This window comes from Rhinolophus sinicus, linkage group LG03 (assembly GCF_036562045.2).
Source record: "Rhinolophus sinicus isolate RSC01 linkage group LG03, ASM3656204v1, whole genome shotgun sequence".
Classification (NCBI taxonomy): domain Eukaryota; kingdom Metazoa; phylum Chordata; class Mammalia; order Chiroptera; family Rhinolophidae; genus Rhinolophus; species Rhinolophus sinicus.
Window position 1 is genome coordinate 97,603,912 of NC_133753.1, and position 54,298 is coordinate 97,658,209.

The following is a 54,298-nucleotide window of genomic DNA, read 5'->3' on the forward strand; positions in this document are numbered from 1 at the left end:
TGTAGGCTGCACCCAAAGACCTGCACCGGCTCACTCTCCCCAACCCCCTCCTCAGCGCACAGAACTGAGGATGTCGTGTTAGATTTCCGTCATTCACAGCGCCGAACCTGCCCCCACTGCTCTCAGTCACGTGTCAGGCCTTGAAGCAGTAATGATGGTTACAGAATCACCTCCTGCCTTTCCATCTACACAGTTGATGAGCTGTGCATCAGTCTAGAAAAGTCACCCTGAAAACCAGCTCTGGTCTGGGGAGGTGACACACTCTTGTTTTGTTCCAAGAGATGTGGTTCAGCTGTCCTTGCAGTGGGGAGAGTACCTGCTGGGCTGTGAGCAGCAGCCTGGCTGGGGAGAGAGGGATCTGTTCACCACATATGGAGGCTGAATCTCCCAAGTCCAGAATAAGACAGGTATTTCTAAGTTAATCAGATTTTTCATCTCCCAAAAGGACACGAGTGCTGAGTTGAACATAGCAGCCACTGAGTTAGCCTGGGTCTATCACACAAATGAACTCTTGTCATTGTATTGTTTCCTTGGTTGCTTTATGAAACTGAGTAAAGTTGTTTCCTGGTTCAGAGGTTGCAGCTAAAATGTTCTGTTGAGAAACAAACGGGAGACATTTTGCTAACAGAGGGTCCACACTTCACAGTGCAGAGCTGATTCTGTGATTCCAAAAAGCATACATTCTACAGTGTATCAAGCAGTGTGTTGAACATGGCAACAAAAACATGTTCTCCTTAGCTCTTAGGTATTTTGATTTGAAAGATGCAGTTTCAAATTGTTTTCCTCATTTCTATGAAGATCTCGATGAAATTGAAGAATATATGAAACAACAGATTGTTGATATCTTGTCCAAACGCAAACTAGACTTTGCTCATCTATCTGCATATTTACAAGTGGTGCAAAAATAAATTTTGGAAAATTCCATTCAGTCTATGAACTTCTTACCAAAGAAAACATTTTAAATCTTACCTGCTAACTGTCCCACACAACTTTTACGTAACACTGCTAAAAACAGGTGTGATTTACCTGTGGTACTAAGACTTGCATAACGAAACTTTGGGTCACTTGTCAGTCAGCTGAAAGCCTGCAGATGCACTTAATGAGATGTTTTTATTGTAGAAGCGGAAGGAGACAGCCTCCTTAGACATATGCCTACACGATGTGTGGTAGAAAAGACGTGAAAACATTGACCTGCTGTAAAGTAATATTTTCAAAGTGTGAAAACTTCTTCAATTTGGAAATGCATTGAGAATGAGAATGGAGAAAGCGGTTATGATAAAGTGGAGAATTTTATGCTGTTTCTCCAAAACTGATGATCTTTGAAGAAACCATAGAAAAAGGTAAAGTGCACCTGACTAGTTTCATTTAGGCTGTGACAAAAACTCATCCAGTGAATAAAATGACTGATTTCTTGGAAATAAGACTGCTTCAGAACTAAAAAAAAAATCACCAGTTAAGGACAGTCGAGTTAAGCAGGACTTTCTGAATTTCTTTATTAAAACTGTAACTCATGAACTCCAGTTTCACAACTTCAAATGACCTCTGTGCTTCAAAACCATTTTTCATGAGAAAAGAGGTTTAATGTGTGATAACATTTGAAGTACTTTGAGATATTTTAAAATGATGGAAATTTTAGACATGGAGAATATCTATGATGAATTTATGGATGCAAAGGACCTGACTGAAATACAGCTGGTCTACCAAAACAAGCCTTTAGCTACAAAGGAGAAGTGGAAGTTAATTCTGTGAACCCTAAGAAAGAAGATATTTACGGAGAAAGGCTCCTGGTGGATAACTAGGCTCAAATTTAAAAGCAGAGCCTAGCAGCTCTTTCTAAACAAGGGCCTCTCACACAGAGTACTTAAGGGAGAAGCCTGCACTAAACTGCCTGCCTGCACTGTGTTTCTGACATCTGAGCCAGCCCTTATAAAGGAGGTGGAACCATATTTTAACCAATAGGACTAAGGACTTCCTTATCCAATTGAAGCTGCGAAACTATATTCCACCCCACCCCACCCTGCCCCCACTCCCCAATCAGCATCTGAACAGCTTCATTCTGACCAATCAGGACAGTGCCTTTGGGACCAATCAAACTTCAAGGATTTGGAGTCCTCATTTGCATGCAAACAGACCAATCAGGGAGGGGGGTGGGGGATGAGGGGATGGGGGATGAGGGGGTGGGGGATGAGGGGGTGGGGATGAGGGGTGGGGAAGAGTGGGGGATGAGGGGGTGGGGGTGAGGGGGTGGGGGAGTGGGGTGGGGACTTCTGTCTATATAAATCAGTTTCCCTTTGGCTTGGAGAATGTACTTTTCCTTTCCACTAAAGACAATAGATTGCATTTCCCTGGCTGGAGCTAAACCACCAAAAATGAAACATCGAAGCTGGATTCCCAGAGAAGAGCAGGTGGAGCAGAGCAGAGCAGAGCTGTCTAGCCTGAGAGGGGCCCCAGGGCCTCTTTGTAGCTGTGCTGTTCCATAGCCATGCTGAATCTTAATTGAGCTGTAATAGTATTGAGCTGTTTGCACTGAATATAGTTTCCTTCTTCATCACACCTGAAATTCGCGATTTTTGTTTTTTTGGTGCTGAATTGGCACCATTGTCCATCTGTTGACAATTCTATAGGTCTGAAAATCTGCTGATGCTTGTAAGTAAAATCCAAAGGATTCCATGCTCAAACACGTTTGCTGAGAGGATATTTAGCAGAAGCTAAGTAGCTTTTAGCTTGGTATTATATTCAACTGACTCTAGGAAAGCGTAATGTGGGCTTGAGAAAAGCAGAGCTACAAGTCAAACTGAATTTTACTTTGGTCTATTCAGTTTTACCACTAAAGAGAAGAAGGATGTTCTAAAGGCTGCAGGCAATTCAGAGAAGTATTATTGGGAAAGGACGCTGAAAGTAAAAATATTCTATAGTAGCCTTGGACAGAAAGAAACATGCCATTTTAAAATTAAATCTAAGTAATATCTATTTAATTAATATTATATTTACATTTTTTCTTTTTAGAAGTCTTACATTTATGTATCTTAAGAATATATAATAATTAGTCTGCGCAATTTAAATATCCAATAGAGTTTAAAAAATTAAAATAAATTGCCATATTGGAGGATAGAAAGAGCATAAAAATATTGTTATATATTTTTCACCCACATATGTTTAGTTAGTCCTACTATTACTTAGTCCTAATTGCCATTGTTTAACTAAATGCTGCTTAGTTTAAATAATGGCATTTATGTAACAATGTAAACAATATGGAATAATATGTAATTTCATATAAACTTATTTTCATATTTGTGCAATAATATTTTTAAAGTAATAGCATATGTGCATAATAATTTATTATATTTAATATTATGGGTTTTGGGGGGTTCTGGTAAGGCACGGCCATGTCTCGGGTTGTCTTTCTAAAAAGTAGGTCATCTTTTTCTTCACTCAGCATAATTCTCCTGAGATTCATCCATGCTGTGTCAGTAGTTCAATCCTTTTATTGTTAAGTGGTGTTCCGTAGTATGGAGGTACCACTGTTGTTTTTTTAATCCATTCATGTTGTTTCTAGTTTTTGGTGATTATGAATAATGTTATTATAAACATATGCATATAGGTTTTTGTATGGACATATGTTTTTATTTTCTCCAGTAACTACCTAAGAGTAGAATTGATAGGTTGTATGGTGAATGTGTGTTTCACTTTGTTAGAAATTCCCAAATTGTTTTCCAAGGTGGCTGGACCATTGGCATTTCTACAGCAGTGTATGAGTTGCTCTGGATCCTAGCCAGCACTTAATAACTTCAGAGTTTTAAAAGCTTTTTCTTTCTCCGCCATTCTGATAGATATATAGTGGTATTTCATTATTTTAAAATTTCACAGCAGCCATTTTGATGGACATTCACAACTGCCTCAAATGGAATAAAGAAAATTCCTCCTATGAAACTGAAGGATGGGACAGGTGTGGAAAAGCTCCTGGGATATGTGTGTGAGTTTGAGCATGTTCTGGGTAAGGGATCAGCTTTTGGCCGAGGGAGAGTAGGAGTGATCAACGAGACTTTCCCGTCTCCCAGAAGCTTCCACCCACAGCTCGAAATGTTCCTCAAAGGAAAGAAGCAGTTGAGAGCATGTGAGGGGAGGAGAGGGGAGGGGAAGACAGGGGAAAGGAGGGGAGGAGAGAGGAGGAGGGAGGAGAGGGAAAGAGAAGGGAGGGAGAGGAGGGGAGGGAGGGGAAGAGAGGGAAGGAGAGGGAGGGGAGAGGAGAGGAGAAGGAAGGGAGGGGAATTTTAAGTTACTTTTCTGAGAGAGCTACATCACATAGAAGCAGATCTCTCAAATTCCTCTTTCTCAGAAAGGTCACTGTCAGAGGGTGGCCGCCATGTGTGTTCTGTGAGGGCAGCCTGCTGTCAGTCTTGTCCCCTGCTCTATCCAGAACCCTGCTCACTGCCTACCTCCTAACTGGAGCCCAGGAGGTACTGTGGGGTGAACGAATGAGTGTCCCTAATCTATGTGGCTCCCTGGTCCGTCCCTTTGTGAACATCACCCAGAAGCAGTGACTGCACTCCACCAGCCTGGGGGAAGCTCCCTTTGCTCCCCTAGGCCCCACCTGGTGTTTCCTCACGGCCTCTCACACCCCTCCATCCCACTGCACCTCCCTTCCCGCTGCTTCTCCCCTGGCGACCGACACAGCCTGGTAACAACTCTCTAATTTATCTTGTCTGCACTAGATGCTGAATTCATAAATCCCAGGTCTGGTCCTGCCTCTCACACCCAAGCACCTGCACTGGCTCCTAGGTACCAATGGGCAGGTCGGCCCTGGCTCCCTTCCTGCATCCCAGCCCTCTCTGGGGTTGGGATTTGGGTTAACTTCCACCTTCGTGTCTTTCATCCTGCCCTTTCCTGCTGAAGCCACGTCCCATCCAGCCAGTAAGGCCCCTTGAGAATCAGACAGACATAGGTTTGAACCACAGTCCCCTTATTTCCTAACCAAGGGGACTTTGACAAATACCTTAACCTGAACTTCACAGTTTCCTTTTCCAGAAGGGACAATACAAACACCTCCCTTTTGTGTGGTTGGAAGGAGATGGTATATATAAAGGGTCTGGCACATAGTAGGTATTTAAAGAATGATAGATATGATTTTTGGTAATCCTGCCTTGAGTAAGTAAGGAAGAAAGGTTAAAAACAGGCATAATTAATTTTTTTCTGATCCCCTCCCAGACCCAAATGAGGGTTCTTCCTTGTCACCATCAGAGGGACTGCCTGGGAGAGACAGAGGTTCAGCTGTGGCTACTTAAGTCCTGGGCCTTAAGTCCCGTCACACTGGCATTTGGGGTACCCCAGCCTAACGGCTCACACTCCTAAAGAGAAGCTGGTCACTCAAGATGCCCCCCAAACTTCCTTCCACATACAGTAGGAAGTACAGCCAGTGAGGGAGAATGCCCATTCTCCAGTGTCGGCAGCTGGGGTCCCCTCATGTGTGAGCTTCGTGCAGGAAGAAGGTAGAGAGAAACCAACAGAACATGGTCCCTCACTAGCAGCTACCTGGGGAGAATCCCTGAGCTGGGACTGGGCACAGGGCAGGGGTGGGGGATGGGGGCCAGAAAAGATTAATGATGGTGAGAGTTCTTCCAAGAAGGGGACCCTTAGAAGTTCTCCAAAGTGAAGGCCTCCTTGCAGTAGAAGTTTCCCCATCACTGATGGTGTTCTAGAAGGACCATTATGACTGAGTATCGGTGAGGAGTGTGAAGCTTTGCATGGGATCTTTCATTATCTGTCCTCTCACACCCTGGCCTCATTCTGGGTTCTACAGCTGAGAAGGTCTGGAGGTTTCAAAGGGCTTCCATATACTTCAGAAATAAACAGAAAACACTCATATGTCAATAAAGCAAGGGATTAAGAAAAGTAGGGGCTTTTACTACCAGGCAATGTCAGCACAAGAAGATACATACAAAACTGAGTCACTGTTACTATAGCAGGTCTTTAAATGATGTGGATCATTATAGTGGTGATGAGAAAAAACATTGATTCCCCACTGGTCCACTGTCTGTGTGGAGTCTGCACCTTCTCCCCACGTCTGTGTGGGTTTTCTCTGGGGACGCTGGTTTTCTCCCACATCCCAAAGCTGGGCATGTGAGGTGAACTGGCGTCTCCATTGTCCCAATCTGAGTGTGAGTAGGTGCGAGTAGCCCTGTGGTGGAAGGGCTTCCTGTCCCCTGTCCAGGGTGGGTCCACCTGGCGCCCTGAGCTGCTGGGAGAGGCTGCAGCCACCTGCGACCCTGACCTGGAATCACGGGGTTGGAACATCATCCTCTTCTTTTTATTCGTCTTTCTTAAATGTGTGTATAGCTCACATTTATGTCAGTGTGTAATATTAGTATTTGGGGTCTTTCTTTAGAAGTTTGGTGATGTTTTTGTGACCAGAAATGTGTTCTAGGAGCTTAACTCTTGTTTCTATCAATTAGCCTTGGTCAAATTGGCTTCTTTATATGTTGCTTCACTTAAAATCACAGTTTCCAAGAAGCTGTCTGTGACATTGAGGACATTGGTGTCGATGACATTGCAGTATTTGGTGAAGGCATATTATTCTTTTGAAAATAAAAATAAAGAAAGTAGGGGCGGCCAGATGGCTCAGGTGGTTAGAGCGTGAGCTCTCAACAACAAGGTTGCCAGTTTAATTCCCACATGGGATGGTGGGCTGCACCCCCTGCAACTAAAGACTGAAAACGGCAACTGGACTTGGAGCTGAGCTGCACCCTCCACAACTAGATTGAAGGACAATGGCTTGAGTTGGAGCTGATGGGTTCTGGGAAAAACACAATGTTACCCAATAAAAATTTTAAATAAATAAATAAATAAAGTAATTAGCAACTCCAGGAAAATCAAACGGTGTACATAAAAGCCATCGCCCAAACATACAGCAAAAGAAAGGTGGCGTGCCTCTAGCGGTTGATGATGCCGCCTAAGGAAATTGGATGCCTTGGGCCTTGATGTGTTTTTAAGCCGCCCTTTGAGTAGCCGGGGCATCGTGATGTGAGAGCGGAACGGGAGGAAACGTGATCCTCGGGTGCGCACTCTGGCTCAGCAGCCACTCCTCTCCTGCTTGTGTGAGCATGACACTAGTTTATGGATTTTTAAAAAACCTTTAAAGTCTATGGACAAAATGCAACTGTCGTAATTATGACTTCAAAACAGTATTTACATGTTATCGTCTTTTAAAATGTAAAAGTACGACTATTACAGATGGGTTGAGAACTAAAAGAGTGGGGAGGGTCAGAGGAGAGATGTGAGTGGCATTTTCTCATTTTCTACTGTGGGAAGCCATTCGATTGTATCTCCACTCTATGGAGTGGGAAGTTAGGTATTGTTCAGAGCACAGGTGTAACCAATAGGGGAGCTAAGACTATTTTAACTAGGAAAACCCAGGAGGAGTAAGGGAAGAAAGAATGGAACATATAAGTGAGTAAAACTTATTTGTCATAGAAGAGTGTGTTACCTTCCTAGGGCAGCTTTAACAAAGTACCCAAAACTGGGTGACTTCAACAACAGAAATTGACAGTCACGCAGGTCTGGAGGCCAGAAGTATAAATCAAGGTGTTGGCGGGCTGGTTCCTTCTGAGGCCGGGAAGGAGAACCTGCTCCGTCTCGCCCCACGTTCTGGAGGTTGCTGGCAGTCTTTGGGGGTGTTTCCTGACTCCAGTATCTGCCGTCTTCACAAGGCATACTCCCATGTCTTAGCTTTGTGTTCCTCTGTGTTTGTTTTTTATAAGGACACCAATTATATTAAATTAGGGCCCACCCTAATGACTTCATGTTAACTTGATGACATCTTTAAAGATCCTATTTCCAAATAAGGTCATATTCTGAGGTAGTGGGGGTTAGGGTGTCAACATATCTTCTTGGAGGAAATACAATTCAACCCATAAAAGACAATCATTAGATATTGTCTAAAGTTTCTATGTTAAGACATGTAATTAGGGTGTTTGCAGGTCAATGTCACTTTAGTGCAGGTGAGGGCCCGTGCCCATGCTTTAGAGAGCTCTACCCTGACCCTCTGGCCTAGAGTTGCCAGATTGGGAGATTTCAGACAAACAATGAATAGGTTTTTGCTGTTTTTGGTTTGTTTTGTTTTGTTTTAGCATAAATATGCCCATTGTAATATTCAGGACATACTAATACTACAATTATTGTTGTTTATCTGAAATTCAAATCTAACTGGGTGTCCTTTATTTTATCTGGCAGGACTACCCTGGCCATGCCTTTCCAAGGGGCCCTTTCCACCTAAAGCCTGCATCCCCGCATCTAGACCAAGCTTCCAGGACTGGGACCCTGGAATTCTCTACCCAAACTAAATGGCCTGAGCCTGCTTCCAGGGCCTCTGTAGGTCTTTTCACCCTGACCACTCCTCCCCCTGAAGGACTAGACCGAGGTGTTACACCCCTAGGGCCTAAGTCAGTTTGGGGGAGGAGAGGGCTATGGGTAGAGCTTGGGTGTGAGGGCTGGGATGTCTCCCTATGCATGCCTGGGGCTCCTGGTGGTGTAGGATGGAGCCTGGGTGGGGAGGAGAGATGGGACAGCTGCAGGCTGGAGGGCTGGCTCTATCTGCTGGTCTCGTTCTGGTGATGGACTCTGAGGAGTCCAAGAATTCTCAATTTGCACTTGACCTTCAGGTGGCTATGAAGGTACGCTTGTCAAGGTAGGAGACTAGAACATATTGCGTAGTTTGTAGGATTGATAACTTCTAAATACTTAGAAACATGGTATGTGTGCCTCCAAATGTACCCTTGCCCCAGGCCCTGCCCATGTTACGGGCAGGCCTGATGTGTGTGACCACAGCAAAACTAAAAACAGAAACCCATCCCAACTTGTTGTCCCTGGTGGATGGATGGGGGAAGGGAAAGATGGGGGTCAGAGAACCGTAGCACTTTGTCGTAAGCCTCTCTGTCATTTTGATTCTGTCGTACCATTCTCATTCTTTACTTTGTTAGGAAAATTGTTCGAGTTCCCAGCTCCTTCCTCAAGTCTTCCTGGTCCCCAGCTCTTCCCTCCCTTCTGAGAATTTCTGCAACCCTTGGCGCTGCTCTGCCTTCTGTCCTGCCTGGGTGGCTTTCCCTGAGGCCTCTGCAGCCAACGCCCCATCCCCAGGCAGACGGGCTGGCTGCCTTTCTCCACTGAGAGGTTGCCCTGGGCTGAAGTCAGCGCAGTGTTGTTGCCCTGCCCTCCCCATGGTCAGCAGCCTCTGCTGGAGCTCCTCTCCCCGCTCCATCTCTTACTGGGGCACCCGCTTGCATCCCCTCGTCAGCCCCTCAGGGTTGGGAGAAGCCTGGAAGCCTGCCTGCAGCCTCTGTCTGGTGGTTGGTTTGGAGCAGCATTGCATGGAAACTGCACTGCAGCCTGACCTGTTGATTAAAAGCAGGTGTCCGCCTTGCCAAACGTTTCTGCTGTCAGCGTGATGCCCCACCTTCCTCCTGGCTGTCCCTGCCTTTCCCATCCCTGTTCTCTTCACCTCAGCCTCTGCCCTCTCCCCTCTGTCTGCCCCATCTCCCATTTCTCTCTCTCTCTCTCTCTCTCTCTCTCTCTCTCTCTCTGCATTACTCTCATCTTCTGCCTACTGCCTTGATCCCACTTTCTCTGCAGGGCACGGGGACCACTGTCACTCTCCCATTCCAGACCCCGGCCCAGCTTCATTACATGGGATTAAACTACTCTGCCCCACCCACCTAACCTGCACCCACATGTAATCCTAGCCTTTCAAGCTGATCCCTAGCAAATGGCCCTTTCCTAGCGCCCCTCAACTAACGCAGGGTCTGGGGTCCTGACCTTGTAACTCTGGCCCCAGGTTAGAACTTAATTCAAACTCACTCTCATTCATAGCATTCCCCAGCCCCAGACCCGGCCTGTGGGAGGGGCTGGGGCTAAAGCTGGAGATGTGCTATGTGCCCTGGGTGCGTGGCCAAGGTCTAGATGCCCGGAAGCTGTGGGATCAGCCTGGGAAAGAACAAAAATAATTTCTACGAAATACGCCCCAGTAAGTGCTGCTGCTGAAAACAGTCCCTTTGGAGTAAGAGAAAGGTCAGGAGAGGGCAGCGAGGGTGGTACTAGGAGGGGGTCCAGTGAGAGGGAGGGCAGTGCCACCCAGAAAGGAGGGGTTGGTGAGTCCTTGGGCAGATGAGGGCTGCGAGGCAGAGGCTTCCTGCTGGGAGCCCAGGGGTCATTCTTCATTCACTCAACGACTTACTGACCACCCGCCTAGTGGCTAGCCCTTTGGTCCAAGTACCCACCCACATGGAGCGCACATTCCTAGTAGGGAGATGGGCAAGAAATACGCTCACAGACATGTCAGGGGTAAATGTTAGGAAGAAGGACAAATAAAGCAGCAGGAGGGGACAAAGAGGGACAAAGCCTGCTCATATAAGGTTGTCGGGGAAAGCCTTTTTGGGAAGCTGGCATTTGAAAGTCTCCATAGACAAGAGGAAATGAGCCCTGCAAATACATGGGGATAGAGTCCAGTCTGAGAAAAGCAAGAGCAGTGGCTCCAAGGTGGAGCAGGTGATGTGTGGGCTTGGTCTCGGGGTGCAGGAGGAGGTGAGACCAGAGAAGTAGGAGCCGACCACCACGGCATGTCTGAGGATTGAGACCCAGAGAGAAGGGGAGAGGCCCTCACACCTTGGAGAAGGGGTGTGAAGAGGAAGGTGGAGGGTGGAAAAGGGAACAGGTGAGGACACCTTCTGTGGGATCAGCCTGGGGCCAGGTCAGCTCTGCCTGGGCTTGGGGTCTGGGCTGAGGCTGAGGCAGGAGGGATGATGTGGCCTGCCCTGCCGTCCCTGCCCACAGTCTCAGGTGCCCCCACAGTGAGTTTATGCTCACGCTACCCCATATACCCACAGGTATGCACCCACCAACAAACATACGGAAAACCAGCACGTTCTCCTATGTGTGCAAATAGACATGATTGGGCACAAACACATGCACGCATGCAATCTCCTCATGTACATGCAGACATTCATTAGAAATTCTAGAATGGCAGAACATCCGGGCTGAAGGTCCTTAGGCCCTCTCATCCAACTTCCACATAGGACAGAGAAGCCGAGGTGCCGGAAAGGGAAGGACTTTCTCAAGTTCTCTAATTGGGTGGTCTGGGCAGATCTCAATATTCGCACCCTCCAATGTGTGCGCACACACACACACACACACACACACACGCTCACATGCCCCAGCAGAGCTCCTTCCATAGCCTCATATTTTCAAGGGCCCAGGCCAGCCTCTCCCTTCCAGGAGACACACAGGCTTAAACAAGTCCCTCCCTGAGTGGCTGGACTTCCTCCCAATCATTCCAACAAGCTGTGTGGAGGGAACGTGGGCTTGGGATCAGGACCGACTGCCTGCTTGGCCTGATGGCAGCAGCGCCATGATCGCCGCTGGCCGGCCACACATCTGAGCGCCACTGTCTTCCTCTCAGAGCTTATTTCAGGGCCCATCAGACCCTCTTTCTCCATCTCCCTTTCTGTGTCTTGCTTCCTCTCTCTACCTTCAGGTCTAACCCTGGCTGTCAGTGATTCTTTGCTTTCTTTCTCTTATGTCTCCATCTCTCAGTTTCTCCTCAGTTCTCTCTGCTGGGCTCTGTTCCTCTCATTCTATTTTCTCTCTTTCTCCAGGACCTTTGTTTGCCTTCCAGGAAAAGCTGACTTGGCCTCCAGCAGCCCCCTGGTCATCAGGAGTGGGGCCTCTTTGGGGTGGGGGGGTCAGGCTGAGCAGTGGCAGCTGGAGAGGGATTGGTGGGAAGGAAGGGTGGGAGGAATGGGAGGAGAAAGGGCTGGGCCTTTTTTGGGCAGGGAAGGCTGGGGGAGAGGGAACAGGAAAGAAAAGCCTGAGGGGAAAGTGAGCCGCACCAGCCCTGCTAGGGTAGGCAGCTGTTCAGGTTGGCCTTCGAAAACCCTCAAGCCTAGGAAACCGGAATAGCTGGCCACTCCCCCCTGAGGCCCACAGGCGATAGGGTGGGGCTGGCAGAAGGGAGTCCCCCCTGCCCCAATTTCCCTTCTACTATTATGGGGCTGCTGAGGACCCAGGGATGGTGGACAGGCCTCTAGGCCTCCATCTGTGATCGGGGGACAATCAGGGCATTCACGCACTCCAGGAGGCCCCCATCTCTAGGCCTGAGCCCAGCTTGGGGGAGCCTGACAACCCACAAGGAACTCCTGGGCTGGGAGGAAGAAGGGGAGCTGACTTCTGGCTTGTTTCCTGTGGGATGGGTTTTTCAGGAAGAACTTTCAGCCGATGAGAATAGAGGGCCTGCCTGGGAGGTAATAAGCCCCATCCTTGGAGGTGTACACAACAATTCCTTGGGCCCAGCACGGGGGACCCTGTGTGTCCCCCTGTGAAGCATGACATCCTTCTTAGCTGAGGCCCTCTGGCCCCTGGGGGCCCTTGTCCCTTGTCCATCCTGATGGAGGTGGGGTCTGGGCAGACATCCCTGTGTCACTGACCCAGAGTGTCACTGACCCATATGGACAGACTCAGCTCCGCCTAGGTAGGCAGGTCCCTCTCACTTCTCCTGCCCTCAGGTCCCCCCCATGGCTGTCCCACAGTGGGATTCTGAGGGCAGCCATCAAGGTCTTTGAGGATGGGGAATAGGCGCCCCTCCCCCCAGGAAGGCTGGTAACAAACTCACCCACCTACCAGAGTGTGGGCCTCTCACATTGTATGAAATAGTCCTAAAATGTCCTGTCCTAAGAACTGTGTAACCTTGGACACATACCTTCTCCACTCGGGGCCCAGAATACCTACCTGTAAAATGAGGATGTGGAGAAGGTGACCTCTAAAGTGCTTTCATTTCTGGCATCTGATGCCCATCTACCTCACCCATTCACTGAGTCAAGGGATATTTATTGATCACCTTCTCTGTGCCAGGAATTAACCACAACTGGGAGGATGAGCTCCCGCCTTCAGTAGGCTTCCTCTCTGCTAGAGGGTCTCACACTAAACACATAGGAATACGTTTCTGCTGAGTGAGTTAACTGAGGAAAACTCTGATGGGAAAGACAGTCCCAAACCAGTAAGCAAACAGGAAAAAAAAAAAAAGCAGATTGAAGGAAACTTTAAAAAAAAATAATAAAAGGGCCATTATTATCCTCAGAGAAATAAAATATATATCCATGAAACAATAATGGGATGCAATATATTTTATTTTTAAATCAACTCTAGTTACCACGCAATACAGTTTGGAGAAAACATTCAGCAAATGAAAAGGAATCTTTAAAATTTTAAATTTATAAAGCAGAAGTCAAAATGGTAACATTGAGATCGAAGGACAAAAAGATAAAGAGATGAAACGAAAGCAGAAAAAGATAAGGAAGTTGAGGCCCCTCTGTGGAGCACATCTGGTTATTGACGTTCCAGAAAGAGAGAACAGAGAAAATGAAGGTCAGGAAATCATACAGGAGCAAATCAAAACCTTTTCCAGAGCTTAAAAACATGAACTTCCCATTTGAAAAGACAAGCCCTCTCCAAGGCTAAGCACGGTGAGTCGTCAGAACATGGGAGAAAGAGAAGGTCCTACAGGTTCTAGAAAGAAAACCCCCAGGGACCACGCACAGAATTGAGGTTGGAGAACTGGTGACCCCCCAATACCAGCACTATGAGCAACATTAAAACAATGGTATTAAAGGGAAGGCCCCCTTTAAAATTCTGGGGGAAAAAGATCTCCATCTGAATTTCTATACCCAGTCAGACTATTAATCAAGATTTAGGACAGACAGAAAGAGAAAGACAAATACCATATGATCTCACTTATATGCGGAATCTAAAGAAAAGAATAAGTGAATGAACTAATCAGAAACAGTTTTGGAAACATGGAGGAAAAACAGAGGGTTGCTAGAGGGGCGGGGGGGTGGGGATAAGGGGAAGGTGAGAGGTTTTGGGAACGTACAGAGGGATAGTGGATGGGGGGAGGGGGGTTCACACAGTGTGAGGGATATAAATGATAAATGTCTAAGTTTTGCTTTGTCTTGTGCACCTGAAACTAATTAAAAAAAAAAAAAAAAAAAAAAAAAAAAGATTTAGGACAGAATGGAAGAGTTGTCAGATATGCAAGATCCAAGACATGTACGAGTGTCTCCCATGCACCTTTTCTGGAAGCTGTTGGAGAATGTCGTATAGATGTAGATGTGCACAAAACCAACCCCATCTCTGTGATCTGGATTTCAATTTCATTTTTAAGTTTCATGCTGTGCCTTTTGACCGACTTCACTGTCCTTAGCAAGCATATTACAGCTGTCAAGTTGATGATTACCTGTGTTCCTTAAAATGTAGCCATAAATATTTTTAATAGTAACAGTCCAGAATGGCATTACAACCAAGATAAATATCAAGCTAATGATAGTACAGATTATAAACAGTCCTCTATCACAAGACCACCATGAGGTATGTCCCCTGGCGTTACTGCATTCTTCGTCTCTTTGTCTTGTCAATCATTAGTACCTGAGTTATACTATTAAAAAAGTACAGTAACAGGTGAATGTAGTGGAGAATAACCTGAGCTGCCCCGATAAGAGACTCATTTCAGATCCAAAGACACACACAGACTGAAAGTAAAGGGATGGAAAAAGAATAGACAAACAAACAAAAAGCTGGAGTAGCCACACTTATACCAGACAAAATAGACTTTAAATCAAAGGCTATAACAAGAAACAAAGAAGGACCTAGTAATCCCACTTCTGGGTATTTATCCAAACAAACCCAAAATGCTGCTTTGAGGGGAGTTGGTCATCTATATGTTCATTGCAGCATTATTTATAATGGCCAAGACATGAAGGCAACCTGGGTGTCCCTGAATGGATGGATGGATAAAGAAGAGGTGGTACACATGCACAATGGAATATTACTCAGCCGTAAAAAAGAATGAAATCTTGCCATCTGCGACAACATGGATGGACCTAGAGGGTATTGTGCAGAGTATAGTAAGTCAGACCGTGAAAGACAAATATCATATGATTTTACTTATACGTGGAACAAAATAAACAAATAAAACAGAAGCACACTCATAGAAACAGAGAACATTTTGATGGTTGCCAGATGAGAGGGAGTTTGGGGGTGGGTGAAAAAGGGGAAGGGATTAAGAAGTACAAATTGGTTGTTACACAGTAGTCATGGGATGTAGGGTATAGCATAAGAAATATAGTCAATAACATTGTAATAACTATATATGGTGTCAGATGGGCACTAAATCTATTGGGGTGATGAGAGAGGGGGTGGGGGCAGGGTGGAAAAAGGGAAGGGATTAAGAAATACAAATTGGTCGTTATAAAATAGTCATGGGGATGTAAAGCATGGGGAATATAGTCAATAATATGGTGACAACTAGGAAGTACACCAGAAACTAATATAATATTGTATGGCAGCTATATTTTAATAAAAACCTTAAAAAAGAAAAAGATACCTTCTCATATGGTGGCCATTACAGCTTTGCCCCACTGCCAAAATGAGTAAACTAAGGAGGGGATGATGTGGGATCCAGGAAGCAAGAGGTCCAACCCAAGAGGGGTGACAGGGAGTCTGAGTAATGCAGGTGGGCCTCTTAAGAAACCAAACTGAGCAGGTCAAAAGGCTCACGTCCAGAGTTCTTCCAGGAGATAAAACTGATGGGACGACTTTATGTATTTACTTCTTTCCAGAGGAGATTTACCCAACTGGGAGAGAGTTGGAAATTGAATTAGTGATAAGTATTATCATATCCACACAGACACATGGATGCAGACATCATACTTCTACACACGAACACACACACCTGCCCAAATACATATCCAAACTCTCATATACCCACACAGACGTGGGCCCAGAAACACATACTTCTACACAAACACACACACACATGCCCACATACACAAATTCTCACACACCCACAGACATGTGAATGAAGAAACACATACTCACTTCTACAAACACACACACACGCCAAAATATACATACAAACTCACACACCCACAGACACACTCAAGCACACCAAGAGAGCCTCACAGCTACTCAAACACACATGCACTCAAACATTCCCAAACACACAAATTCACACACACGGTCTCACACCCATCCACACAAACACACACACAAATTCATCTGCACACAGAGATGTTACATCCACACTCGCACATACACACTCAAGTACACACATGAATGCTCATGTGGCCCCAGCCTGAAGCACGCCCCCCCTTTTGTTCTTGTTTGAAGTAAGGTTAGAAATTTCCCGTCTTCCTTAAGATCCCGTTTCTCGCCCTTCCCATCATAAAAACCCTTCTGCCCCATCTTTTCCTGGGTCCTGTCCAGCTAGTGCTGTGCCTTTAAGGAAGCTGAAGCTGCTAAAAGTGAGTGAGAGAGAGGGAAAAAAATGTTTTTTTGGCATCTTTTCCCCCTTAAGTTTCTGGTGTCACTTATGAAACACAGGTCCTGTTGCTGTAGAGAAGCGGCTGATTCGCTGGAAGGGGGGGGCCTGGGCTCCCTTCCTGCAGCGGCCTCTCAGCAGCTGGTCCCAGGCACCCCGTAGGGAAAGGGCGGGCCCAGGGTGCAAACTGAAGGTGGGGCAGGGACCAGGCTGCCTGTCATCCTCCAGCCACCTCTTCTTCCCCCTTTGGCCCTGCAGACTGTCCCGGGCTAACTCCGGCCTTTGTTGTTTTCTGGTTCCATTTTAGGAGAGGCTCCACTTGACTAAGAGTAGTTTGAAGGTAAGCCAGCGGGAAGAGGGGGAGGTCTGCTGGGCCCAGGGCTCCCCTGGGCACTTTCCTCTTGGCTCAAAGTGCGTGGGACAATCCCTTGTTTGGACCAGTCCAGGGGGCATCTGCCCCTCGAACAACCGCAGCCCCGGAAATCCCAGCAGCATTTGGGTTGAGCTGTTGGCCTCCCCCAAGCCAGCTCAGAGGTTCTGATGGGGTTTTTCTGGGCAGCTGCCTGGCGTAGTTTGAACAGAACAGGCCACGGAGGTGATTCTGTAGAAAGGGTCTGGTGTCTGCTGTGGTCATGGCCAGTAGAAGCAGGAGGGGGCGTGTGGGACGGATGGGGGTGGTGTGCACTGCACAAGGGGCCTTGTCAGGGCCAGGGCAAAGCATACTTATGGGGGCTCCAGTGGGAGGGACTGTGGCCAGGATGTGAGAGGCCAGGAGGGAGGTTCTGCTGAGTGTTGCGGGAGGGGGCCCTGGAAAACAGATTTCAAGTAATAAAGTCAGCTAGGAGCTGGCCAAGGCAAGGAGAGCGCTCCTTTTGGAAGAAGAGCTGGGGTCTTCTTCCATCCTGTCTTCACACCTCCTGGCTGCATGACCTCTGGCAAGTCCTGGCCCATCTAGAGGCTTCAGTTTCCCCTCCTGGAGAATAGGGGTGGTGGGTTAGGTGATGGTGGGTCTTAGCTGGATTATTTGGGGCAGGGCCTTCTGATGAGGAAGTGCTCTGGGCTGGGGTCCGGAGAGGGCTGACTGCCTCCCATGGGTCCTTGGGGGTCACCTCGGTGGCATGTCCTTCTCTGCAGGAGGCGGGATGCAGGAGCTGCAGCTGCTGTGCTGGGCGGTCCTCCTGGGCTTGGGCCTGGGCCAGGCCTGCCCTGGGCCCTGTGACTGTGGGGAGAAGTATGGCTTCCAAATCATCGACTGTTCCTATCGTGACCTGGAGGCCGTGCCGCCGGGCTTCCCGGCCAATGTGACCACACTGAGCCTGTCGGCCAACCGGCTGCCCCACTTGCCGGAGGGCGCTTTCAGGGAGGTACCCCAGCTGCAGTCACTGTGGCTGGCACACAACGAGATCCGAAAGGTGGCCGCCGGCGCCCTGGCCTCTCTGGGCCGTCTCAAGAACCTGGACCTCAGCCACAACCTCATCTCTGACTTTGCCTGGGACGACCTGCACAACCTCAGCGCCCTCCATTTCCTCAAGATGGACAGCAACGAGCTGACCTTCATCCCTCGCGATGCCTTCCGCAGCCTACAGGCCCTGCGCTCGCTGCAACTCAACCACAACCGCTTGCACATGCTGGCCGAGGGCACCTTCGCGCCGCTCACCTTGCTGTCCCATCTGCAAATCAACGACAACCCTTTCGACTGTACGTGCAGCATCATGTGGTTCAAGACGTGGGCCCTGACCACGACGACCGTGTCCATTCCGGAGCAGGACAAAATCACCTGCACGTCGCCCCACGTGCTCAAGGGCACACCGCTGACCCGCCTGCTGCCACTGCCGTGCTCAGCGCCCCTGGTGCAGCTCACCTACCAGCCCAGCCAGGACGGTGCCGAGCTGCAACCTGGCTTCGTGCTGGCGCTCCACTGTGACGTGGAGGGGCAGCCGGCCCCCCAGCTTCACTGGCACATCCAGACGCCTGGCGGCACGGCGGAGATTGCCAGCCCCAACGTGGGTGCCGATGGGCGTGCCCTGCCTGGCTCCCCGGCAGCCAGCAGCAGGCCGCGTTTCCAAGCCTTTGCCAACGGCAGCCTGCTCGTCCCCGACTTCGGCAAGCTGCAGGAAGGCACCTATAGCTGCCTGGCCACCAACGAGCTGGGCAGTGCGGAGAGCTCAGTGAACGTGGCACTGGCCACGCCGGGCCAGGGGGGCGAGGACGCCCTGGGACGCAGGTTCCATGGCAACGTGGCTGAGGGCACGGGCTGCTATACAGTAGACAACGAGGTGCAGCCGCTGGGCCCTGAGGACGACGTGCTCATCATCTACCTCAGCCGGACCAGGGGCCCGGAGGTGGCAGCCGTGGGGCACCGGGCGTCAGGGCAGCAGCCCCTGCGCCTGCTCCTGCTGGGCCAGAGCCTCCTGCTCCTCTTCCTCACCTCCTTCTAGCCCCCGCCCCACCCAGCTGGGCTGGAGTAGCCCCAAGGCCTCCTTGACTCCTCCCCTGACCCTGTGATGTCCCTGCAGGGGTCTGCTGGGGGGCGACTTCCAAGGCCTGCGTGGGGGACAGACACATCTTCCTACCTCCCCTTCTCATCTCTTCTGGAACACTCACCACCCTAACTTCAGACTTGCTCAAAGCTAGTGACGAGGACAGACCTGATACTGTAACTCACAGTCTTCGGTGCCATTGCTGCTAACCACGTTGCCTGTGCTCCCCTACTGGGCAGCTGCTAACAGGGCGGCGCCTGAACCACCGGGCAGGCGAAGCCTCACTGATGGGATTCCAGGCGCGGGATTGACCAGCTGTCGAAGGCTAGGGGTTGGGGCCTGGCAGGGAGGTAGCCTGCAGCACACAGGGCACAGGAGAGAGGGATGGGTGGCGGGGCAGTGACTGGGTGGCCCGAGGCTCTCAGAGACCGGCTTGAGCTCCTGCTGCCTCTTGGCGCTCTCTGATGACTTGGGGCTCTGGAATCTCTGCCCTCATCTCAGGCAGGACTGAGGGTTCAGGATGGCCTTCCTTTCCTCTCACCCTTCCTCCTTCAGCCTGTGCCCCTCCATCCTGGAAACCTACCCTGCCTTTCTCTCCAAGTATACGTTGATAGCCTGCCACTCCGAAGAGGCCAGCCAGGCTGGGGGCAGCAGAGAAATAAACGGCCTTTCCCATGCTTCCCTGTGCTTGCCTGGAGTGTTGTCTGACCTAGGAGCCACCGGTGGGGGATAGGACTGGTTGGAGAGCCAAGATGTCCAGCCTGCCGGCCCCTGGGACAGGGCCTGTGAGACATACAGACGGTGTGGCAGGCAGGTAGCATGGGAGGGTGGCCCAGGTGAACTGAGCTGCTGACGTTCCTTTCCCCCAAACTAGCCCATGGGACAAATGAGGGCACTAGCCTGACAACAATTGAGGCTTCCCTGGGGTCCCTGAGTGGGGCTTTATGCCAGCAGGGGCCTGAGGATTCATTGTGTGTGTGTGTGTGGGGGGGGCGGTGAGGGAGATGGAAGCTCCGGGTTGTGGCTCCCTCCCTGTCCTGTCCAGGGAGGAGATGTTAGGTGATAGAGAGGGAAGGGGGCCAGGCAAGGCACGATGGAGGGGAGCAGGAAGGAGACAGGACAGAGGATGCAGGGGCGAGAGGAGGGAGGGGGGAACACCCAGGGAGACTGACAGGACAGATTTGAGGGAGAAGCCAGAGGAAATGGAGGTACTTCCTCTCACCTCTTCAGTAAGAGGAAATGACATTCCAGGAGGAAAGTCCTTCAGTAGGAGTCTCTACCCACAGAGCAGATGGACCAATAGCTGGCTTGGAGGTTGAGGGTCCCTTAGGACGAGGATGGTGTGGACAGGGTCGGACCTGGGGACGGTAGACCCCGGCTCTGTGCTGGGTCAGATGCGTCTCCCCGCCGCCTCCGTCCCTTTCACTTTCCAGATCGAAGGGTGTTACACATAGGACAAGACACCATGGGAGAGGCTCTGCCGCCTCTACCCAGAGCCCTCGGGATTGCTGAGCCCAATAAAGCGAAGCAGGGAGACCAAGGAGCCTGGGGTAGCAGCTGTGAGCCTTGGAGGCTGGCCAGCCCCCCGCCCCTTCTCCTGGTCGGAATACAGCACCTCTCCACCTCCCTCATCAGCTTGCAGCTCCCACAGAACAGATGTCACCAGCAGCACAAGTCAAGGATGACTGCACATCTGGTGGAAAGTAGCAGGAGCTGAGCCTCTGTGCTGTGTCACCTTAGGTAAGTCACTGCCCATCTCTGGGCTTCAGCTTCCTTAGAAAACAAAGGATGAGGTAGGACATGGTAATGCTTAAGGGTCTAGTGGACTCTGATTACTAAGGCTTGATAATCCTGACCTGAGTTGGACCCCTGACATCTCTGGCTCCATTCACAGCTAAGCAGGCCTGGCTTCTTGGACATGGGCCTAAGACCTGAGTCGGGGTGGCTGGGGAACAGCGGTATTCTGAATGAACTAGCTAGTCCCCTACTTTATAGTCATCCATGGCCCCACTGCCCTGGAGGAAAGCGTTGAGTTCCCCAGCCAGCCAGCCATGGCCCCTCTGCCTGGCTCTCCCACGTGGCCCACTTCTCTTAGAACTGCTAATTCGTTGTTCTCTTAATGTTCTGTGATGGGTCATGCTCTGCACCTTTACTCATGCTGTTCCCTCAGTCTGGACACCCTTCCCCTGCTCCTTACTTAGTTAAGTCAGTCTCAGATTGCTCAGGTACCACTTCCTCCAGAAAGCCTTCTTGGATGCGCTGCCCACTGCCCCAATTTAGACTAGGCCCCCTCCTCTGTCTTACACAGCACTGGGCGTCCAGTGTCCCAGCCTGATCATACTCTATTGTGACTATTTCCTCATTAAGGGCTAAGACCGATCTGCCTTCTCATCCCTGTGACCCTGTCAGTCACCAGCACGGGGCCAGGATGACGTTTTTCCATGGGCTGCAGTGGGATCAGAGTCTGCCCTGTTTGCCCTCCTCACAGGCTGCCTGGAAGGTGGGTTCCAGCTCCCTGGCCCTGCCCCTGGCTTCATGTGTGTTTGAGGCTATAGTGGGGGTGGGGGAAGTAAAGAAACGAGCGGGCCTTGGTCTCCACTAACTGCGCAGACATTTCTCGAGGCCCCACTGATTCAGATCTATGGGGTGGCCACATTTTCCTCCCTCTCTGTAGCCCCCAGCCCCATGGTGAACCCCACACCCTTGCTCACATGGCCCCCACCTCCACCAGTCCCCAGCAGGGAAGGGACCCCCAGGTGCCTGTGCCCCCTGCATCCTCGGGCTGCTCCCATCAGGATAGCTCCTTTACTGCACCTTTATTCACACTACTCCCCCATCTTCCTAAAATCTCTCCTGCTCCCCAAGTCCTGCCCGTTTTTGAGGACCCAGAATAAGTCTTACTTCCAAAGCCAATGCCTAAACCGTTCAGGGGTGGCATCATAGGGTCCCCAGGCTCTCCACCACCCAAAGGGATGTGGCTGTGGGGGTCTCCTCGGCCCTTCCCACCCAGGGGGCCCCGCCCAGCATGTGACCAGAATACCGCACCCCCACCCAAGCCCCATAAACCCTGTGTTGATTTATGGACTGTTTGGACAGTTTTTCCCACGTGTCCCTCCCCTAAGGAGGACTGTTTCTCAGGGACAAGTTTATTACAGGGAGCACACTAACCTCTTTCATAGTATCTAAAGGCATACCAACTACAAAAATATCAGGCTCTCAAGTGTGGGCAGCTCCGTGTGGGGCCGGGTGTGAGTGTGACTTTGTTGCTGTAGGAACCCATTGGTTTCCTCCTCGGCTGCCCTGCAGGCCCTGAGGTCCCAGAAAGGAGAGGGGGACACTGCAGGAGAGAGGTGCTGAGGTCCAAGGCTGAGGCAGGGCTGAGCTGGAGCAAGAAGCTGTCCCAGATGGAATCACCAACCTCCGTGTGCCCAAGGCTTCAGTGTGCCCTGGAGGCTGGCAGCAGAGCCAGCGTGGGGAGAGGCCTAGATGTTTCCGCCCTGGTTCCACTGGCTCCTGGACCAAGGGCCTAAACCACCAGTTACTTTCTCCAGAGCCCCCTCTGGTTTCCAAGACCAAGGGGGCAGACTAGAGCCCAGCTGAGACTTGTAGTGTGGACAGGCCTCCACACAACCAGGGTGACCTCCAGCCTCTGGGGCTGGCCACTGGGGTCCTCGTCCAGGGGGACCTGCTGGCAGAGCTGGTACTAAGCAGAGAGGCTGACATGGCAGGGTGATGCTGGGAGAGCTGGGAGGGAGGGGCTGGGAGGAGGGGAAGCACTCAATGCAGAGGAGAGCGCATGGCTGGGCCTCTCTCACCCTCAGGACTGGGCACCAGTGGCCTGGGCACCTGACAGGGCCCGCTTCCGGAAGGCCTGTAGGGCTGGGTTGTGCAGCAGTGTGTAGGCCAGAGCCCAGCGGGCCCTGCCTTGGGGGGCCCTGGGCCCCGTTCCCTTGGCCACAGGGTCCTTGGTCTGTAGCAACTGTATCCCTGAAAGGGGGAGACCTTCTGTGAGTCACTCAGCAAGCCCAGCCCATTGCCCCCACCCACACCCAGATCTGAGCAGAGTCTGAAAGACCCCAGTGTATGTGGGTAGGCTGCTGAGACTGGGTCTCCGTGTGTCAGGAGAAGTGCGGGGCTGTTTGTAAAGGCTTAGGGTGTCACCCTGCAGGTGGCAGACAGAAGAGGGGGAGGCTGAGCTCCTAAAGGGACTGGGGGTGGGGCTGGGACAAGGGCTTAGACACAGCTTGGTGTCCCCCCCTCCTGCACACTTCTGGGGGGGTGGGGGAGAAGGGGAACCACCACCTGAGCGAGGTGGGGGTGGCCTGCAGAGGGGGCAAAATAGCCATCTCATTTTCTGTGTGAGAGGGTGTGTGTGTGCACGCATGTGGATTGAGAGAGAGAGAGAGAGAGAGTGTGTGTGTGTGTGTGTGTGTGTGTGTGTGAGAGAGAGAGAGAGATAGAGAGAGACAGACAGACAGAGAGAGAGAGAGAGAGAGAAAGTTACCAGAATGGGCCAGGAAAACTCTCACTTCCTCTCTCCTACAGGTAGCCCAGGGACAAAGGAAGTGAGCATTTTCCCGGCACCCACTCAGTGGTGCGTGTTCGGGGATGGGGGGAGGCGTGCCTCCTTCCTGGGAGAAGCTAGGTGGGTTCAGTTCTCCCATCCCCCGTGGGAAGGCACACCTTCTTCTTCCTCCCCGAGTCTGAGGCCATTCTGGGGGGTCCCGGGAGGCCGGGACTTCTGTGTTCGCAGGAGCAGGGCACAAAAGGCTATCATGGCTGGATGCGCCTGGCTGACCTCAATCTTCAGGAAGTTGCAGTATGTGTGGTAGCCTGGGGTGGGTGAGAGATGGCAGTGCTGGGTAGGAGGGCCTCAGACAGGCCCTAAAACACACACGGGGTGCCCTGGGCACCCTACGTGGTTGCACATGGACACCTGAGCACGTGGGCCGGCCACACACACCTACATGGTGGTCCCAGCCCCACTCTGTGAACAGATTTGCACATAGACCAGGTCCCCACAGACCCTCCCTTATTGCTCTGGCAGCCTGAGCAACCCAGCCCTCCTCAGCCCCTGGCCTGTGGCCTTACCAGGATCGAGAGTGGCGGCTCTAGGTGGCAGCAGGCTGAGGTCCATCTGGCCAAAGTGGACGGCGTTGTAGAGGGCAGAGAGGAGCACTCGCCAGGCGGCCAGCACGGCGCCCACCAGCACGTTGATGGGGAAGAAAAAGAAGGTGGCTGCGTACAGCATGCGCCTGGGGTGGAGGGCAAAGGCTGAGGCAGGTCCCCACACAGCCCCTTCCTCAGGGTCAGGCTCAGCTGCTGTGTATTTACTGAGTAAACCTGGTATGCACCCCGCCAGCTCTGGGCCCACTCTCAACCAGCTGTCCCTCCCTACCACCTGGAGACACGCAGTGTTACCCTTCTATAGACGGGGAATCTCCCTGAGGTGCAGAGAGAGTGGGTGACTGAGCCGAGGCTGTCGCCTGGTCAGCGGCAGGGCTGAAGTTCAAGTCCAGGTCAACCTGAATCTTTCTGTGACCCTGGTGTTTCCCACCTCCCTCCTCTGGGTCCCGCCTGGGGCCAAGGTCCCCCCACAGCCTTCCCATCTAACACAGAAATGGTCTTTCTGTTAACCTCCTTCCTGCAAAGAGGGAGGCGCATGATTTTGAGGGCACAGAGGATCCAGAAGGGGATACTGCTGATCCCCAAAGCAGAAAAGGCTCCTGGGATATTTCTGGCACCATAACACCTAAACAGAAAGGTATGTGGGCTAGGCGGGGCTGCCATCCCCTTTCTCTGTGGGTAAAGCCAGCTCTCTTTACTGCCCGCTGGGCTCCTGGAGAGAGAAAGGGGTGAGATGGCCTTGGAGGGAGAAGGGCGCAACGAGAGAGGCACGGGAGGAGAAGAGGCTGAGGACCCGAGACAGCCACAAGCCCAGCAGCTGCCTCACCGGTTAGTCAGTTCTGCCCATCCATGGTGAGTCTTCAGGAAGATCCAGTGAGCTGCCATGTTCTGCAGGGTCACAGCCAGGGCCAAGGTCAGCCAGAAGGGCCTGCGGGTGGGGTGCGAGGGTGTCACTGTTAGTGGCCCTCTGGGAAGGGGTCCCAGAACCTTCAGCCCCTTGCCTCTCTCACCACGAGGACTCCAGCGATCGAAGGAGCAGGAGGTTCCTGCCGTGGAACACGGGCATGAACACCAGGAAAGCCAGAGCCATGGTCCCCAGGAAGAAGACGACTTGCTGTACCAGGAGCCCTGTCGGGATGGGGGGTGGGGGGGCGAGCATCAGCCTCTGCAGGACCCAGCGCACCCCTGCCACTCCCAGGAGCCCGAGGGCTTTGGAACCAGGCAGATCTGTATTCAGAGCCCTGCTCTACCTGGGATGGCTATTGTGAGGACCCAATGAGATCATGTCTGTGGCAACTCTGAAAACCACAAACGGCTTTCTAAACGTTATTTTCCCCCAATCCCTCTTGAGTCCTTGGGAACAAGACTGCATTTTAAATTAATGTTTGCATTCCTACTGGCCAGAGTCTGGCACATGGTAGGTGCCCGACAGTTGTCTGTTAAAACACTGGCTAATTGTTTATGTGGAATCACAGGTACAGGAGGGCTTGGGAGCAATAAAGTCTACCGAGATGAGGAATTACGACTTCTCTTTCTCCTCCTCCCACCAGGGGATGGGGTGAGAACTGAAGGGACCAGCAGGGAGAGAAATCAGGCCCTTGCTTTTGTAACACTGGCCCCAGCCCTTCCACATTTCAGAGGGCTTTGTTCACTGCAACACCCAAGGGAAGAATCAGAAAATTAGAGCTGGAGGGTCCTGAAACTTAACGTAGTCCTCCACCCTCAAGGCAGAACCCCGTTCACAGCCCCCATCTATAGCCATGAAAGCTTGCTTGCATGTCCCCAGTAACGGGGATCTCACTACCTCCTGAGGCAGCCCATCAGGGCATAGCCTCCCTCAGACAAGCAGGAATGTGCCTCTTTGAACTTCCTACCTTCCAACCCTGGGTCTACCCCTGTGTAAACACCTGGTGGCACCGAGGTGCCATCCTTATATGAGGGGTATCCTTACTCCAAGGGCTCCTGTGCCCCCTAAGTCCCCCCTGAGTGAGCTTCCAAGGGCAGGGAAGGCCTGAGGGGGTCCCTCTTCTCAATCTCGTCCCTGAGCTTGCCCAGCACAGGCAGACACCCAGGGGCAGTCAAAGCCTGCAGAGCACTCTCCCTTCCCTCACTGGGGCCAGTGTCTGGGGCCAGGAGAGGCCAAGGAGAGTGGGCTAGTGGGGCTCACCAAGGCAGGTAAAAGCAGTCTGGTAGGCGCTGAAGTTCATCCAACAGAATATGGCCTGGCGGGAGGGGTGGGGGCTCTGAGGCAGGGGGCCCAGGTCCAGGGCAGCCCCTCGGTGCAGAGCTTGCAGGTTGGCCCTGGGGTGGGGACAAGAACGGCAGGGATCTCAGGGAGCTCCCGAATTCTTCCTCTGGGACAGCCTCTGGCTGAACTCCCAGTTTACCTCCCATGGCCATGAGTAGGGAAGCCCAGGGCTGTGGGAGCCCAGTAGGGGCTACTAACCCAGCCTGGGGTCAGGGAGGGCTTCACAGAGGAGGTGAGGACTGAGTAGAGTTTTAAAGGATGAATAAGAGTAAGCTGCTGGGGGCAGGGTAGGGATCAAGGGAGACAAATTCAGGCCGAAGGTGAGTCCTGGGCCAAGTCAGGAAAGTGAGAAGCAACAGAAAAAATGGAAAGTGGCTCACAGCTCGGACACCAGACTGGAGGCAAGGTTCCAGGCAGGCAGAGGCTTGGGGGCCTTGACTGCCATTCTAAGTGGGGCCAAGCCTGTGAGGGAAGGTCCCTGGGCAGGACCTCGAGGCAGCTGGGCAGCAGGGCTCAGGGACAACCGGCCTGCGGAGACCCTCCCTCCCTGCAGCCCCAGGCTTTCCCCACAGACACTCTGGGTCGGGGGTCTTACAGGCCCGTCACACTCTGACCTTCTCCCCACGTCTGCACTGAGCCTGCCACTAACCTGTGTGTCACCAGGGAGCGGATCAGCACGAAGAAGGTGAGTAGGCAAGACAGGACCAAGGCCGAGATGTAGCAAACTGGAGGACGGAGAGGGAGCAAAGCGGGAGGCTCAGCCTGGAGGCTCTCCTGGGAGCCTCTGAACTGCTGCCAGGGTGTGCCTGGCTGGGAGGTACCCCTGCCCCACACCCCACTCTGAGCAGAGGCCTCTTGCCACAATTCCCGTTCTCAGACCCAGTGTAAGTTGCCAGCCACAGCCGGCCTATTCTGCCGGGTAACATAGTGGCCAAGACGGGGAAAGGCCATGTCTGAGGCTGTACGTCCGGCCGGGTCTGCTGCATCCATGGCTGTGTGACCCCTAGCCAGAGACTCCATCCAACCTTGCATCTGCCTCCAGCTCCTTGGCTCCCTGGCCGTGTGGACTTCAGGCAGTCATTTCATCGTCCAGCTGTCACGCTGCTGTTCTGCCCATCTCCCAGCATGACATGAGCTATAGAACCTCCTCTAGGCCCATGTCAGTGGCCTTCGTTCAGGGAACAGAGGATGCGAGTGCACTTCAGTGTAGCCTGAGTCCATCAGAACGAGGGGAGGTGACCACTGCTGCCCGTGTCCTCTGGGTGTGGCCTCTCGCCCCTGGCTCCCAGCCCACCCTGACCATGCACGCAGATCACGAGTTTGTTGTCTCACCAGCAGCGGGAGGAGAATGCATGGTGTTTGAACAAGCCTGGCACTTAAGCAAAGCAGGGATGCGGGCTGTGCCCTTTCCACCCTACATCTACCTCCAGCCTCACCCTGCCCTACAGCAGAGGCACAGGAAGACATGGGGCCGAGGAAAAAGCTGAGGCTCAGAGGGTCTGACCTGCTAGCCACACACTAGGAAAGAATAGAGCCAGATGTGCTACCATTCCAAGCGGACCCAGCATGAGCCCAGGCGCCAGCACCCTGATCTCAGCCAGCCCAGGGAAGTGTTCCTGGTCCCTGTGTCCCCACCAGACACTCGGGGAGCAAGCACACGTGGGAAAGGCAAGCACCAGTTCCACGTAGCCCAGGTGCCGGAGAAGTGGCACTGCAGCACGTTAGGATCACCTGGGGCTGTTAAAATCCCCGCGGCCCAGGCTGCACTCCTGACCAATTAAACCAGTTTCTGGGCCTGGGACCCAGGCCTTAGCTTTTGTGGAAGCAACTCCGGTGATTCTGACCTGCTGCCAGCGCTGAGAACTACTATGCTGGGGCTTTCCAAAGACAGACACTTCATGGTTTCTTTCAATCAGCAACTGATTGAAATCAGCGAACCCACTGACAGGCATAGAGCGACTGCGCAGGGGCTTCCATCACAATCACCTGGAGGGTTTATTCAATCAGAGGCTGGGGCCCAGCCTCAGGGTTTCTGAAGTCGGGCCTGGGGCTTGAGACTTGGGATTTTTAAAGTTAACAGGTGACTCTGACTGCTCCAGAAACCCAGGTCTGCCCTGGGCTTACTTCTCCAGTGGCAGGAGGGGGCACTTTTCTGAAAAGTAAACCTGGGAGAAAGCTCCAGATGTGCGCAGCTCTGCCCTGCTCCATCTGCCCAGCGGGAGCCAGCTCCACACCAGAGAAGGTGCATGTAGACGTTTCTGTCAGGAGGACAGGAGCCTGCCTGCTGAGTTGGCCCAGGTGAGTGAATAGGTAGATGTGGGATGGAGGGGTAGCAAGGTCCCTTTGGCCAGGCCTGGCCTTGGATCTACATCTGTCTACTTTCTGCTTCTCTCTCCCTTCAGTTGGTTCCAAACTTGGGTCCCGCCCAATCCTGGCGCCCATATCCTGTGCTTTTCCTCCTCGGGGATCTTGCACCTGCCCCCTTCTGGGACCTGCTTGGTGGATCTCTCTGTCTTCCCCGCCCCAGATCCAGGGCGTCAAGGACAAGGTCGCCTTGGTTGCTTCAGCACCCATTTTGCAGCTAGGGACATTGAGATCCAGAGAAGTGAAGTGTCTTGCCCAAGGTCATACAGCTAGTAAGGGATGGAGCAGGAATCCTAATCTAGTCTGCCTGACTCAGAGTGAGCGTTTTCTGAATGCTGCCACGCTTACGGCTCAGGTGCTGGGAGCAGGGGCAGCCCTAAAACAGGCCCTCAGAGCTCAGAAGGCGTTAGCTCCTTAGGCTAAAAACAGACCAAAGGGCCCCAAGCCCAGCTCTGACTGCTTTGGACATATCGCTAATGCCCCTGAGCCTCTGTTTTCCTCACCTGTGAACTAGGAGAGTAAACACTGCTTTTTGTTTATACCTGCGTCTAAGATCCAGAGTGGAAACTTTTGGGCTTGGAAGTGTAGCATGTGATTGATTATAAATGGCAGGTGTAATGAGTAGAAGAAGAACCCATTGTCCGGGACATGTCACTTCCTGCCTCTGGATCCCTGATTTCATGCTCTGAGAGGTGTCTGACCTAACAGGGCTGCTGTGAGTGAGGTCTGAGCTTGAATGTGGGCGGATGAGGGCCGTGTCTATTCCTCCCTGTGGCCCAGATTGGAAAATCTCCCTGGAGGTGCCATGTCAGCCCACCCAGAACTTGTCACCTGTCCAGCTTGTGGGCCTCAGCCGCAGTTCCAAGGCAGCCTATGGTGTGGGAGCAAAGGCAATGAGGAAGGCGGTGGGAGTGGCATCGGGAAGGAAGCCGCACGTGCTCATGCGTGCCCATTCCACCCCCTGCCCCTCCCCACTCCCAGCGTGCCTGGTCAGCCGTCAGGAACGGCTGTAGCGCAGTCACACCTCCACCTGCGATCCTGGCAGCCTAAGGAGCCAGGGGCTCCCAGGTCAGCAGAGGGCGCAGGCCCCGTGACCCTGAACTACCAGGCTTTATCTCGAAGTGGTGGTGACAGCCCCAGCGAGGTGTCAGGAGATTGCCTTCTTCTCTTGGCTCCATTTGTGCCTGACTGTACAACCTCAAGGTCGTCCTTCCCCCTGTCTCAAGTGGGGACACTTCTCAGCGTCCTCCACAGGGCTGTTGGGAGGCCCTGGAAGTGGGGAGGTGGGTACCAGGGCTAAGGGCTGTAAAAGCCACCGGCCCCACAAGGGGAGGTGGGTATGGGGGGCCCATTGTCAAGGAGGTGGCCTGGGAGTGCAGGGACTGGGTAAGAGAGAGCATGTGTCCTGCCCGACCTCACCCACCTGCCATGAGGATAAGCTCATAATCCTGGCCTCCACCCCACACCTTTGCTCCTCTCCTGCTCCCCCACCCTCAGCACAGGCCCCAGGGCTGTCCCCTCATCTCACACACACACACACACACACACACACACACACACACGACCTTCCCCGTCTCCAGCCTGCAGAGCTGGGCACACACTGAGCGTGAGGGCAGGAGACAACACACAAGCGGACGAGGAGCTGCTGAGAAGACCCCTTCAGATCTCAGAGACTTGGGACTGGAAGCTCCAACCGCCCCAATTTGGAGATGAGGCAGTTGAGACCCAGAGAGGGGAAGGGACGTGCCCAAGGGCAGCCAGCTCAGGTATCCCACCCAGCTCACAGCCCCGCTGTGGACCCTCAGGGACCCCCAGGGCCTCACCTTCTAGTGCCCACAGGTGGTGCTTCACCAGCTCCACTACCTCCTGCCTGTCCTCAGAGAGCTGGATCCCAAAGCCAGCCAGCAGGTAGGAGACATCCGTGGTGATCCCCGCCCTCACCTTCTGAATGGTGGGTACCACGCCCACCAGCAACAGCAGGGCCACCTGGAAGAGCGCCAGAGTAAGGGCACTGGGGCCTGGCTGCACCAAACCAGGTACTCCCATCGCAGGGAGCCACAGGGAGACATCAGGGGAGATGCATCCCCGTGTTCCACCCCCAGCACCCACTGGTGTTCTGATCTGCCCCCAAGAGCAGTGTCCTCATGCCTCTGGTCAGCACGTTAAAAGCAGAACCGGTTTTAGTCTAATAGGCCACAGGCACGATTTCAGGCAGCACCACTGTATACCTCCACCTGTCTATCAATCAGCTTTCTAAACCTCAGAATACAAAACTTTCAGTTTTCCCCAGTTGGAGACACCAAAGTGTTGTATAAATGAACACCAGCATTGAAGGTGAACAGACCTGGATTCAGATACTGGCTGCCCTGAGATATTAGCTGTGGAAACTTGGCCAAGTCAAATCCACCTCTCTCAGCCTTAATTTCCCCTGTCTGTAAAATGGAGAAAAATCATACCTACCTCCCAGGATTTGGGCCTGTTTGTTTGTTTGGGGTAGTGGTGATGGTGGTAAGAGTGGTGAGGACTTGTCAAACATTGTTTCACTAAATCTTCCCAAGTACCCAAAGAGAAAGTTAATTCTATTTCCTCCATTTCCAGCTGAGCTAATGGACTCAGGGACATTGAGTAACTTGCCCAAGGTCATACAAGAGGTAAATAATAGAGCTGAGATTTAAACCCATGTTTATGTGACTCCAAAACTCATGCTCTGACTCTTTGTGAGCCCAACAATAGTTACCACCCCTTCCCTCTGGGTAGGCCATGTGCCCAAGACTCCAAAAGCCCCTGGTTGGGGTTGTGGGCTTTTGGAGAGCTGAGCAGGGCCAGAGCCATCCACGTCTGGGGGTTGGGCTCAGGGGTCCAGAGGCAAATGGCACTGCAAAGGCAGGACATACCTGGTAGATGGCCGTCCCTGTCAGGGTGACTGAAAGCACCAGCTTCAGGGGGAGTCGGAAGCCTGTAGTCCCGAAAAGGAGGGGCATGGTGAGCCTAGTACCACCCAGGCCCAGGAACCCCCATCCCTCCCCAGGGGCCCAGGAAGAAGGCCAGGGCTCACAGAACCCTGAATTTAAACCCAAGGTCAGCCCAGGCCATGGGCTTCCCCTTGTCCCAAGCTGGTTTTTCCTCCTGATGACAGGGTTCTACGATAGTAGGAGCTGGCCTTCTACTAGATGTCCTGTGAATAGGAATGCGGAGGTGACCTGCCACTCCCGACCTCAGCTCCCCACCCTTACCTTGCTGTGGAGTATAGATGTAGTGTCTGAAGCAGATCCAGGCCCGGGACAGGAAGCCATGCTTGGAGGTATGGGAGCTGCAGAAAGACCCAAGGGGGATGGGGGTCGGCACTCAGGAGAAGCCCATGCCCTGAGCCCCAGAGTTTGGGTCATTCCTCATCTCTGCCCCACCAGGCTGCTTAGAGCCAGCCCCCCAAATAAACCTACCTAGCCAACCCTGCCCACTGACCCAGAGGGTGCGCCTAGAACCTCACCTGCTTCCCAGCTTCTTCCGACAAAGGAGGGTCCTCAGATATTCCTCAGGGTATCTGCTCTGCCGCCCCTATAGGGAGAGACAGATGAGAGCTGCCTTGAGCCATCCCTGGGACCCTGGCTCAGATGTTAAAGTGGGCTCGCAGTAGGTGCTCTGTACAAACCTCTTGGTTGTGGGGGAGTGCCGAGAACGGCTAGTCTATGGGACGAGGCCCATGCCCCCCAATGCTTCCCTTTCTTCCTCCACAAATACAAGACTCATGAATTTCCATCTAAGAACACTCAATGCTGGGAAATTCTCCCTAAGGTCTAGCTCCAATCCTTTCCTGCTTTACTCAGTCACACCTCGTCACTGCTGCCCTCATGGCCCTCTGGCCTCTGCTAACTGAGACTGGGGTAGAAGGGAGTCTATGTCCCAAGTGCACCTCCCTGACCATGACACAGGATGGGGCTATTCCGGGTCAGACCCACCAGGCCTCTAGTCTACTCAAGGGAGATCACAAGGGTGACCAGATTTGTCTAAGCCACATTCCAGGCCTTAAGCTGACTGCCAAATGGCAGAGACCCATGAGAAGAAGGGGTGGACCCTGCCCCCATCATTAGGAGAATATAGTCCATTGTCATCTGTTGCTATGGCAACCCTGGGATCCAGGGCAGGTGTGGGTTAGCTCAAAGCTTGACTGTGTCCTTTGAGGCTTAAACCTCTTTGACTAAGGGCCAAAGAGGATTTATTTCCCCCAAGACTTCTCAAGAGGAAAGACATGCAATGGGGGAGAGGCAAGGCAGAGAAGATGCCTGGAAGAGGTGGAAAAGGGATTCCTTGAGGCAGAGCAGTGCCTGACGCACTGTGTGTCCTGGGGAGCTGCTCATCTCTTCTGAGCCAGCTGTAAAAATGAGGGAACAGGCTTCCCCAGAGGGTCAGGAGGCAGTGGTGACAAATACTCAGAACCCTACTGCTACTATATGAGAACCAAACCCAGAGTCAGGTGGGTCCACGGGGACCCAGGGCAGCCCCTGGAGACCCTGAGCCTTTTCTCCCCTCGCCCTCCATTTCTCCTTGGGGACCTCACTTCTTTCTGGGCTTCGGTGCCATCCCTTCCCCTGAGCCCACCAGACCCTTAAACGCTGCACACGCACAACTGTGCATCGTCTGTCCTCATCTAGCACTCCATGTGGCAGCACCACCGACCTGCTGTCTGTCCCACACTCGCCTTTACAGCCTCTCCTTCGCCTTCCCCAGCTGAGAGTAACCGGCCCTTTGCATCTGTGTCCTCAGCCTTTCTCAAGGGCCTGTGCGGACATTTCCTCTTCCTCCTCTCTCACCAGGAGGAGTACTTGACCCCACCTCCACGGGAGCTCCCATGGCACTTGGATGAGCTCCTGTTGCACTTTTGACATTGCTGTAAATATATGTTGCTGTGTCCATCTCCCCTAGCGCACTGGGAACTACTGGCGGCCAGACATAGCCAATCAGCTGAGTCCACAGCACCTCGCCCAGGACTGGCACTTGGCTGGTGCTCAGACGGCTTCTTCATAAGATTGCCATATCTTATAAGGCTTCTCTCTTGACATGATGTACCGATCCATCTATGCAAAACTTCAGAAATATTTTGCTGAGTGTCTATGACATCCTAACACTTGCCAGGTACTGCAAATCATCTCTGCCCCTTTACTCATGCTCTTTCCTGTGCCTGCAAGGTCTTCTCCTTATTCTCTCCCCATTCCAGATGCTCCCTGTCCTTCAGCCCTCTGCTCAAGTCTGCTTCCTCCAGGAAGCCCTCCCCTTTATCTGACATCCCACCGAGAGTTGGTTCATAATGTACTTCTACCCTGAGTGCTTCTGGAGCGTCCCCACCAGGCACAAGGCCCCAGTGGTTCAGACCAGAGCTATGACTTACTGGCTCTGGCCCACTTCTCCTTTGTTGAGTCCCTTCTCTGCCCACAGTTTGGTGCCCTGGGTAACCTGGGTGCCAGCCATGGGCCTGCCCTAGCCTTTGCCTAAAAAGGGAGGACTAACCAGTCACACGATGACTCAACAAACCTTTCTGAGCATCTGCAGTGTGCTGGGCCCTCCACCAAGCATGGCGACAGCTAGGGGACTAACAGACAGGGAGCCCAGCCCACCCCCTTTACCTCAGAACCCACTCCAGTCCTATGGCTGAAGCTTCTCACCAGCTGCACCGGGTACCACAGGCTCAGGAATCCAAGGCCCAGAAGGAGAGGCAGGGAGGCCAGCAGGGAGTAGTACTTGTAGATCTGGACAAACATCAGACACCCCTGCCGTCTGCCTCCCTCCTCCAACCAAAGGCCAGGGTCCATTTCGCTTCCCACCTCACCCCAGGGCCCGAGGGTAGTCTGGGGGGCCATGGGAAAGCTTGTGGTCCTGTCACCCCCACCCCAACCTGGGCCACTCAGGACAACCACTCCCACTTCCCTTCTGGGGCCCTGCAGAGGTGCCTGCCCCTCCCCGAGGCCCCTGGACTCCCATGGCCAACGGGAGGAGGTCATGTAACCCAGCAGGCTGCAGTATGGCCTGAAACGGCCTGAAACAGGGACACCCATTTTCCATGTTCCTATGTTCCGGGCACTTGGACACCGGCCCCTGAGAGTCAGACAAAGGCCTAAGTTTGTCTATGTACAATTTGCCACCTGGCATTAGGGGAGTATATGCCCTACCTCCTGGCATTGAGGTCTTTGTCCCTGAAGTCCCGGGGTTGGGCTCTTATACATTCATCCATTTATTTGCTATTCAATACATTTTTATTGAGGGCTTAGTATGGGCCGGTTTCTGGGTAGTGAAAAGATGAATCAAGTCCCTGCTCTTAAAGAAACCAGCTTATCTTTACCTCTACCTGAGGGACTGGTGACACCAACTTCATTAACGGGGAAACAGTGTCTCAGGAAAGTGACACACGTTCCTCAAAGCACCTAGCAGCACCTGGCATCATTTTGTACATTTGTTTGTTTCCTTGTTTATTGTGTCTCCCCTCCTGGCATGGCAGCTCTTGGGGTGCCAGGGACCTCGTCTGCCTTGTTCACGGCTGCTTTCCAGTGTTGAAAATGTCCCTGGTACAGATACGTGCTTCCAAAGCTTGTTGGATGGATGGAGGAAGCAAGGAAGGAAGCTGGATTCAAACTTGGGTGGTCTGGCTCCGAAGTCTGCACCCCACCCTTTGGGCTCTAGACTGGGCAGCTTCACACCCCAGCCAGCAGCCAGTGAGCCAGGGGAGGTTCTGGAAGTCTCTTTTTAGCTCTCTGAGACCATACCCCTACTCACTGCCTGCCATCCTCCATCTGTCTTCACTTCCACTCCAGCCTGGCCAAGGGAAGGCTAGGGAGCTAACTAAGGGGTGCTGGGGGGACTTTAGGCTTCCTTTTCCTCCTCTTCTGTCCCTGCCCCCTCCCTGCCCCCTCCAGACGGGAAGCCTCTGAGGGCTGGCCCAGCTGCCTTGTTTCATAGAGGGGCCACATGGAACGGCACGTGTTTAGGAGTGGAACCCTGTACACAGCAGAAGGTTGCAGGAAAGACCAGCATACAGAGATGAAAGGAATCACGCTGGTGTAAGCAGCCCCCCATGTTCTCTGCCCCAGGCCATTACAAATCAGTGGTTACCTTGGGCGCCTGGGGACACTCCGCCCTGTGCCAGACCTGGACCCCAAAGTGAGCCCAGGACAGCACGGTGCCAAGCAGATGTGAGGCTCCATGCCCGACTGTGGCACAGGCGGCCAATGGGTAGTAGAGGGCAGGGTAATAGAGGAGGGCCAGCATCTTCCAGGACCCTGGAAAGCAAGACAAGCAGAGAGAAAATGATGGAGGGGCAGGTGTGGGCTGAATCCCACCCACCCAGGCCTCCCTCCTGTCTCCATCTTCCAAGCCCCTCAGCTGGCTCAGTGGGCAAGAGCCCTGCGTTCAAATCCAGGCTCTGACTAGTATCAGCTCTTTGATCTTGGGCCAGTTACCTCTTGGAGTCTCAGTTTTCCCATCTGTAAAGTGGAAATAAAAGTACTAAATTAGCAAAGACCCAATGAGAGGGTATGTGAACAGGACTTAGCACGATGCCTAAGTTAGTCCTCAGCACATCAAGTTCCTGCTTTCTTATCGTCTCCTCCTCTGGCCGGTAACGTGGGGCTCGGGTCCGTAATTGTGGAGTCCTTGTGAGGACTGGATTATCTATGGAGGTCATGTCACAGGACAGTGGCTCCTCTCAGTGGTAGCTGTCCTTGTTACTCTCACCTCCTTGAGCCCAGCTCAATACTCCAGGACCCCTCTGTCCCCCTGCCCATCCTCCTTCATTCTCACACAGGGCTGGGCCAGCGGGGAACTCAGCCTGTGCCCGTGAACGAGAGCGCCCTCCCTCCTGGGAGTGGGGTTTGCACAAAAACAGAGGAAGCAGAGAGGGCAGTTTTGACCCAAGGGTTGAGACCAACAGGAGGGAGGGTTCGGCATTGTGGAGGGATATTGGGGAGGGTAAGGGGACTGTCTTCTCAGTGGCGGCCCATGCCTGGGATGGGGAGCTACTTGGGTCACCATATAAGAGCACTGCCCTGATGCTCCAGGTTCCCGCCCCACCCCCACCCCTCCATCCAGGCCCAGGCCTCAGCTGTACGGGGTACCTGGGCTGGGAGGTGAGGCCGGGGTCAGGAAGGGCAGCGAGGCCTCGGCCGGGAGCAGCAGGCACAGGGAACTGAAGAGCACCATGAAGATAGCCGCGGGCACGGTCCAGGGCCCGTCCCCAGGCGAGAAATCTACAGGGCTGGTGCAGGGGCAGGGACAGGGCAGAAGGGAGCTGCTCAGGCCCTGCGCTGCCATTACGTCATGTCATGTTCCATGAACCAGGGCGGCTGAGTCAGGCCCACTTCCCAGATGGGGAAACGGAGGCCCTTCATCCATCATTCCACAGGTATTTATGGAGTGCCTCCCATGTGTCAAGCTCTGGGCCCTGTGGCACGGTGACCGGGGAACATACCCCAGTGCACGCATGCACACACACACACACACGCGCGCACACACACACACACACACACACACACACAGGCCTGGGCACGGCCCCCTCCCCCTCCCCTGGATGCTTCAGGAAACAACAGCCCCCGCACTAATTGCTCTGTCTGGGTTGGCAGACCTTCAGAGAGCTCAGAGAGTCACAACATCCTTGCACAACGGCTGCCGCCCTGGCCTGGGTGTGGCCCAGTGCAGAGGGCAGACCGAGGACACCGCTCTCCCAGGCATCGGCGCAGCTCTGGGCTTAGGGCAAGCTGCTCAGCCCCTCTGCTGCTGCAGTCCAGCTCGCCCTCATGCCCTGGCAGGGCCATCCTGCTTCACTCCTCCCCAAGCCCTGCCCCAGGCAGGACAGAACCCCCAGGCTAGTTCCCCAGGAAGCCAGCGTGCAAGACTCACCTTGGTGCTCAGCCCAGGTGGAGGCTGCAAGGCCGCCTACCCTGGGGCTCCACCCACGACCTCCCCCAACCCGGTGCTCTTTCCCACACAAGTCTGCCCTGTCTCATCTCCTCAGGGTCACCCTTGTCCCAGACTCTGGGACTGCAGGGCTGAGGAGTCAGGGTGGGAAGTCCCTCAAAAATCTGCCATTAACATCAGGGTCCAGGTGAGACCCTCAGGAAAAACGCTGGTCACGATGGCGTGGCGTGGTCATGGCCTGTGCAGACCACAGGCCGGCTGATGAGGTATGTCCTGGAGCTGGGCCCTGTTGGGCTCTGGGTCCTTAGGGTTTGGAACAGGAGCAGGTGGACCTGAGTGGGTCCCTCCCCCTCCCTCTGGGGGTCCCCGACTAAAGCTGGAGATCTGAGTGGGGATGGGGAGAACGCTAGGGTGAGAGAGAAGGGGGTATCCCTGAGGCCAGAACTGGCTTTTAGGCACCCCCTAAGTGGGGGTGACCAAGCCAGGGCACCAACCTGGGCAGCCCGGGCCTGCCATGTCCGCAGTGGGGCCAGAGCTGGCGGCGCCTCACCAGCATGGCCAGCAGCAGCAATACGAGGACCTGCAGGAGAGCACAGTGGAGGGAGGGCACAGGGGGCCCAGGCCTTCCCAGAGGGGCTGTCAGAGCGCTTGGCCTCAGGCCCCAGGACACCCCCTACCCACCCTCCCACACCCGTGTACACTCGTGGTATCTTGGGGACTGGCCAAGTGGTGACCAGTCTGAGAGGTTGGACTTGGTCTGAATCCTGGTTTGGGTTCCCACTCTAGGAGAACCCCCTCCAACATTTTGGGCTCCCAGGGGCCCCCTTCGCCAGCCCCAGCAGGGAACATAAGTGCCCCTGCCCAGGCTGGCAGCAGGTTGCAAGCCAGTTTGGACTCAGGTTAGACTCACCGACAGCACGGCCAGGCAGGCATGGAGAAGGCCAGGGGGCACACTGGGGTGGCAGGAGGGTACCATTCTGCAGAGTGAGTGAAGGCTGGGTCAGGGAGTGGAGGCCCCCAGGGTGTGCAGCTAGGTCTGTGGCTCCAGGCTGCCTACACTAGGGCTCGACCTCCCTCACCCCTCTGAGGTCTCCTACACAAGCCTGCCCAGTTCCACCTTCTCAAGGTCCTGCTGGGGCTCTCGTGCCTCTATGGTGTGTTGATTCTGTGCCAACTTGAGGTTCCAGGGCTGAAGGAGACAAGGAACTCCCAGGGGAAGACACAGGGAAAACAGAGTGGGCCAGCTCGGCCTTAACCTCTTTTCTTTCTCACCCAGATTCTTCCTATCCTTCAAGGTCCACTTTATCCTTCCCTCTTCCAGGATGCCTTCCTGATTGCTCTAGGCCCTACACTTTCCTCACAACCATGGCTGAGATACTGCCTGGGTCGAACAATGAGGCTTTTGGCCCTACGATTTGTCCTCCACTCACTGGTATCTGAATTTGGCCTGTGTCTGACTGGAATGATCTTCCTTGGTCTTCTAGGACTTACGTCTCTTCCCATTTCCCTTTCATGAAGGCCTTCCATGTACAACTGGACAGGTTGCACACTGCACAAGGACGCTCAGCCAGGGAAATGAGTGTGGTCTGAAATCCAGGCCACACTGCTCATCAAGCCTTGCTCTTCCTGAGCCTCATACATCTAAATGGGGGTCCCTTTCTCTAATTACCAAAGGCTCCCTATGGCCTGGCAGAGGTCCTGCTCTAGACATAGCTGAGCACAGACGTAGGCCCATGGTGGAGATAAACAGATCGACGAGCACAATGGAAGCTTCAACTTCCCTGGAAACTTCCCAGACTGGTCATGTGGCAGAGAAAGGGGTAGGAGCCCTGAGTTCAGAGCTGGACCTGGACCTGGGGGAGCAGACTGGGTCCCTTGGGAGAGGGAGACTTCTGGGTTTGCCCAGGTGAGGCCTGAGAGTGCCAGAGGGAGGATACTAGGCGGGCAAGGCATGAGAGGCAGCCCTGTGCTGCAGCCGGGCCGCCCTGCCTAAGGAGGCTCACCCACCCCCTGGGCACCCTCCTGCTGCGTGAGAAAGAGGACTCTCATGGCCTCATCTGCAAGGTGAGCTCAGAGCCCGAGGACTCTGCTGGAAGCCCAGTCTCCCTGGAGCTTGCTTTCTCTCAGCAAATCCCAGAGAGAGAGAAGCACGAAAGAACCTGGTCACCTGGGCTGGTCCTTGGGGATGAGGGACAGAATATGTCTGTTCTGTACAACTTCTTGGCCAGGGCAGAGCTGGCCTCTCCCCAAAGTGGAATTGTGCTCATGGGTAGGGTCGGTGCCATTGGGGGATCAGGTTCCCGCTGTCTGAGCTCAGGCCTCAGAGTCCCCACTTCCAACCCTGAGGCCTCTTACTCCAGCATGGGGGTGGGGTCTGGGCTGGCAGGGCCTCTCAGCCCCAAGAGCTGAGCGCCACCTGTCTAGGCCCTCTCGCTGTGCACCTCCTCACCTGACTAGGTCCTGTCCCTTCAGTCCCCCAGGCCAGCCAGGGCGGGGGCTCAGCAAACTGTCCCTGGAGAAGTCTGACCCTTTTCCCACTCACCCCAAACCAGGAGACTGCCACCGGCCTGGATCCTCTCCAGGGCCCTGCCTGGGAGCACCTGTGGCCCACTCTGTACCACCTGGGGTCCCCCATTTACTGCTTAGCTCAGCTTGGCTGAGGCTCACGGAGCTCCAGATGTTTGTGGTCTGAGCAAGAGAAATTTGGCTAATGGCTCATGGACTCGTGTTTTGTGCTGTGGGATAGACAGGATGACAGACACAGCACCACCTCAGGGAGGGTGGGCAGCTTGATCCTGCAAGAGGCAGAAGCTCGTGCTAAAGGTTGCAGAGGAGGGATAGAACCCTGGGGCAAGGCATCAGAGCCAGGGGCATTTGCTTTACTTTGAAAGATGGTTAGCATCTCTTTAAGCAAAGAAGGGGAAAGGGAGCTCCATGGAGAGGGAAGAGCGTGGGGAAACAGAGTGACGGGCAGCGGACTGTGTGGCTGGGGACAGACAAGGCTTGCAGCTTGATTGCAGCCCAGAGGGTATGCTGAGAGCAGGTTACAGCAGGCATGGGGGGCACTGGGGAGCCACGGAGGGTGTTTGAGCAGGGCAGTGTTTGGGATTTTAGATTTCTGGGGCTAGATTTGAATAATAATGACAGCAGTAGCTTGTACTTACTAGCCACTGACTAAGTGCCAGGCACTGTTTCTTCCATGTATTAACTCAATTATTACCCACCAGGTGTGGGCTATTCGTATCCCCCTTGTGTAGAGAAGGAGACCATGGCTCAGAGAGGCTAAGTATCTTGCCCAAATCACACAGCTAGTAAAGTGGCAGCGCCAGGACTTAAACTGAGGTAGTCTGTCTCCAGCGCCTGCATCTGACTGGGAGATGAGAAATAAGTATATGAGGGAAGAGATTTGTGTCCACAGCCTCAGGCTGGGAAGCTCAGTATTGATGGTGGTGGATAGCACATGGGCACGTATCAAGCTGGGCACATAACCGGCCAGAGGAGACTCGGGGGTGGACAGAGCCAGCTCGGCTTATGCAGATCAATCCTGTGCCCATGCAAAACCCCAGATGACACATCCCATCCCCATCAGACTCAACCCCCAAACTGTTCAACCAGGTCCTGGCACTACAGGGACATGTGGATAAATGTGACCAGGAGACTGAGTCCATCCCAGTTGTCACCAGTGCCCACCAGTCCCAACTCCCAGGCCTGCTGGGGCACCCTGAGGCCCAGAGGGGGACCACTGACAGGGCTCTGCAAAGCTCTGGTGCCTCATCTCGCAGAGGGGTCTGACTCACACAGGGCGAGATAAGCCCAAACTCCCCTCTGGAATTCACCTGGGCTCCCTGCTTCCCACAACCACCTTTGAGGGGGCGGGCTCCACTTGGTTTGGCTAAATAAGTAGGTTCAAACAAACCTCTTCATTCTTCCCTGCAGTGGAATAAAGGAACTGCCAGTTCTAGATGCCACCCACATTAGAGGTAGGACTCCCCACGACCCAGTGCCAGCCACATACCCGGCTTTATTCTAGGGCCCTATCTAAATGCCCTCACCACAGAGCTGGCTGCAGGGCCTTACCCCAGCCAATGAACAGACGCTGAGGCGCCTAAGGACACAGCCTCAGCTTTGGGCTCAGGGTCCCCATCCGTGTCCCCCTGGGGCTCCTGGGCCCCTCCCCGTTCTGCTGCTCCTCCCACTCCCTACGCGTACACAGGGCAGGGTCAGCCAGGGAAGGGGCTGCTTTTCTGATGGTCAGAGCCCTGGAAACAGCAGTTCCTCCCCCCAGGCCTGGGTGGGGCCTCTGTCCCAGCCGAGTGACCCAAGTCTGGCCAAGCCAGAGCCCCAGCCCCTGGGGAGGCATGCGAGCATTTCTCCTTCTCCAGTTTCTTGATGATGGAGAACAGATGTGTACACATCTGGCTTGGCAACTCCCCACCTCACCTTACCAGTTCTCCCAACCCTCAGACAGAGCAGGGAGGAGGGGGGTTGGGGCCAGGACAGAAACTAAGTACGATGAGGGGAGAACTGGGCTCTGGGGACCTCAGAGGCTAGGCATCCTTGGTAGCATGTGGGGGCACAGGGTGGCCCAACTACTCTGCCAGGGTGCCCAGATGAAACAAAGATAGAACCAGTCTGGGAAAAGGCCGCTGTGGCCTGAGTCCTCAGGGCACACGGTGGGGAGCGAAGGCCACCTCCCTCCCAGCTGGCCCAAGCACAACTGCAAAAGGAAACAGGACCTCCTCATCTTCACAGAGATTCCCCTACCAGGCTTTCTTCCTTGGTTCTCTGCCTTCCCCTGCCCCCAGCCTGTCCAGAGAACCTGACACTTGCTAATACCACCCCCCAGACAGTCACCACAGGGGTCGGTAACCCCTTAAAAGCAAGCGTGACTTCCTCAACTGCTCACCCAGCACTCTCCATCCTGGCTACGGGCCAGAGTCGCCCATGTCAAGGATGGGGCCCAGGAATCTATATTTTAAACACATCACACAGGTGCTGTTTAGGCGACCACCTGGGCATGGGCTGGTGGCCTCCCACAATGGATGAGGAGACTGATGCCCTGAGAGGCTGTCACTTGCCGAGAGTCACACTACAAACGAGTGGCAGGGCCCATCTTAGCAGCCCTTGCCCAGGGTCTTCTCTGTCCCCCCACCAGTAACCTCTACCACACCCCACTCTGCTGGCCACAGAACCAGGGCTCCCACTTACCCCTCGGGCTGGAGCTCCTGGCCACCCTGGGGCTCATCGATGTACCAGCTGCCATAGGAATAGTCGTCTGTGTCCTCTGAGAAGGTCTGGTTCCCCGCTGTCGTGGACATTCTCGAACCCTTCTTCTTTGACTCCCAGACAAGAGGAAAAGAGCCACTACCAATGTGAAAAGAGGCTTAGAAAAAAAAATAGAAAGAAAGGAACCCAAACAAAGAAATGTTTCTCTTTAATACTAAAGGTTATTTTCTTGCTTTTAGCTCTCCGGGAAAAGTCTGTCTGGGAGTGAGGGCCTGATCCCGCTGGCACGGGAGGAGGGGGTTGGGAGAAGGGGCAGGGCTTCTCTGTCCTCTCTGGGTGCTGCAGGAGGTAGCTCTCCCTCTGGGGGTAGTGTTCCCCTGGGGCCTTTGGGCTCATGCTGGAGTACCTGTGTGTCTATCTGTCTGACTGCCCACCAGCAGGCCTTTGCTCAAAGGACCATTTTCAAAGAAGGTTTGTCCAATCCGAGCTGCCCACAGACACACCCCCTCCTTGTTTCCCCCTCCCCAAACCCACTCAGACAGACCCACAGACATACACTCAAGGAAGCGCCAGGGAGGAAGGAGCTGCAGAGATGAAAGGGTGGGCGGGCTGCAAGGCAGGCTTAGCGCTTTGCCGGGCCCTCCCAGCTGGACCCGAGACCCTCCAGCCCAATCCCCCTCTTTGTTCAGGCTCCCTTGAGACCACTCCTTTGGGCCTCAGTGGTGGGAACACACCACGGTCCTCTCCCTGCTCCACCCCCCCCCAGGAGAGCGCAGCTCCACTGGGCCTAGCCCTGGAGGGGTGTGCATACCTGCCTTCAGTGCCTGCCTCAAAGCTGTGGACCTTGCCCACGACATCTGCAGTGCCCCACACTCATTTTGGCAACCCAAGGAGCCAGTGGGGGCTGGGCAAAGGCAGGCACGGGGCCGGTCATGGCTTCTCCTGGGTTTCCATGAAGGAGGCAACATGTATCTCACTGGTAAAACATTTGTGTTTCTCCAACTTGATTTCACAAGGAGATAACTCACCCCCACAAGGCACAAATTAGTCCTTTAAACATGAACCAGACCCACGAGTAGGCAAGAACACCTCCCGCTTCCTGCTCCTTCCAGGGTGCGGGTGATGATAATGAGGGCTGTGCCTGAGCAGGGGCTGGGGTTCCTCTCCATCCTCCCTCCCCTGAGAAGCTGCCTCCCCCACCCCTGTGCCCCCCTCTCCTTGCCAGCCCATTCTCCTCCCCCTCTTTGCTCAAGCCCAGATGGGTTGGGGGTGAGGCAAAATGCAGAGGAAGGCAGAGAGCACGTTCTCAGGCCTCTAGCCTGGGTGGGGGTCAGGAACCCCGAAGCGCTGAAGGTTCCCGTCCTCCCAGTACCCCAGAGGGGGCCTGGCCACCGCCCTACCCAGCTTAGGCATTCATTCAACAAGGTTTTTAAAAGACGTTCATCCATTTATTCTTTTAATGTAAATTCATTGAACACCTACTAAGAGCCAGCACTGTTCTAGGCCCTGGAATGTGAGCATTTACAGTTCAGGGGACACAGACAAGCAGGTAAATGAGCTCAGGTGTCAGAGTGTCATAAAGGGAAGAAGGCAGGATGCCCTGACATGTACCATGGGAAACTGCATTTGGTCCCAGAGAATGGGGGGTTTTCTGAAGAAAAGAACCTTTGAGTGAAGATCCAAGGGCAGGAAAGCCAGCTGAGCAGAGGGTGGGGTTGGGGAGTAGGGGTGTGGGGAAGCGTGTTCCCAGCAGAGGGAACAGCACAGGTGAAGGCTCAGAGAAGACAGGCCTTGAAACCCTAACGGCCCCCCACCCAAATACCACACAGGCCTTCCAGAATGAAGACCTGAGTGCTATGGTGGCCTTGGTTCCTCCCCCTCTTGACCAAATGGCTCCTCTTCCAGGAAGAGGGCTCTGACCTCCCCTTCCCCCACCAAAGAGATGTCAGTGTCTCGAGTTGAATCTGAACTTTATCCAATGCAGTGCAGGATCCCACACTGCCGTCTGATCCCAGGGATTCGGGTGCCTCTTGCCTCGCAGGCCTGGCTGGGAGCTCCTGAGAGCACAGCTCTGACTCTTCTCCTCCACCTCCCTCCTTCCCCAGGGGCACAGGGCTTGGGTCAGAGGGACTTTTTACCCGGGCTTGGCAAAGCCATGCTCTTTCTGGCGACCATCAGTCGCTCCTCCATGGGCCTGCCCTGTGCAAGCGAGTGCTGTGCCCTGGTTTCCCCAGCCGGGCTTGCCAGAGCCTAACATCCCCTTCGCTGCTCATGGGTCTCAGACCCATAGCTTAGGGAGTAAGCAACTCCTATTTGATTTTAAATCTCCCTCATGATACCGCTAACAACTAGAATTCAGTCTGTGACAGGGAGCTCTCTTCTTATGCAAGGCAGAGGTGTGACCAAACCCAGCTCTGTCCCCAAAGTGATATACCACCCCTCCCCGCCCCCCCATAGCCCAGCACCCATGAGATGCCCCCCCTCCTCCCTGGGGAAATGCAGAGGGGAGAAAGAAGTGAACTTCTCTGGTCTCCTGGGGTCTCCGGGTGTGGGCACAGGGGCCAGAGGGCAGTCTTGTGCCCAGTACCACTCTCAGGGTCAGCGCAGGGCTGGGAACAGGCAGGGGCAGGTCCAAGAGGTAGGAGCAGGGTTTCTAGATGGCAGTGGGACATGCCCTGGTTGGGGGACAGCCTACCTGGGTTTGAGCCCTGGATTGCCCCTGTGACCCTGAGTGAATCCCTTCGCTTCTCTAGGCCTCAGCCCTGCCTCTGTCTCAGGAGGGGTGGGTCATCCAGCCTGGAGACTGATTGTGGGCTCTCCTCTCCCCCAGGTTCCCACTCCCTGCCCTCAATGACTTCATGGCCCAGGAATGTAGAGCCAGCACACTAGGTTGTAGCAAGGTCAAAGCCACAGAGAACTGCTATGACTAGCCAGGCATTTCCCATTGCCTTACACCCACACTCCTGGCCCCCAACTCCCCCATCTGCTCTTCCAGGGGGCAGGGAGGCAGGTTGGATAGCATATCCATGGATACTAGGTGGCCACATGTCTCAGGCTAGGAGGGGGACCCCACTCCTTAAGCCCAAAGTATGTCCTCAGCTTGGAGCTCACATCTGCAAAATGGGAGGGTTAACTCTGAGGTGTCAGGGACTGCAAGCTGGCAAGGAAAAGTAATGGGAAGAGAAAGGTGGTAACGAGGTGCTCCTGAAGAATTTGTCCGAAGGCCTGGCAGCAAAGTCCAAGGGCTGCCCTCTGGAGCTGGCTTTATAGGAGGACTCACCTGAAAGAGTAGGAGACCAGCACCTGCCATCAGAACAGGGGCCAGAGAGTGGATGTACTTGGGAGAGAGACTGCAGAAGCTGGCGTGGGGCGGGGAGGAGATAGCTGGGGCAGTTTTGAAGTCTTCCTGGAGGAGGGGGCCTGGAGCAGGACCCTAAGATCAGACAGGGTCAGTAGTGGTAGCTGGAATGAGGTGTCAGTTTATTAGGAGAGCTGAGAAGGGGAGTCTGAGAGGTAAGAAGACAGCAAGGCAGGTGTCAGGGCTGCCCAGCTGTGGCCTGCATGAGCCCATGTGAGCCCATTCAGATGAGGCTGAAGCCACATTCAAGGAGCAGCCCTGGCCAGCGGGGCTCCCAGCTGGGCACAGATTGGGGTGGCTAAGCCCTGCTCACTGTGGGAGGGGTCCCAAAAAGCTTCCGGGCTCAGAGCAGACAAAGGCCGCCTGGCCTGCCCCTCTGGCTGGAGCTGGCCCACAAAGGCCTTCGGACAGGGCTTCCTTCCTCCTCATGTTTTTCTTCAAGTTGATTAAATCTGAGGAATTTTTGCATCCAGAATCACAGGCCCACATGCATGCCTGCCCTCCTCGGCCTGTGGTTTTCAGAATCCTCAAAGGGCAAACTGCCAAGCTTAAAAGGAGTGAGCCGGAATGAATGGGGAAGGCCAGCAGCAGCCCCAGAACTCAGAAACACCCCCAAGGGTGCCCAGGACCCCTAGAGCATCTCCAGAATCTCAGCAACATCCCCAGAATTTTGTAACCCCTCAAGAACACTGGAAACTCAGTATCACCCCCATGAACCCTCAGATATTCATGAACATACCAGGACATACCTCAGAACCTCAGCCACATTCCCAGGACCCTTGGGGCAAGATGGTCAAAACTATGGTGTGAGGGCTGCAGAAACCTAGGGATCCCAATTGCTCACCATCCTCCCATCCCAGCCTTTGGCTCTCTGAGTGCAACTGTACCCCTCAAAAGTTCTACACCACCCAGAGCCTCAGTACAGCCTCAGAGAATTCTCAAGGGGTGCTCTGGTCCAGGATGGGGGGCTGCCCCATTGCCTGCTTGTACAGCCTGGCCCCTCTGTGAGCCGGTGAATAAGGCACCAAGGTGCGTTCCACCCCATGCAAGCCAGAGAGCTCGGGGTCCACAGTGCCCTCCACACGCATGGACCTGTCCCTGGCACACACAGGTGCCCACCCCTGACCCCATTCAGTGCCCGGAAGGCAGTGCTATTGGCTGCTGAGCTCATGACAAGAGACAGTGGTGGCTCTGTACCTCCTGTCCCCATGCCAGGCGGGAGCCTCAGAAGCATCCTGTGACATGCCAATCCTGGAACCCTCCCGCTCCCTCAGCGACAGCACCATCAGGGCACAGGGACTCAGGCCGCACTGCTCTGGTGTGCGTGTGGAAGCTGGAGAAGAGGAGAAGGGTAGCCCGCTGTCCCAGGGGAGCAGGTGTTCTTCCCTCCCAGAGGACGAGGCTCGACCTGACTCAGAGGAGGAAAGGTGGGGAGACAGATTTCAGCTCAGGACAAAGGTAGCTTTTCTACTCTCACGGAGTAGTGAGCCCCCCATCGGGGGGCCAATTAAGAAGACACTTGTAAGACCAAGATGTAACAGAAGGTTGCCTGCCTTCAGAGGAGGCCTGGCCCGCAGGCCATGACAAGAGTCCTGGATTCTCCCTTCCCAGCACATGCTCCTTGGGGTGGTGCCACCGTGGTCTGGCCTTGACATGGAGGCTTTGTGCTGCCCTCCTCCCTCACTGAGGACACTGGCTGCTGGCCAGATCCCCTGAGAGCTCTCTCCCTGTTCCCAGAGGACAGGGCTCTCCATCAACCTCTTGCCCACCAGCAGACCCTACTCGAACAAGACTCTTCTGACGTCTCCCTGCCTACTGGAGCTCACACTAGCTCCCCAGGGCCCCCCCACCCCCAGTGCAGCCTCTGCAGGTCCCCAAGCTCGTCCCTCCGAATTGCTCAGCCCTACCATTCCTGCCTCCAAGCCTGTGTTGGTCCTCTTCCCCCAGCATGCCCTCTCCCTGCTCCCCCACTGGTTCCAGTCCTACCTGGCCCACCTCCACCTCCAGGCGTTCTCTCGACCTCTCCCTTCTGTATCTCTTCCTCTCCTTATTGAGCACCCTGGGGAGTCCTGTCCCTCCAGGCAAGCAGGGTGCTCCCCCAAAACTGGCAGCTCCTCCTCTGAGCTCCAGGAGCAGCACTGGCTGGGATCCCAGGGGCTGACTCGCTGTGCAGTCTCAGCACTTGGCCCCAGCAACGTCCTCAGCACCTGCTTTCCAAGGTGTTTGATCTCTCCTCCCAGAAAGGCACTCCCTCCTCCCCACCAGCTCTGGCCAGGCCCCTCCTCCAGCCCCCAGGCCTCCTGCCTGTAATTCCAGAATCGGAGAAACCCAGGCCACCCCCACCTCTCCCACTCAGGCCCACAGCTGGGCTGGGGCCCCACACCACACACAGGACAGCTTGTCTCTGCAGGAGACTCTCCACCCCCCAAACCATTTGCCCGAAACTTGATCTCGTTGGCCCTCGGAGTCACCTCGGTGGAGAAGCCTGCTCAGGGCTTTGATGGCTGACTTCCCCAGCTGTGGCCCCGGATGGGCTCAGGAACCCCCTACCTACCCTCATTTGTCACCATCCATCACGGGGACTGGAGGGGAGGGCGGGAAGGATTGCACCAAGCTGGAGGGGAACCACCAGCTAAGCCTTTAATAAAGTGATCCTGATGGGCTGGCCTGGCGTCCTGCTGCTGCCCAGCTGGGCTGAGGGCCCTGACCAGGGGGAGGGAGGAGTTTGTCACATTTTCAGGGGCTTTGGGGCTCAAATTTCAGTTACGATCCATTCCAAGGGGAGAGTCAAAAGGCCCACTCAGAAAGCTTTCTCCTCAACCCCTCATAGCCTGGTCTCTCCCCAGAAAACTGATGGAGCTCTGGGGCAGCTATGTGTCTGTCCCCGAAACCTGCAGCCCCCGAAACCACATGGACCGTCCCCAGATCCCCACTGCTGAGGAGGGGGTGGGCTTAGGCACACCATGCTCCCGCTTCCCCTTCTTGAAGGGCTATGAGCAAGACTGGGGAGAAGCAAAGGCTCGGAAGGTGCCAAAACTTGGTGCAGAGACCGGCAGGGAGTGTAGGAAGGGGTACAGGCGGGCCCCTAAATTCCCAGGAGGACAGCTGGGGAGTTGTCTTCATCCTCCTCCAAGGAGAAAGGGGGTACAGTCCATAAAATGGTGGGGCAGCCCAACGAGCACAGGTTTTAGGATGGAGACTGGCTTCCAATGTTGGTGAAGACCCCTAATAGCAGGCATAGCAACACGGATGGTGCCAGGGCTGCTCAGTGGAAGCGGCGGTGGGGGGGACCAGCCCAAGCCAAGCTGGAAGGGGTCTGCTAGCTCTGACCTGATGAATTGTCTTCCCCAAGGAGAAGGCTTTTTACACAGAAAGAGTTGAACCCACAACACAAAGGGAATTAAACTTTGGCCCATTTTCAGGAATCTATCGCCAAGGAACACTTGCATTATAAAGAGAAGATGCCCAAGGCGGTTTGTCACCAAGTCCAATACCCATCAGTAAGCTTTGATGCACCAATATGCTAAGGTACCACTCAGCTGGCACAAAGAAGGGGGCACCTCCTTGTGGACTGGCGTGGCAGAACCTCCAAGGCTCGGTGCCAAGTGACAATAACCACAAATGCACGTTGCTGAACAATATGTGAATCGCAATCCCATCTTATGTTCCTGTAAACGGTATACGCGCATGTGTATAAATACATACAAAATGACTCTGCAGACACAGCACACTGTTCACAGCGGTCATATTCGGGGAGGAATAAGTTTGGGAAAAAGAAGGGGAATTTTCACTTGTTTGAAATGTATATTTAAAATCTGTCTATCTAGGTAGTAAGCAAAAGGAAAACACCATGAGGCTGGTTGGAAGCCTGCTGCGAGGAAAGCCCGTGAAGGCATCACTGAGCTGTGTAAAATGGGTTCAGTCCACAGCCTGAAAGGGTGCATTCCCCAGCCTCCCTTGAACTACACGCAGCCCTGAGACTAAGTATTGGCCAATGAGATGGAAAAAGAAATGTTTAGCATAACTTCCAAATGAAGTGTTCTTTAAAAGAGAGGTATTTTCTTTGCCCTTTTCTTCCTTTCAGTTACTTGAAATGCAGTTGCGATGGCTGGATCTCAAGCAGACATCTTGGACAAGGAGGTGAAGGTCAGGAATTAAATAGGATAGAGCAGTAAGTTAGCTACGAAGACAGAGCTAAGCTAAGGGCAGATCTTAGTGCTGGAGGAGACCTCGGAGACCCCTGCTCTACCCATAGTCACCATTACATCCAGAGGAAACAAGGCCCAGAAAGGCCATACGATGTTCCAGGGGCAGTAACTGAGCTAGGAGATGTTTTGCCAGAGTCCCCACCACCGTCACCTCCCACCCACATGACTTTTTCTCCAGCAACCTCCCTTCCCAGAGCTTGGATGCTGCTCCATTCTGTGGCCGGGGGCCTAGTCCCTGGGGCTGGGCAAAGACCCCCAGAGCTGGTTAAGTGGCAGGCCTGAGACACACCTCTCGGCATTCTGTTTGATGAGAACATAGCAGAACGTCTGCCCACTGCTGCTGCTGGTAGGTCTGTCTGTCAGTATCTCCTGTTTGGCTTTTCTCTCTCTCTCTCCATCTTTTTGTCTACCTGTCTGTCCCAGTCCGTCAGTCTCTCCTTCCATCCCTATTATTAGCTCTCTCTCCCACCCTCTCGCTGTCTGACTCAGTCTGCCTGTCTCCTATCTTTCTGTCTCTGCCTCATTCTGTCTGTGTCAATCTCTGTGTGTCTTTCTCCTCTCTGTCTCTCTCCTGCTCTTTGTTTTGCTTCTCTCTGTCTCCCTCTCTCTGAGCCTGGTATGAAGTTGGTCTCTCCTCCTAGAGGTTTTAGGCAGTTCTTTTTCTTGGGCTGGTTTATGTGCTTATTTGGTACTGCCCCTGCCAGCTCCTGCCCCTGTCCCCTATCCTCTCTGTCTGTCCCCGATGCTGTAGTAGGACTGTTGCTGGTCTCAGAACCCCAGGTTGTGCAGGGCTTCCAAGCAGAGGTGTGCATACTTGGAGACAGTGGAGCAGCTGGGTGACTGGGCACGTGGAAGACAAATGTCAGTGCCGCCATAGAGGCGCGCACTCTGTTTCTCCTGCCACCCCAGGAACTTCATCCCTTCCAAGCCCAGGATGGCAGAGGGGGGCTTTCACGGCGAGCCCAGGGGTCATGTGTGCAATGCAGCTCTGCTCTGCTGACCCAAGACTCTCCTGACAGTGCTCTGTGCTGGAGCCTGGAGCGGGAGGCCAGGAGGGAAAGGTATGCAAACTGTGGGTCTGGAAGCATGGGGACTGGATCAGAGTTACCACTCAGATGGGAGATTGTCAAGGTGGCCAGACCCTGGCCGTAACCACCATAATCAGTGGAGGGAAGACACTAGGCTTCTAGTTTTGCCTTTACCTCTTACTAGCGGAGTGACCATAAACAAGGCCCATTCCTGCTCTGGGCCTCAGTTTTCCCATCTGTGCAATGGAGAGAGGCTGGCTGCTCTGCTCCACTTCGCCAGTCTAAGTCTATGATTCTATCACCCCCATGAGGCTCTGACACTGTGGACTTGGAGGGTGTGGGGTGTGGGCCTGGGACAGTTCCACTGTGGGGAGGGGGAGAATGCTGGAGGGGGCTGGGTACTGAAGTCCCAGTGTAGAGCAGTGACGTCACATTATCACACTGGCCTGGAATCTGGAGGTCTGAGGGCAAGATCCATCCTATCACTCCTCCACCTGGTCTCGTTGCGCCTCTGTCTTACCATCTGTAGAAGGGGATGATAGCCCCAGCCCCCAGGCCCTTGGGAAGGTCCAGTGAACTCACAGATGTCCCTTCAGGGAGGATGCAGCTCTGAGCAGAGGCCAAGAGTGGGGTGGGGTGAGGGCATTTGGAGGTGGGCCTTCACATGGGGGTCTGAGGACCAACAGGAGTCACAGGAGGTGTCAGTGGGGAAGGCTCAAAGGAGCCATTGTGTGAAGCAGGAAGGAGGCCCTCCGGGGTGGACTAATCACAGGCCCCTTTCTTCCAGACAAAGCCAAAGGCCTCTGTGTAGCCATTCTTCTGGGGAAGAAAGAAGGCTGGAGGCCCCATTAAAACCTTTCATGCTGGGGCTGCGGAAGGAAGAGGCCTGGAAGTCAGCACTGTTGCCTCCTCGGCTCACCCCCCACCTCCTACTGCCACCCCCTCCTGACTTCTTCAGAGCCACGCCTCTGCCTGGAGTTTGAACCTTTTGAAAACCACAGGAGGCACCTGGGAGTAGAGAGACTCCTGGGAAGGGTATCTGGTCCTGCTCCGCTCTCCTGAGCTCAGTTTCTCCATCTGTAGAATAGGAGTGCTATCCAGCCCTGACCTGCTAAAATTCATTGAGGTTTCCAGACCTCCTCCATGGAGCTGAGGGCAGGCTGGGAGAAGCCTGAGCATTAGGAACGCCTGCCTCCAGCCTGCCGCTTACCCCCATGCTGCTGCCCTCCCTCCTGGGCACCAGGATGCATCTCTGAGTCCAAGTGTGGGTCAGAAGCCCCAGATGGTCTTCGCTTCTCACAGATGGAGTCCAGATGAAACAGCCGAAAGAAGCATTTTTTAAATTATTTTCTGCACAAGCAGAAGCTGGGTCAGGTTTGTCCATTAATTCATTTATCCTTCCATTCATTCATTCATTCTAGAATGCTTTAATGGTCCCCAGGCACCTTCCTTTTGTCCAGGCCTGTCCAGCACACAGACGTGACCCCTGAAGGATGGTCAGCGGCGTGCAAGCAAGTCATCATTTGAGACAAGACAGGAAGGTGCAGTGTTGCGGAGGAGGGAGTCATTAACACAGTTCCGGAGAAAGTCTTTTAGCCAGTCTGCAGGACGAGTAGGGTGACATCAGTTGTCAGGGGAAACAGCACCAGCAAAAGCAGGGTGAGGAGACAGGGCAGATGTGGCCTGCAGCCTCCCCAGGACATATGCGGAGTGAACTAAGCCTCACAAAAGGCCAATACTGTGTGATCCCACTTAGAGGAGATGTCTAAAGCAGTCACATTCATAGACACGAAACAGAATACTGGTTGCCGGGGGGGGGGGGGGGGGGGGGAGAGAATTGCCAAGTTGTTGTTTAATGGGTGTACAGGTTCAGTTTTACAAGACGAAAGAGTTCTGGAGCTTGGTTGTACAACCATGTAAATATACTTAACTACTGAACGGCACAATCAAAAATGGTTGAGATGGTAAATTTTATGCTGTGCATTTTACCACAATTCTTTTAAAAAGCAACCACACACACACTAAAAAAAATGCCCCAGAGACTGAGTGGGGGCAGGGGGACCAGGAGTGGAAGGGGTGGGAGTCAGATGTGGAGGGCCCTCAAGCTATGCTGAGGCCAACCCAGTCACCTCAGATCCTTTGTAGAAGGTTGGAGGGAGGGAAAGCAGAGAGGAAGGTGGGAAGAGGGCAGTGCTGAGGGATGACCAACTGTGTGCATGGGGCCTGCTTGCGATACATAGGGCAGGAGGGAGTGACTCCCGTCATAAAACATCCTGGGGGGCACTTCAAACGTGCAGGGAAAGAGAGCTATTACTACTGAATCACTGACTCACCAAGTGCTAGCAGAGGCGACTCAGGAACCCAGACTGGCTGGCCGAGCCCAGCTGTTGAGACTCAGGTTTCCATGTAGCCTCTGCCACCTACCCTGTCCCCCAAATAGCCAGACTGTGGCCTTTCCCAATATGACTTACAGAGTCTTAGACTGGCATAGCTGTGGGAAGACATCCACCTGACTCCCACCCAGTATACAGTTCGGGTCACTGACACACAGAGAGGGGAAGGGATCTGCCCAAGTTCGGCTGCAAGTCAGGTGATTAGAACTCTGGTCTTCTAAACCCTCTTTGCCTCAGCTTCTCCTTGGGGGACCTGAAGAAAATGATTGTTAATCATTGTAGAGGAAGCCTACCTACCACAAACACTGGGGCCCTTAGCTGGGCTGGCCAATTGCATCTTTAGACTGGTTACCTTTCACTTTATGAAAATGATGCATTCCAGTCAAGGTGACTTCAAATGAATTCTTTTGAATGAAATCTACGTTGTCCATAAATGTGCTCTTTAGACTCAGAACTGTACTTCTACAGTTTTACAGTTCAGTTCTAATAGAATGAATTTAAATCTTTGAACCAGTCCTATGACGTGTTTAGTAGGGGAAAGTGTAGATAGAATCTCTAGGTTCAGATCTCGGCTCTGCTTCTGAACTTCTCTCAGCCTCAGATTTTTCATTTGT

At 53.8% G+C, this 54,298-nt stretch overlaps 2 protein-coding genes across 6 annotated transcripts; one reads left to right on the forward strand and one right to left on the reverse strand.

Moving 5' to 3' along the window:
* The first annotated feature begins 16,473 nt into the window (after window positions 1-16,473).
* On the forward strand, window positions 16,474-19,511 carry ISLR (immunoglobulin superfamily containing leucine rich repeat). Its single transcript, XM_019735923.2, has 2 exons — window positions 16,474-16,694; window positions 17,489-19,511. Exon 2 carries the CDS (start codon window positions 17,497-17,499, stop codon window positions 18,790-18,792), a length of 1,296 nt encoding a protein of 431 aa, XP_019591482.2. The 5' UTR covers window positions 16,474-16,694; window positions 17,489-17,496; the 3' UTR covers window positions 18,793-19,511.
* Window positions 19,512-21,905: 2,394 nt separating this feature from the next.
* Window positions 21,906-48,261, reverse strand: STRA6 (signaling receptor and transporter of retinol STRA6). Of its 5 annotated transcripts, none has more exons than XM_074328268.1 (19): window positions 48,042-48,162; window positions 42,680-42,835; window positions 38,382-38,448; window positions 37,966-38,051; window positions 36,673-36,812; window positions 36,019-36,042; window positions 35,672-35,838; window positions 34,231-34,314; window positions 32,061-32,128; window positions 31,807-31,883; window positions 31,468-31,529; window positions 30,397-30,559; window positions 26,859-26,934; window positions 26,129-26,262; window positions 24,972-25,089; window positions 24,788-24,889; window positions 23,926-24,089; window positions 23,518-23,667; window positions 21,908-22,821 (listed from the first exon to the last, which is right to left on the reverse strand). In XM_074328268.1, the coding sequence occupies exons 2-19, from the start codon at window positions 42,787-42,789 to the stop codon at window positions 22,652-22,654; spliced, it is 1,962 nt and encodes a 653-aa protein (XP_074184369.1). In that variant the 5' UTR covers window positions 42,790-42,835; window positions 48,042-48,162; the 3' UTR covers window positions 21,908-22,651. The 5 variants fall into 5 exon arrangements, with proteins under 5 accessions (XP_074184370.1, XP_074184369.1, XP_019591481.2 ...); XM_019735922.2 differs by having other exon boundaries at window positions 21,909-22,821; window positions 34,192-34,314; window positions 48,042-48,261; XM_019735918.2 differs by having other exon boundaries at window positions 21,909-22,821; window positions 34,192-34,314; window positions 42,680-42,854; window positions 48,042-48,135.
* Between the last annotated feature and the right edge of the window lie 6,037 nt (window positions 48,262-54,298).

Bases quoted from the DNA above. Each gene is read 5' to 3' on its own strand.
- ISLR (XM_019735923.2), top strand. From the start codon at position 17,497: ATGCAGGAGCTGCAGCTGCTGTGCTGGGCGGTCCTCCTGGGCTTGGGC.
- STRA6 (XM_019735922.2), bottom strand. From the start codon at position 42,789: ATGTCCACGACAGCGGGGAACCAGACCTTCTCAGAGGACACAGACGAC. The intron at 24,890-24,971 runs GTGAGAGAGGCA...CCCCACCCGCAG, and splicing joins CGATCGCTGGAGTCCTCGTG to GCCCTTCTGGCTGACCTTGG. The intron at 24,090-24,787 runs GTGAGGCAGCTG...CCTCCACCCCAG, and splicing joins TGGGCAGAACTGACTAACCG to GCGCATGCTGTACGCAGCCA.